Raw genomic sequence first — 72,089 nt, 5'->3', positions numbered from 1 at the left:
GCTAAGTGCCCCCATTATGTAAGGTAGATCCGAAGACTTAGGGAAACTTAGTGGGGCTCTAAGCTCATAAAATTCCTTGTCACTGTAGAAGAAGTGTAATATAGACAAACCTTATGGGATTAGAAGGTCCCATCTTAGGCAAGACAATTGTCTTCTTTTACAAGAGAGAGGGATCTTATTACACCCTTGTAGGAGTGATGTTTGTATACACTTTATAAATTAATACAAAGTATGGTCTTTGAAGTGTTTATTATGTGCTAAAGGCTATTTTAACAAACCTTGTGTAATAATTAATAAAAGGAAGTTGCTTTTATATGCCAAGCAATGTGGTAGCATGCCTTGTTGAATTAAATAACTAAACCAAACCCTCAAGAAAAGTAGGAGGGCTCCCTCCCAATGACTGATCACCTATGATTGGGTGCACCCAATAAGTCATGTAATTATCATAAATGCTAGTTAGGGTTGCTAAAATGTGACACCCCCCCCGCCCCCCCCCCCCCAACAATTTGGTAGGATATAACTAGCTTAACACTGTTTTTGAGAACTAAAGTGCAATTGAGTACAAAGTCCTACTGGCCATGGAAGTTTAAAAGATTGTTCCACTCTCTTTGAACCAAATGTGGTGTTAGCCAACTCTCACTTTGATTGCTTGTGAAGTGATCTTTCTTAGGTGGGTATTAGACTATTGTTAGGGTTGACCATCCCATGCTTTTCCTATAAAGATCAAACTATAGACAATTCAAGAGAATGAAATAAGAGATATTGAATGTAATGTGGGTAAGATGGGTTGATTTGATTGGTCTAAGAAAAGGGGTAATTTCCAATCTTATTGGTTGCTAGAAATAGAGTTAAATTAGGGGGTTTAACAACCCAAAAGAGATCAACTTGACCCTTCCAGCAATTGGACAAAATAGCTAGCGATTTGGGTAGATTTTTAAGAGTTTTGGGGCCATATTGCCAAGGTATGGTCTGAATTAGAGGAAACTATCTATGTATGGAGTGATATGGACAACATAAGCTTGATTGATTCTCTCAATTGTGTAGAGCTATGGAGGTTGCCCGTGCTTATATAAAGGCCTCCATCCCTCTCTTTCAGACAATACTTCAACCCATATATTTAGCTTATAGACTGATTTGGATCACTTAGCTATAGTTATGAGTGGTTTAAAATGATACAAATAAGACTTCATTGTTGTATACTATTGTTCACTATTATGGACAACACTCTTTATCACTCTATATGCTTCTAGATTAGTTCAAAATATCTCATTTGGCTATGGACAATAGTAGGCCTACTTTAGAATGAGTTGTTTGAGTGTCTTTGATGCCAAACATGATCACAAGGAGGAGAATAGAGAGAAGATTCAGGTTTGATGTAGTCATGGCTCCTAGGAAAGGTTATGAGGGGTTGCAGGCACAAATGTTTTAGCCATAAAGCTCTTTTTACAGAGCTTAGCTCTCTAACTTATTGAGTTTTCTATTTTTTATTATATATTTTCTTTTCATTGACTCTTGTCTCTCATATATTAAGGTTTAGAATTGTTATTTTCTCTTTCATAAGGTTCAAACTAGTGGGCTACTCTAAAAGACTTGTAAGCATGAATATTTTATTCCTACTATGAATGTTTTTATTAGAAAACTTAGAAATGCTATGAATTCTTGAGTAATGGAAAAAGTCAAACTATCGAAACACGGTTGTGCGAGCAAAAAAATAAATTCAGGGGATCATTACAAAGGACGAGATGGGTTAGGACTTGCCATGTTTCCATTATGCATTTTGATTGTATCAAGCATCCAAATCTCAGGATAATGTGAGTGGTCCAAAGTCAAATTTTTATTGTAATATTCTCTAGTTCAATGGCGTATTACATGTGTAGGGCTCATTAGATGTATAAGGCTTATTACTTAGTTATTAAAGGAATCCCTAAGGTATATAGAGTTCTGCTATAATTTTTAAGGTGGGACTTATTTCTAACTTCTCATTGGTGGCTAGGTTTTTGGTTGCCTTGGGTGCCTTATTCTCAACAACAATACTTCCTTGCTTATTTTGTGTTCCCTTGAACAAGTGCTACACAATTGGTTTTGAGGTGCCCTGGCTCTTTGCACTAGAAACAACAACAATTAGGGCATTTCTTCTTGACGGGGCACTTCTTTGCATTTATGGCATCACTTCCCTTGGTCCTTTGGGGTACCATGATAACTTCTCTTGGTGTTAAGATGATTTTTCTTTTCAAACTCGGTTATATTGTGTCTTCTTGGGGTTCTTGCCTATACAAGAATACTTTTTGAATTAGTTTTCATCACGGAAATAAGGTGAGTGTCCAAAGGTGCATTAAGACTGACATGAATAGCTTATTATAAGAGATTGTACTTTTATTTATTTTTAGTTTAATCAAAATAAGATGAGTATATTATCCTTTTCAAGATAAAATAATAAAATATTCAAGAGTGGGTTAGTGAGTTGTTTAAAAATGTAAGGGTATACATATGGAATTTCATAGACATGATCATTTGATAAGCTAATGCCTCACTAAGAATATGAAGGACTTGATACTGGGTAGGTATCTTTTCAAGAAGTTCCTCTCCTTAATTTTCCTTCAATGTACAAATCCATATCTTCTTCCTTTTTCTCAAGGAAAGCTTGAGCTACTGTTGCATGTCACCTTGGCCATCAATAGCTTTATTTGTGGCTACATTTCTATGATCAAATGGTCTCTTTCCCTTATCGTTATTCAATTTAGAGCATTAGACCTTGAACTAACTTTTCTCATTACAATTGAAGCATCTCCACCCATCACTGTTCCTATTGGTTTGTGTTGGAGTATTGGCAAGGTTGGCATGCCCTTTCTTCGTCTAGCTAATTTATTGACTTGATCGGCATTTTTTTACAAGGGGTTTTTGGCTTGTCCTTTTCTCCTCTAGCTAGATTGTTTATTTGATTAGACTTTTTGTTTTGGCCATTTCGTTAATTGTTCTAATCATCTAAACCCAATAACATTCGCCATTGGACTTTTTGCCAAGGAGCTCAGCTAGTGGCTTCCCTCATATAAGAATAACTTGATGATCATTCAATTGCATTACTAATTGCTAAGAATTTATTGGAGGATTCAGGCCTTGGCAAAATCTTGGTACTTGATCATCAACATCCATCACTCATGCATATTTCCCTGGGGGATATGTTCTATTGTGTTCATCTTAATGGATTTGTATGTAGGAGATAGGTATCTTCCTTGTACATCTTTCTTAATCTCATCCTTGGAAAATATAAATATCAAATGCAATGCACAAGATGGGTTGATTTGATTAGGCTAAGAAAAGGGGTAACTTCCAACCTTAGTGCTTGTTGGGAATATAGGTAAAATAGGGGATTTAATAGCCCAAAAGAGGGTAGCTTGACCCTTTGGCAGTAGAACAAAATAGGTGGTGCTTGGACAGATTGCTAGAATTTTGGGGATGTACATGCAAGGTATGGGTTAAATTAGAGTGGGAAATTAATGTATGAAGTAATTAGGATAGCATATGCTCGATTCTCTCAATTGTATACAACTATGGGGCCTACCCCATACCTATATAAAGGCCTCAAGCCCTTTCTTTTAGGCTTCTGCAATAATGCAATCCATGTCAATAGTTTATGAATTGATTTGGATCAATTAGCTATAGTTAAAATACTCCAAACATGAGTTCACTATTGTACACAAACATTCACTATTATGGGTAGGACACATTATTGGTGTTTATGCTTTTGGGCCAATTCAAGCTCCCTATTTTGGATATGGACAATACGCTAACTTAGAATCAATTGTCTCAGTGTTTTGATACTAAATATGATCACAAGTGGGAGAAGAGAGAGAAAATTCAAATTTGATTTAGTCATGGGCTACTTAGGTAGGTGATGGGGCTATTGATACAAATATTTTGCCATAAAGCTCTTTTTAGAGAGCTTACTATTCTATATTATTACTTTTCTTTGTTTATACTACATAGTTTTTTTTAAAAAAAACTTTTCTCATATATGGATATTATATCTTTGATGTATTGAGCTTTGCTTGCTCACCTAACACTCTAGATACACTTCACTAGATGTGCCTAGGATATTTTGCATTAGAGTGCTTTCAATCTTTTTATGCAAAGCTTGGTTTATTGAGATATTGAAATTTTTCTACTTTATAGCCATCCTTCATCATCAATGTGCTTGCCATCTTCCAACTCTTTTGATTTTTCATCAACCTTCTTACTACTCTTGATGATCTTCGACCAAGATGCCTTACCTTGGTCTCTAGCTTTCTCTTGATCCTCTATAACATTGCAACGCTTTCCCTGAAGTAATGCCCCCAAGCCCACAATTATGACATATACAATAAATTTAATCAATGAAAGATTAAAGCTAATCTTGTCCATGTATCGCCCATCAAAATGACCAATGCCTTTGGCTTTTCTTTGTTCGTCTCCCATAGTATGTAAAACATGTTTTTGAATGGGCATGCCAATGGAGGTAGATAAAATAGGGTTACCAAGCCCTTTAGCAAAATCAAGAAATAGATTCCAAAGATAAGCTAGTAAATCAAGTATCTTGAACCATATGGGACACTCCTTTTTCCTGCAATCCCTATTGAGCTCCACTAGTTGCCATGACACAATACATACCAAGTGTAAGCCCCAAAGTAACTCAACCAACACTTCAAGAACCCGCATCCTCCAAACTATACTTGTCCTACTGCCCCATCTCCCTCAAGTATTATGTTAAATTGGGTTGCAATTTTCATTAATTTAAGTGACTTTTCAATTAAAAATACCAACATTGCCTTTGCACTAAGATGCACGACGTTTTTACTAATCTTATTTGCATCTAGGGTGACTTCTTTGGATGCCCCTTCCACTCTCCTGTCCACATTCCTACTCATATGTCCTACCAAGACGTCTACCACAAGCTACAGACTTTCTTTAGGACACAAGCTATGATCCTCCTTCCTATCAATGGAAGTGCTTCCTATAGTAGACTCTTTAGTGATTGCCTCAACAAGCTATCCATTGTACTCTTTTGCTACCTCTTCTTCCTCTCTTCTCTTTTGTTCTCTCTACTTCTATGCACATAAGGCTCTCTAAGCCTAGATTGGCACTACAATCAAATCACCTCATCCTCTCCATCCTCCTTACAAAGGCTCCTCAGGAGTTTGCCTACCAAACTTCATGCAATGAGTTGTATAAAGAGGTTTGGCCACATGGGCCAAAAATTAAGATTAATTAACAACAATCAATTTCCACAATGTGCACTCTAATCAAGGAATGCAACAAACCATACAAGGTGTCTATGAATGACTCCACCACGAATGTCCCTTTTCACAACTTTGATATCATTGCAACCTGTGTTTAATTGTATATATCAAAATGGCAAGAAATCACTATGCAAACCATGCATGCAAAAAAATTAAAATATAATGAAAATGCAAGATAAAGCATCAGCATACCAAATGAAAATAATATATAATGTATTTGCCTTGTTGAAAGGTGTGAATCAATGTTGATTTAAAATGTATCACGAGAGAGAGAGAGAGAGAGAGAGAGAGAGAGAGAGAGAGAGAGAGAGAGAGAGAGAGACTATGTGTGTGCGTGCGTGTGTGTGCACGTGTGCATGCACGCCTCATTCTTTGTTGAATCATAACATTTTATTTTATGCAACTTTCCTTACAAAGAAGTCCAAACAATTGCCTGAGCAACAACTTAGTTGATACGAGTATTGTGTGATGCATGTGATCATGTGTTTAAGCCTTAACCCCATGACACACTCCAATACTCTTTAAGATTGAAATATAGTTCTTTAAGAGATGAATAAATATAAAGTTTTCTTCATGATAATATTATCGTGTAAGATAAATTATGCTACCATAATCTTTCACAATGTCAATTACAATGATAATGCATTTATCAAAAGTAAGAGCAAACTTATTGATGTACGGGAACACAACCTTATACACAAAGCTCGCTGATGTAAAGTTGGAACATGGAAAGTTTAGTTCTCTAAAGTCAAAACTTGAGCTAGTACATTGAAAGTTTAGTGGCATGTAGCACATACATTACACGATGAATTTTTCATCATCAACATACACCTTCATTGTGTCTTGAGCTCTCTTCATATTGATTTTAGTAGTCTTACGAACTTTAAAGGATGCAATTATAATGCTTGAATAAATAGTAAAGAGGTTGAATGAACTTGCACAATAAGCTAAGGACATGGAGCTTACCATACACTCTACATTAACCCAAATATATGTTACCTTTATGGAACATGGATATATGAAAGGAAAATAGTATCAAGGTCCATAACACCGAAGTTGAAGTGGAAGCCATTAACTCCTCCAATTAGTTTCATCTAAGGTGATGAATTGGATGGATGACCTCAGCATTATGTCTATTCAAATTAGATAGAAAAGATAAAACGGTAAAACAACAATCTTATTCGCTATAAACACAACTATGCCATGGTATTTCACAAAAAAACCCAATAATGAATATATATATATATATATATATATATATATATATATATATATATATATATATATATATATATATATATCTCTCTCTCTCTCTCTCATATATATATCTATATACGCTCTCTCATTGAAGATGGCATAATGCAAGGTTTTCTCACTACACATGGTATAGCTTGTGTCACACAATCATGCAAATTGTAAGCCTTAAGAGTACAACTCTAAGAGTTTGAGTCACATTATTGTAGTGCAAAGGTAGAAGTTTTAGATATACGTGTGAGGAGGCCTCTCCAATAAATAAGCACATCAAGCATATATGTCAATTTAGGTTAGCCTCAATCTACTTGTAATGTCCCCATTGCTTAGTTTATTTTAATGTGCGCATACATTCCAAAGAAAATTGATTTATGTTGCACATTTAAAAAAAACTAGCTCTAATTACGAAACTGACTCTCATTACAAAGATAATTATTATTATTAATGAGATATTATATGCCAGTTCATGGAAGAAAGACTTGGAAGACCCTCCCAAGACTAGCTTATTAAAACTATGTTTGTAATATAGAACAACAAAAAGAACTAGCCTAGCGGTAGTCACTTGGCAGTTAAGTGCACTTGGGTGACGACACTGCTAGTGGGAGCTTCTCATGCGCAACCAACGGCACCAACGAAGCCTTTGTAGCTCATTGCCAAGTATGCCAAGGTCTATGCCTTGGTCGCCACATTAGTCGTACGCCTTGGAGTGTCGGCTATCCAACAACACGATACTCACCTATATATTTATAAATTTTAATCTTCGCGCTACAAAAATGGAGCTCCCTCTCTGACATCATCAATGATGTTATCAAAAGCGCTAAAAAAAAGCGTTTTCTCTTTGTTATCAATGATGTCATCGAAAAACGCTAAAAAAACGAGCGTCCTCTATTTTAACCCTCCGCCTTGCAAAACTATAAATTGAGGGCTTGGGGATGACCAGGCAGATAGACAAGAGCAATCTTGACGAGGACGAGACACCGATCGAAAAGAAGGAGACTCTATTCCGCGAGACGAAGAGACATCATTCCATTCAACCCAAGGAAGCGGATACACTAAAGGTCTCTCATCCTCTTCTACTCTAATCCGAGAAGAGAAGACACTAAAGAACTTTATCCTATTCTATCAATCCGGTTAGAAGTCATACCTCTACTCTCGTCCCTATTCCACCGACCAGAGAGAGAGAGATCATACTTATTCTCTCGCTCTTGCTCTATACTAGAGAAAGTGCTACTCTTGTTCTTACCCTTGCTTGCCAAGAGGAGAGAGAGAGAGAGAGAGAAGTATTGCTCTCCACGAAGCAAGAAGAACCATCTGCAAGGTCTATATCATCGAATCTTGCAATAACCATCATCATCATCATGAGTCTTACACATTTGCTAGCCGATATTACTGCCATGTTCTTCTTCTTCTACGAATCATATTTCCGTCATGACCCCGAAAAAAAAGAATTCAAAAGTGAAAAATCGCAAAAAACCCTACTAACGTGGAAGCAACAGTTGGAGTTGTGACCACAAGAGTCACTAATAGAGTCACGGACGCGGATAACAACCCTTTACTAATTTTGATACCATACGTTTTTCTAAAAATTCTATCCAAATCCAATAGAAATAAGATAAGTTTCTTAAGAAATGTCACAATCTTAGAGCATTCACTTAATAAATTATTAGAACATCTTATAGGTTAGAAACTGTTATGAGAACTATGAAAACCTAGAACTTAAGAGAAATCATGAGAAATTTTAATGTTAACCCCATAGAAAAGATTACTACTGAATTCAAGGCGAATTTACTAAGAGTGAAATCCTGAAGAAACTAGCCAAGGATATAATTTTAATCTAGAAGCTTTGATAGAAGATTTTAAAAATCGAAAATAACTCAAGTTAAAGAAACTAACTTAAGGCCAAGAAACTTGGTTACAAGAATAAACCTTAAACTGGAAAGTTAGAGACCCCAAAATCTAGATACCCTTAGTTAAATTCCAAGGAGAAGAGTTCATTATGTGAAATTCAAGTAATGGTTGCTACTAGATTAATCATCACTTGAAAGTTGCATGATTGATTGAAGTCATAACTGCTTGAAGACATCAATCTTGATTGTGATTTTCTAGATTAGATCCTGATTGAATTAAGTATTGGAATAGATAAAAAATAAGGAGCCCTATACCTCCCCCAAGGATAGATGCTGAATTCCCATACCAAGAGGGGATGTTTCTACCACTACGGAAGCATGGACCGGCTGTGATGGTGAGAGGTCTCCCAGTAGGGATTGTATTAAGTAGAAGGTGGATAGGGTGCCAGGGGGCCACTGGCTAGTAAATCCTTTACGACATAGAAACTACTTTGTCCCTTGTATGGCCCGAGTTCTACTTGGGACACTTAAAAGCGCTAGCTATAGGTGGATTTGATCTTGACAATGTGCAAATGCGCCAGATGAGGCAGCACGTGAAATTCTAATTTTTCTCATGTATGGGCGAGAGAACACACATTAAGGAATATAATCAATGAATTTGTTTTATTCTGATTATATGTTTGTGAGTAAATTACGCAAACGAACAACTGTGCATAAAAAGATTTTATTAATGCAGTTTTTATATATTTCATATAATGTGGTAGGTAATTAAATAACTAAGAACTACCATAGAGGGAAGCGGGTGGATAGATTCTCGACGAATCCAGTCCTATGTCAGGGTGGTCTCGATTAGCCGAGAGGTTTCCCCAAAAACAAACACTAGGAAAAAAATCTAGAAAGAGCCGGTTCGCTGACTTACCTAGGGTTTCGTCTCAAAACCCGAACTGTAAATTATCTTAGGGAAAAGGTACGGCGACTATACTAGAGCACTACGAGGGATTTCATAAATTCTTAGTTTGCTACTGAAAAAAAGTGTTGTACTCCATGAACCAAGGGTAATGGCAGTCGCTCCTTTCGGACAAGAAGCCTCTCCAAGGACACCTCTGGATGTGAGCTAGTTGTTGATAGGTGACTGTTAGGTCAATTAGGAACCTTCAGGTTCGTCCTCCGTGGGTAACGACATGACGCTTCTCTTGCGGGATAGACCTAGGGTTAACTAGATGAACAAAATCCAATCATTTTGGTTAGAGTATGGATGGTAACGGGTGGAAGGTAAACTCTAGGTAACTACTAAAACATTATCCGTCATATAATCAAGGATGGTACGCTACAACAAGTATCAGAGCCAAAAGAAATCAAAAACTTGATAATTGTAGCTTGAGATGTGAGATGTTTTCTCCTTTCTCTTGTTGATATGTGTTTTTTTTAATCTTACCCAGAGAGACGAAGATTGGGAGCAATTCCTAGTCTTCCTACCAATGTTTACATCGACAATGCATTCTACCGATCCTTCTCCACTATATCGGGAAAGACGTTGGATGATAAGTGGTGGATATTGTTATATCAACGCAAACCGTCTTGCATTCCTTCAGACCAATTTGACGAGGATAAGATGGATGGAAAACCTTAAAGTCGTGAAGGTTTATTTATTCCATGAAGCCAGAGTGAATTCAACTTTATTCACTAGAGGTCGGCAGGTTAAACTAAATCGATATATTTATGAGGAAGTGACAAAGGTCATCCAGTGGACCGAATTATAGTTGTTGGTCACTCTAAACGCCGCAACTACGCCAAAGATGGACTTCCTGATCTTTCTTTAAAGTACTCATTTTTAGATATGCATTCTTCAAAGACCGATTATTACCCAATGGATGTATCCAAATGCCATACTTAGATTATATCAGGGAAATCTTCTCTCCAAATAACTAGTCATCCCAAAATAAACCATGTATTTTTCCCCTACAGTAAAAGAAATTATTTTGTCTATCCATTGAATATGAAATCGGTTACCATTCTAGCAATTAAGAATTACGAGTCAGTAGATATATCTGAAATCCATGGTTGGATTCCTTAAGTTAATTCGAAAAACTCTATCATGATGTAACCTTCTTTGAAAAATTAATATAAAGTATTTCTATCTTTCTGAAATGATTTCTCTTTTTGAAAAGATACAAGTAAATTGTATGATAACATTCGTAGAGCTAACTAGAGAAAATCTTACGATACCACAGGAAGCTGTTTCTACCCTTAATGCTGCTGAGATCCAAGAAAAGAAGTTCATGCTTAAGCAAATCAAACCACCTAAGTTTGATGGCCAAGGGGAAAATGTCGAGGTTGAAGCAGAAATATGGGTCGAGTCCATGGAAGATTATTTCATTGCTATCGGAATTACCCCAGCTAATCAAGCAATGATCAGCAAGTTAAAGCTAACTAGAGAAGGCTGAATTTGGTGAAAACCATGGTGTAAAGACCAAGGAATCTCTGAAGCGTCTCTTAGTTGGGACATATTGAAGGATATAGTGCAAAGCCGGTATCTTCCGCCAGCATACCACGCACAAAAGATGAATGATTTCTTCGATCTAAAGCAACTTGGAATGACATTGGAAGCCTTTTCCTTGAAGTTTGCACCGTCTATGGATATTGCGCAACAAGTATCCAAGTTTTACCACGGATTGGATAATCCCCTGAACACATGGCTTTAAGCAATGCATCCATCTGACCTCCAAGACGCATTGATAAGAGCAGACCGATTGTAGAGGAACTCCAGTCAAAACCAAGAAACAATAAGCCTCGGAATAATAAATTCCAAAACAGAAATACAACTAGGGGCTATGCAAAAAAAGCCCAAGGTTAATTCCAACTTGCTAATAGCAAGAAGGCTAAGACGTCAACACTGGAGAACTTTACCGGCAGTAATAAGGATGCTTTCAGGTGCTATTATTGTAATGAACCTAGCCACATCCAAAGGCAATGCTCAAAACTCGGACAGAATGAACACCAAAGCAAGTTCCATAACGACGAGAGCCATACAGCCACAGTTAGAGGAAGAGTTGCCGGCATAACCCTCAAGGAAGTAGAAAATGATGAAGGTCCCACCTTGAAAACCGACATGGAGAGAGCAAGAATTCACACCTCTCTCAACAAGAAGGGACCAAATCAACAATTCTTAGTGATTCAAACACCATCAACCTATAATAGTAAACCCTTCAAAATTTTGATTGATTGAGAAAGCACACATTCATTCATATCACCAAGGTGTGCTAGAAAACTAGGCATACACACAATGCAAGCACCTAGGCTGAGAGTTGAGTTAGCTGATGAAAAAGAAGTTTCCTCAATATAACAGACAAGTAAGGTGGAGTTTAATCTGGGTGGCAATCAGACCAACATGCAATTCAGAGTGATGAACCTAGGAACCTATGAGCGCCTATTAAGAATGGATTGGTTAATTCCCAATGACGCTCATATTCATTGTGAAAGGGGCCAAGTCACATTCTTGAATCTTGTAGAATAACAAGTGCCCACATAAGGAGAAGCAATGAAATCAAAGATTCAATTACCGAAAGCTTCTCAAATCACTAAAGGTTTAAGAAAAGGCTTACCTGCATACCTAATCAAATTAAATAAGACTAAATAGGAAGGATAAAGAAGCCAAAGTTGAACTGTCGTGGCTTAGGGAATATGCTTATGTATTTCTTGAAGAATTAACTAAACTTCCACCACAGAGAGAAGTCGACCATGAAATCAAGCTAGTACTAAGAGCTGCACCAATTGCAAAGCGACCATATTGAATGTCCATCCCGGAAGCCATAAAACTAATGAAATAACTCAAACAACTCTTAGATTAGGGATACATTAGACCTAGTAACTCACCTTGGGAAGCTCTGATGTTATTTCAGAAAAAGAAGGATGGAACTCTCCATCTCTGCATTGATTATTGAGGGCTAAATCAAGTAACAATCAAGAATAAGTATCCGATTCCAAGGAACTACTTGATCGACTACAAGGAGCGAAGATTTTCTCTAAGATTGATCTCAGATCGAGGTATTACTAGATCAGAATCAAGCAAGAAGATATCCCAAAAATCGCTTTTAGCACAAGGTGCGGTCATTACGAGTTTATTGTAATGTCATTTGGATTAACAAACACCCTACTACCTTCAACAGATTATTGCAAGATATATTCAAACCTTATCTTGACGATTTCGTCCTTGTATTTTTTGATAACATTTTAACATATTCCAAGGATGAAGGAAGTCACACGTCACACAACTGCTGACAGTTCTTGAGACAATGCGAACTCACAAGCTATATGCTAAGAAGAATAAGTGTGCATTCTTCTAGAAGCAAATCGAGCATTTAGGGTTTATAGTTTCAGCAGAGGGACTTTCAGTAGATTCGACCAAGGTCAAGGATGTACAAGATTGGCTACCTCCAACCATTGTAAGCGAAGTTCATAGCTTTTTGGGTTTAACAAGATGGTATCGAGTCTTTAACAAGAATTATGCCTTGATTGTTGCACCCCTCACTGACCTACTCAAGAAGCAAGTTGCCATTAAATGGACCTAAGTTAAACAATCTAGCTTTGACTGGCTCAAGCTAAGTTTAGTCACAGCCCCGATCCTCAAACTATATGATCTTAGCAAGGTATTCGAAGTGGTGACCGATGCGATCTCTCTTGCTTTGGGATGCGTACTCATGCAAGAAGAACATCTAGTAGCATATTCCTCCAAAAAATTGAAGACTCGCGAGAGAAATTATGCTACTCATGGCCTGGAGTTACTTGCAATTATTCCACGCTCTTAAGTTATGGAGACATTCTCTACTCGAGAAGAAATTCACTAGTAACCAACCATAAAAGTCTTAAATGGATCTTCACTCAATCAGATCTAAATATCACGCAACATCGATGGATTAAAGTCTTGCAAGAGTATGATTTTGAGATGAAATATAGACATGGCAAAGAGAATGTAATTGCAGATGCTTTAAGTCGCAAATCATTTCTCAATGCGCTTATCTCAGAAGAACCTCCTAGGGCTCAAACACTAGCTACAATGATATCAATGCCTAGCAATCCCATCATCGAGCTAGCCAAGGAGAAGGCGAATAATAACCCCAAATATCAGCAAATGCTGAAGGAAATTCAAAATAAAGAATAAAATTCTAAGCTTAAGACATAGTATCTTAACTTCTCTATTGACGAAGGACTTGTCTACTTCAGGACAAGATTATGTATTCCTTCAAGTCAAGAGCTTAAGAAGAGGATACTATGGGAAGCTCATGATTCCCCATTTTCAGGACATCCTGGCTATGCTAAAACTCTCAATGCAGTTAGGAAAAGATATCATTGGGAAAAACTCAAAAGCGATATACTTAAATATGTAATCGATTGCTTAAGTTGCCAACGAATAAAAGCCAAACGAGTTAAGCTGCCATGAAAGCTACAACCACTTGATATTTCCCAAATGAAATGGGAATTCATTAATATGGATTTTGTAGTTGGATTACCCTCAGTTCAAGGAGGATATAACTCGATCATGGTAATCGTGGACATGTTGACTAAGGTTACCCACCTTGTTCCAATCAAAACCAGCTACAAAGCCTCAGATATTGCCAGGTTATTTGTCAAAGAAATATTTAGACTTCATGGATTGCCAAAGAGAATTATCAGCAATCGTGATTCTCTATTCACTTCGCATTTTTGGAAGGGATTATTTGAAGCTCTTGGTACACGGCTTTGTTTTAGTACAGCTCATCACCCTCAAACTGATGGACAAACGTGTAAATCATGTCATTGAAGACATACTTAGGGCATATTGTTGCAAAGAACCTAGACAGAGAATATAATATCTACCTTTGGTGGAATTTGCTTACAATGCGTCCTATTATCAAAGCATTCAGATGACCGCATTTCAAGCTCTATATAGGCAAGAATGCCTAAACTTCTTTGACCCTACCTTGAAGGTTGAAGCTTCTAAGAAGATGCTTGAAGAGATGGACGAACAAGTTAAAACCATCAAGCAGGATATACAAGCTGCCAAGGATCAGCGGAAAGCCTATGCTGACCTAGGGAGAAAAGAGCGAATCTTCCAAAAAGGGGACAAGGTTTTTTATTCGTGTACGTCCAAAGAGGAGTTCTTTATTCTTGGAAAAATTCAAGAAGCTAAGACCACGATACTGTGTACCTTACAAAGTCATAAAAGCTCTTTGATCTAATGCTTATAAGTTGCAACTTCTTGAAACCCTAAAAGTTCATGATGTATTCTATGTAAGTCTCTTAAAGCCCTATGTACTTGATCCTGATCATATTCTTGATGATCAACAAGTTGTAATGCAAAGCCAAGGTTTACTTGAACTTCAACCTGATAGAATCTTAGATGTAAAAGAAAGAATCCTTAGGAATATGACCCTTAGAGAATATCTCATCCAGTGGAAGGATTATCCTGAAGAGGATGCCACTTGGATCGATGAGGTAACTCTTATGAATCTACAAACCATTGTAACAACAAGAACTCTTGCTTCATTGAAAATAACCTACTTGAGAATAAGAGAAGGACACCTTAAACTAAAGTAGGTTGACATGTGCAGCTCAGTAAAGAAGTTTGAAGTTCTATATGCAGTTTTTGCATGTTTGTTATGTAGCAGTTTTATTGATGGTATTTAGACCTACATCGTATTTCGAAGCGAAGTATATTAATAGATAAGTTTTTGCATTGTTTAAATACATGGAGATTGTCAAAAGAAAAATATGTATGTGTGTGTGTGTGTGTGTGTGTGTGTGTGTATGTGTGTGTGTGTGGTTCGAGTCACTGATCGTGATTTTGAATGTTCACATTTCTTTTGGTCATAAGCACCATGGTCAAGTGGGAATAAGAATGAAAACACTATATTTTCCAAGGTGATATCTAAGTAACATGAGGATCTTGCAAGCCAGTCATCTATCCTGAACATCATCGTTTTTTCAACGAGACGATTATTATTCCGTAATATAATACATACAAACATGTGTTAATCAACTCTTTGGAATACATATCATAGACTTGGCTCCACTATATCTTCAAGCAAACTATAACATAGTTCATTCTCGTGATCTGCTTGGAGCATTGGGTCGAATGGAGAGCTTTTATGATGGAGCACTATAATCCTTTTGATGGATTGCCCGTCGAGGATGCAACGCCCTGTTCTTGGATGTGAATGTTCTACTATAGCTATATACTTGTGGATCAATGAATTATGTGGCATGTTAAAAGCAAACACATCTGCACTATTGAATGAAGTCAAGTCAATTCTAAAAGATGACTGCGAAAGCGATCAATCATTCCAAGAGACTAGAGGGTTATTGAGAATAGATCGACAATCTAAGGTTTCGTATGCAATCGCTCTTCTTGTTTTGTAGACCGAGATGAATGTATCAATGATACTCAATAGTTAAAGTTGTAATAACTTTGCATTGAGAATTCATTTTGTGTAGTCTGGAAAGAATGACGCCACACATTTATTTCTCTTTTTTCGCAAGACATGATAATATTTAGTTACCATGTTGACTCTATATTGTTGGCATGCAATGATGAGAATATTGCTTGACAAAGCCGCTACAACTTGTATTTCTTTTGTTTGTAAATGGATCGTTTCTTGGCAAGTTGACGACATGATATTGCATTATGACTATATCACAATATACGCACATTGTTAGTCTTCCAATGATGCTTTCACATTGTTGCCCAAGATTATTCAAATTTTTCCTTATCGTACCAAGTTGCAACAAACGGCTTTAGTGATGTTTTTCTAGAAATCTTAGTTTTTCTTTCTCTAGAAATCTTAGTTCTTTCTAGAAAGATACCTTGTGACTTTGTTTCTTTGTAGTGTCCATTAATATTAATGAGAAAAATATGTTTTTACCATAAAACTACAGCACACTTGTTCACGACAAAACATGCTATACTTCATAATTTTACTTTTTTAAATGATATTTTTAATAATACTTTTAATAAAATAAATAAATAAAATCAACAAACAATATCAATATCTCAAAAACTTTAAAAAGCTAAATAAAATAAAAAAACATGTTATATAGCATGTCGAAGAGTTGACACAAATCTCTTCGTAATTAAATCATTATGGAAGAAGGTATCATTTCCCCGTCCATTCAATATATCTGATTTATTAAAGTTTTATATTTTCATTTTTTCTCAATATGTTCAAAACTTCACTCCACTTTTCTTTTCACCATACGTTCAAAATATCTTTTTTTTTTCATTTTCGTTTTACTACTATTTACTAATCCTAAAAAGAAAGAATGACGAAGATTTGAATCTAACCTTGATAAACTAAAAAGACAAAACGTGAAATGAGAAAGCATGATATATAGTTTGTCGAAGAGTTGACACAAATCTCTTCGTAATTAAATAATTATAAGAGGGGTCATTCTTCCATCCATTCAAAATATTCGATTTGTTGAAATTATACGTTTTCGTTTTTTTTAGTACGTTTGAAAATTCGTAAAGCTTTTGTTTTTGCCATACGTTTAAAGATCGTTTTCTTTCATTTTTATTTGACTACTATTTACTAATCCTTTAAAAAACGAATAACGAAGATTTAAATCCAATCTTAATAAACTAAAAAGAAGAATGGCAAAAGTGTTTAAACTAATCCTAAAAAGAACGCATGATGAAGATTTGAATCTAACCTTTTAGCTTGCGAACACAATGACCGAGGAACTAACGTACACATCTCCACACACTTGTGTATGACCTTTCTCTCTCCTCAAATAAGATACGAATTTCGTAATGAAAAGAATGGGCCATACTACTTGACTCTCCCCCATTTATATAGGCTTAAGGCTTCCTAACATTCAAAGCTTTCCTTTAAGCTTTTTAAAGCTTCGGTAGTTTACAAACTTGAAGAACCTAAAAGCTTTCAAACATTTAAGCTTTTCTTCAATTTTGGGTGTACGCTTATGTTTTCTTTCTTTAACATATATATATATATAAAGCATCACATAGCTACACTTGTAAATGAGCACCATATTCTTGCCCTATTTTATTTTCACATTTCCCAAAAAAGCAAAGTAGACCAACATACCATTATCCTAAACCAAGAACCAAAGGAGAATAATATCCAAGCTTTGCATCGTGTCGACCAACAACTTGTCTCCATCTAAGTGATTGAGACGAGGACCTTACCTTGTAAAATATAAGCAAAGCCATGGCGATAGATTTTGTAGTGGCTTTTAGGCACCTCTTGCTTTGAAATAGTAGAGTAGCAATACCTCCAAGTAGATTGTACATGAAATCATGAGTTTCGTCAGTTTGTCCTATGCACCTTTAAGGTGGCTTAGACGATTAAAATAATCTCTTTTTTTTGGGTAACAGATGATTGATATTCTCTTTTTCTCTCTCTCTCTCTCAACGCGGGGGGGGCGGGCGATGATGGGTGATGGGTGATGGGGTGGCATTGAAAAACCATGTCACACTACCAGCCAATAACTTCTATTCAATACTTCTAACTTTTGTATTATGTATTTACTATTCATCCCGCAGCAATCTTAGCGTTGTACCATTCAGTTCTAAAGTAGTGCTTGTGAGGTCTCTTCGTACAGTTATCAAACGAGAGATTTCTAATTTTACCTATTTTTAAATCTCCCATTCCCTTCCTGTATATGTTATGTTCCCTACCTCCCACATTCCTGTCCCATTCTCCCATTTCATGTTGCTACAACTGGCAGCATGACACCGCATGCACCTCTTATCTCTTCGTTTTGTCTTGTCTTCTCTATCTTCCTCTTGAGCTCTCTAGCCCAGGAAAACTTGAGAAAAGCCATTAAGCTCGTGAGAAAGTTGAAACTTTCTGTCCCAACTTTTAGATCATTCTCCGAATGACAAATTCATATGGCAAAGATAACTCAAGCACAAAATAATTATTCGTCAATACATGTAAGGAACAAAGCCCACAAGACAGTATCTTATATTGTCTATATTGTAAAAACGTGTGCAACACACCCTTCTTGAGGGATCTACCTCACAAAGAAGCACAAGAAAAGCTTTGCCCTATAAAACGATTGAGATCTTAATTTCATTATCTCAAGTATGCCAGCAAACTACTAACACTAACGCTTACCAATTCTTTATTTGGAGTAGACCTGCCTTGCCTCCTCCTTTTGTCTTCCCTCTGTTTTTACTAGACGTTCACTGTGACCTGGGTTTTGGAAAAGGGCCAAATTGTTATGATTTAGCATTCACCTTCACCGCCTCGATTACTGCTGAGAAGTCTTGATCTCCAAGGCCTGCAGACTTTGCTTGCTTGTATAATTCATTTACTGCTGCTGCAACAGGGACTGGTTGAGAGACTGATTCTGCCATCTGCAATGCTAATCGCAGATCCTGCAATCAAGCGTACATGTCAATCAACTTTGTTTTGCACTCCTCAGGTGCATAGTATCAGGTAGCATCAACCATGCACCTACAAAAAGCTGAAACAAAATGCATACTTTCTGTTGATGCTTCAGAGGGAATGCAGGGGGGTAGCTGCTTTTCACCATTGAAGGGCCCTTGAGAGCAAACATAGGCGAGCTTATTGCCCCTTGTGATATGACCTGACAGAATTAAATAACCTCTACTCAACAATCGAAAAAAGGATAGAAGCATGCGTACATGCATTTTCTCACCATCGGACAATGGCTACTTATCTCTACACTCGCTTCTAAAAGAGCTCGATCCAAAGAGTCACTATTACCTCAATGATGGTACTTGGGTCCAGTCCAATTTTATCACCTAAAGTAAGTCCCTCTGAGAAAGAAGCCATCATGCTGCCAGAATAGAAGAATATAATAAGATACAGAATAACAAATGCAAAAATAACCTGCACAAGAACATGCTGAATAATGAACAAACTGCAAGGATTTCTGAAAACTACATAGCACAGTAACATTCTGAAAACTACATAACACAGTAACATATAGCTGCATCACACATTGTGACACTCATCATGCAAACAAAGATCTTTCTCACAAGCTCCCGCACAAGTTGCATACTCCCATGCACATTCACATTCGAAAGCAAATGATAAGACAGAATGCATGGAAGTTTATAAAAGTAAAACGTAAGAGATTTAACAGCTTAACAAGCATCAATCCTGTGCAAACACTGAGCTGCTTCAATGAAGACCTACGTTCCTCAAGAGTTCAATCAAAAGGGAGAGGATACTTGTGGGTCAGAAATATTCAACTTCCTTTTTCACTGACCTTCCCATAATCATGTTGACAACCAGCTTCATGGCTGCACCATTTCCAACTTCCCCCAAAAAAAACCTCGACTGAAGTTCAAAAACAGAAAGTCAGAGGACACATCTCCACAGAATCCAATAAGAAGACTTCAGATCACCAATAGAACTTTAAAACCCACCTTACCCATAACATCTAGCATGGGTGCTGCTTGATCATAAAGAGCTTTATCTCCTGTACAACTTCACAATCAGGTCAACATTCAAGACAAACAAAGCAAGGCCACACAAAAAGCTGGAGATAGATATTTGCAAGAACGTTGAAAGACTGGGACATCATGATGCATAGGAAAATGGATTTCCTCTCCAGCTAATCAGTTTAGAAAAAAAAAAAGCATGGGTTGACAGCCATCATTCCATATTAAAGGAGCAAACCCTTATTGGTATAGTTTATGAGCGAGACGTATTTTAAGCTACAGTCCTCTTATGCCATTGAAGCTGTACACATAAATGACCAAGTCAAACGACCTTTGGTTTTAAACAGTCAATACAAATCTCTCAAATTCTAAACACCTTTGACTATAGTTTATAGCCAGATATATTTTAAAATAGAGCTGCCTTACAACCATTGAAGGTGTACAAGTCAAAGGACTTCTGATTTTAAACTATTCAATAAAAAGTCAGTCAATTTCAAATCTCCTTTTCTTTTAAAAGGTGGAAAGAAGAAAATGTAATTCGTTGTGCACTGTTTGAGGCATCTGGGTGATAGAACAAAAGTCAAAGGACCTCTGAGTTTAAACTATTCAATACAAAGTCGGTCAATTTCAAATTTCTTCATTTTTTTGGAAGATTGAAAGAATAAAAGGTTTTTTGTTGTGTATGCGCTTAGTAGCGAAGCAAAGGCTGATTGACACGTGTTGGGACATGGAACCAGATTTTCCATCTCTGACAGAAATACAAGTCATTAAAGGCTCTTCCAAGAGTGTCCCTGGTCCCTGTGGAGAGCCAGGAACCAATTGTACAGCCATGGATCATCATGTGTACACTTAGAATGTGGGAGATCCTTGTCCACAGGTGCAAGCATCTACCTGGAGCAGACCTCAACAACACTGGAGGTGGTTCGCTTCTAGTTGGTGGTTCAGAACCATGGTACATGGATTACAATCACTTAATCTGTAAACAGTGTGATCATAGGAGGTGATCACTTAAGAGTGGCCAGGCACCTTCATAAATGATCTTGTCACTGGATTTTTATGGTGACAGACCAGTTAACAAACCCACCAGACTACCAGTGAATGCATGCGCCTGTAGTCTTCCCAGATTTAGTATTTACAGCAGGTTTACAACAGTCAGGTCATGTGAAGCAACACAGTCAACCCAATGAAATTTCAACAGATTTAGTATTTACAGCAGGTTTACAACAGTCAGGTCATGTGAAGCAACACAGTCAGCCCAATGAAATTTCAACACAAGTGGAGAGACTTCTCACTATCATGGAGTCTACAGAACCTTTGAGATTTCATGGGCTGAGTACGACTTGATTCTCATGTATTGAGCCTAGCAAGCCATTGAAGGTAAACATGATATTTCCCCTTTAGATGTTTCATATAAATCTAAAGATGTTGCAGGATCATCGAGGCCTCCATTAGGAATGGCCCCCCTATTGGAGAAAGAGATCCAAAGTATGTTTCATTCTTTCAACCTAATACATCCAATCCAGTGCGAGATACACAAGTTTCTAAATCAGAGCCTTCTTCTTTGCTTCTACACCCATGCAGGATTTTGAAATAGGTTGAAAGGAAGATACTTTTCAGTTTATTGACTATGAAATAAATCTCGAAGAGGGCTGTCAATTTCTATATATTAACACAATAAGAGGTGTGTATCACAAAAAGTCAAATTTTCCTTCTTCAAGGCTTCCTTCAAGTTTTGTTTCTCGAAGTCAAAATGAAGTCGGTGCAATATCATTTCAAACATCATCATCTAATTTTCAATTTCCTAAAAAAAGAATTTCCATTCACTCCATTTCCATCTACACCACACTTTCCAATCCCACCCATCCCATCTTCTTCCACTGCACCCTAGCCTGACCCCATTTGGTTCTCATATGAGGTAGTTCTCTCTAGCCTCTTAGAAGAGTAGAAATATCATACCCATCGCCGAGTTAATGCAAGGTCTAATGCCTTGTTCACTCTTGACTCCAACACTTTGACCTTGCATCTGAGCTTTGGGTATTGACCAACACACGGCTCGCGATCATACCTAACAAATCAACCTTGACCATGAGCTCCAAGAGTTCATAATCAAGAGGAGCGATGATTCAACTATCAAGTTGACTGAGTATCAATAATTGCTCATTGAATTTCCCACCACTGGCTTACCCAAGTCAACTAAAGACCAAGTCACTTGTTCATGAATAAATTGCCACACAGATATTTCAATTTTATAATCCAATAAGTCATCTCACAGTCCTAATTATCCACCTTCCATGAGTTTGAGTGTCAGTGACTACGTTAGGCTAGCCTCTTTGGTCAATTTCATAAGAGATCCCAATATTTAGGGGGAGCCTTATATTTCCAAAAGGTGAAGCAAGGCAGTGGATGTTGAGCTAAGAAATGCATTCCATGCTGATTAGCCACTTGAATAGCCCCAAAACAAGCTTAATTTAATGAAAACACTAAAACTAGGAATGGTTTGAGAGAGTTCAGTGAAACCCTAATTTGGGAGGGTCCATCCTTATCTATAAATAGACAAGCTGCCTCCATTTAGTCGCATCTCTTCCGTGCACGTTTCTCACCCTTGTATGCAAATCTCAGCCATCAATCTCCCACCACGTGGCGGTCCAACCTTCGCAACTGCTACAAGCACCTCGTTCTATTGCAACGTTCAACTGTTGCATTTTACTACGGCGTTCTACTATAGCATTTCACTGCAGCATTCTACTGCTGCGTTTTACTGCGGCATTCTACTATTACGTTTTGCTGCTTCATCCACATCATCAAGCGTCATCCTCTGCAGTCGCCTCAATCTCCTCACACTCTAGTGGTCAAGGTTTGGTGTTTCTCTCACTTTGTCATTGCGATTGGTGGTCACAGCACTTGGGATCCGTATCTGGCGGACATCACTCTCCAACACACTGCGCTCCCCTTGGGCCTATTGTATACTCTTACATTCATTTACAGCATTCATTCACTTCACACTTGTGTTCTTTCTATCCCTTCTTTTGTTTGTGTTTGAGTTTTGAGTTTTGCGTTTAGGGTTGGAGTTTTGCTTTATGTGTTTGTGTTTGTCTCGTTGTGCTTCTATTGTGGTCATACACTTTGTGTTTCCTCAATGCAAAACCTAGCAATGCCTCCACACTCTTCTTCACATGGTATCAAAGCTAGTGCTCTTATAAAGAGTATTAGAGTTGTGTCTGCTTTTAGGGTTTGAGTTTTGCTTTCTGTGTCTGTGTTTGTCTCATTGTGCTTCTATCGTGGTCGAACACTCTGTTTTTCCTCAATGCAAACCCTAGCAGTGCATCCACACTCTTCTTCACATGGTATCAAAGCTAGTGCTCTTATAAAGAGTATCCTACAGATATTGTGGAGTGCTAGTCTTTGCACAAGGCACACAATACGACTCGTGACCGAATCATAATGTCATAGACATCTTCTCGTGACCTCACGATATCTTATCAAGCTTCTCCATGACTAGAGGCCCTAAGGAGGCATTATAGACTTTGCGAGGAAGACAACACTCCATATTCACCCTCACCATCACCCTCTATGTTTACACCCATGCCAGATATTCCATATTTCATTAACCTCACAGAGGAGTTTGAGGAGTAGCTACCCAACAAGTATGGACTAGAAGACATTGCCTTCTTCCAATTTTGCTACTCCTTCCGGACTAGTTGGTGAGACTAGCCACCTTTCTGATCATGCAGGCAATGCAACATTTGGAACAACTAGCGATCCATCTTCATCATCTTTGCCAAGCCATGTGTCAGGTTCGTACAACCCTTTTGAGCCATTTGAATCAAAACCCTCTCCTATTTTGCATTTTGGTGTGCAAGATCCGAATGGTCAAATGCATGTAAATCTTAATAGATGGGACTCAAGAAACAAACATTCATCATCAAGTATACCTACATCTTCTGTTTCATTTGAGCAAGTCAATTACTCTTCTTTTCTGCCTCCCATCCCACCCTCTTCTCTTGAAGCCATATCACACTCATTTCAAAACCTCAGCTTACATTCCACATCCGCCTCTACCACACTGGGAATTAGACTTTTTGTCTCCACTCCTAGCACATTCTCATTCTCTATTCCATATTCACATCACAATGCCTCGTTAGGGTGCATTCCATCTCTTAACACTATCACCTACCATTTTCCACAAGCCATTCCGCACTATGGGACTTCGTTACAGGGAATGCCACCCTCTAACACAGTTTCCTCTACCTTTCCTCATGTAGGCACATCTTTTCCTATTGGGACGGCTGTGATGGCATCCCCCTCACTACCCCTAGCTAGACACAACACATGACCTCTCAGATGCAAGGATTTCCCTCCTCTACTTATAGTGCATCGTCACACTTTCCATGGGTCACTCCTACACAGGGATTTCCATCCTCTGCTCCACATGTCCCTATCCCTCCACCATGAGGTCCTCGTGCAACAACAATGCCCATGCCTAGTCATCCCATGCACACATTTGGATCCACCATACACACTTCTCGAATGTCTGGTGGGCACTATGGGACCCATTCGCGAGTGTACTCCTTTCCATCACAATACCCACCCTATCCACCTTATCTGAGCACTGCCACTCCTGTTGCCTCGGCCAAGAATGCCTTCACAGATAAGACTCATTTCAACGGGTTGAATTTCATTACTTGGTCGAACTATATGCAACAAGTGCTTGAGTCTCAAGGTCTTTGGGACCTTATTGTTGGTCTTGAGCCTATGCCTGACCCTCACCTAGCCCACCTTGATTACATTCTTCTATGGATAGCTCGCAGTGCCACATCCAATGCCCAGCTAATGCAAGATTTGCTTCCTGAGTTTCACTCTCAGTTACAGCACTTCCCTCTTGCATCAAAATGTTGGAGTTGTCTCATCAATTGTTGTGTAATCAGAGATCGTATTCAGCGTATAAACATCGACTTTGAGCTTCAAGAATTTTCCATTAAGGGGATGATCTGAAAGTCAAGTTGGCTGAATATCGAAGGTTACTAGCCAAGTTTGCCGCTACTGACTCTCCAAAGTTAGATGACAATCAGGTCACGTTCTTCTTGAACAAGTTGCTTGACAAATACTTCCATTTTATCCAGCACATTATCTCACTGCTTAGATTGCCAACCTTCTACAAGTTTGAGTGTCAGTTTCTGCATTACGTGAGGCTGCATGATCAAGTCCGCAACAAGTCCTCCACTTATATCTATTCAGAGGGGCCTGGGTTGGTTGCCTTTTCTTCGAGAGGACAAACCAACAATGGCAAGAACTTGCAAGATGCAAAGGCAAGCCAAAACAAGGGTGACACCACTTCCTCCAATAGAAACAAAGAACCTCGATCCCCTTGGCAGCAAATTCCTTAGAAAAATATATTTTGCACTCACTACCAGAGATCGGGCCATGTGGAAAAGGAGTGTCGTACCAAGGCCCAAGGTCTTCCTCCTAGAACACCACAACAGACTACTATGACTACATTAGTCTAGTGGGGCTACGCCTCCCGTTGAAACCCCATCTACTCCTTCAACCACCATGACTGTTGGACATGTGGCACACAGACAATCTCAGCGGCCATCCTACTCTACTCCTAAGGGATTGAATGACCGGTTTGCTAGCACCGATCCTATTGCACTTTACGCATCCCTTCCTAGGAACTCCGCTATACCTTTTAGGCCTTCTTCCCTACCTCCCTGTATGCAATGGTGGCCACACACTTAGCCTTTCATTTTCAAGTCTTTCGCTGCATTCACACACACATACACATTTGCATTATTGCACTTGTTCATTCAGTTCATTTTTCATGTCAATTTTGTTTTTCTTTTTAGAGTATCTCGCTACTCACCTCTGTGATTGCAAATCTTACTCTTTTGCAAACTTTGTTTTCAGCACAGGGCTAACATATAAGTTTGTATAGTCCTACCTAGGCTAGAGACATGGGATGCGCATCGTTCCCTTCATGGTTTTATCTTCCTAGGAGTTTTGCTCTTCTACCAGCATGGAGGCTTCCCCTCCCGAGGCAAATCATATAGCATCTCTCTTAATGCTATCATGGCTGTGACTTCTATCTTGCGTTTCTAGTCAGAATGCTTCTCCTCATCATGGTTCACTTCAGCACCACATGAAGACTAACATTCGACTCCTCTTCCTCCTTCGGCATCGCCATTCCAAGTTGAGAGAGAGTTCCTACCCTTCTTGGTATTCTATAGGTTTCGACACTTGTCTTCCACATCGACCTTCTCCCCCTCCCCCCTATTGTACCTTCATCCTTTGCATTGCATGATTTCATCATCTTTGTACTAGGGCACTTCGGCAAGTGAACAATTTTTCCACGAGAGACACTGTCCAAGTGGTCTCTGCTATTGCATGAGCATTTCATAGCATGTAGCATACTCATTGTAAAGAGCACCACTAGATGGATCCTAAGTTGTTTCCACTGGCGATTTGTATACCACACCATTATTACTTCCTCACCATTTTTTTCATCACTGACATCCTCAAGTGGATGGGTAGCTTGTCTATTTTGTGATGGGTTGAACTTGACCATCTACTCAATCGACCGCAAACCATCTCTCACTTTTTTCTATAAAAAAATCAAGTTCATTGTAGTTCCATCCGCCTTTGTAGGGCTTGGTAGGCCACTGGGCAACCGACGAGCACCCTTTGTCCAATGCCCTATCCTCTCTTGGGTGACTACTTGGACTCCCTTGATAACATAGCTATCATGAGGACATGTATTTTTGAAACCTCACTTAACATGTGGATTAATTTTTAATCACATGGTTAAGTAAAAGTTACACATGTGAGGTGTAGCAAGGATTAGAGTAAATTTACGAGCCTGAGACCTGAGAAAATCACAGGATGTCAAAGGCAAAAGTTGCTACAAGTTATACCACACAGATACTTAGTGGTATCTGGTGTCAGTTGTTGGCCTAGGTCATTCATTTGGCCATAAGTGTCAGTTGGTGACACTAGAGAAGTGGTGTTTAATGGTACCTAAACCCAATCTGATGGTCAAAGATGGCACAAAGACACTCGGAAATGGAAGTTGCCTAGCCAATTTGATTATTGACCAGTCAGATTATTTTGAAAGGCATTGAAATAATTATTAGATTGATTTTCAGTATTTAAAGACTGAAAATTAATATTTATTTATGGATAATGCTAGAAAAACCATTTGGAAAGGCTGCAACTTGTCAAAAATGCCCATGCAAGACTGAAAAACGTCTTTAGAGGCTAAAGAGGCATTTTTAGTGAATTCAGTCTGCAAGAGAGAGGGAGGAGATGTTGCTGGTTTTATTTGCAGCCATCGGAAGACCTTCTAAGGCAACCAGGTGCTGGAGAAGACCAATCAACAGCAGATGACAGCATCTACAAGTTGTTGAGACAAGGCAACAGTAGTAAATGATTGATTTTCTTTAGTTCTTTGCATCCACAAGCTGTTGAGAGGACAGCATCAGTAAATGACAGATTTTCTTTAGTTCTTTGCGAAGAAACTCTGACTTTTCTCTCTCTACAGCTTTCTCTCTCATCTCCCAGCCATTTCACAACCATGCTCTAAAGATCTCAACATTTGGACCCTTGGAGGCTGAGAAATTGCATATTTATTTGTTGTAGACCAATCATCTATGACGTGGGTAAAGGCCAATCAAGTGCCCGAATCAAGGGGCAAATCAAATTGAAGACTTGTTGGTCACTTTGGACAGCAAGGGGAGTTTGGATTGCGAAGGGGATCCGGAGAATCCCATTGTAAATTCACTTTTTCTTCAATAAAGCTAAAGAAATACCAAAAGGCGTGCCAAATTTGGGGCCAATCGGGTGTGCATTGTCCAAGATCAGTAGATAAATTTGTATTTTCAGATTTGCATTTATTGTTTGCTATTGTAATTAAGTTGTAATCAAAGATTTACCACCCATCCACAGAAGGAAGGTTGGTTACAATAGCCCTCACCTCTGTAGTCTTGGTAGGCCATTGGGCAGCCATTGTGCACCCTTTGTCCAATGCCTTGGCTGCTTTGGGGTGGGACGCCTTGGGCAAACTGGGTTGGCCTTCTCTTCTCACCTTGTTTTCGGCCTGAGAAGGGGTGTTGAGCTAAGAAATGCATTTCATACTGATTAGCCACTTAAACAGCCCTAAAACAAGCTTAATTTAATGAAAACCCGAAAACGGGGGGCAATTCGAGAGTTTTCAGTAAAACCCTAATTTGGGAGGGTCCATCCTCATCTATAAATAGATAAGCTGCCCCCATTCAGTCTCATCTCTTCTGTGCAAGTTTCTCACCCTCGTGTGCAAATCTCAACCATCAATCTCCCACCACGTGGCGGACTGCAGCGTTCTACTGCTATCTTTTACTATCACGTTCAACTGCAGCGTTCTACTGCCGCATTTTATTGCGGAGTTCTACTGCTACGTATTGTTGCTTCTTCCACATCATTAGGCATCATCCTCTACAGTCGCCTCGGTCTCCTCACACTCTAGTGGTCAACGTTTGGTGTCTCTCACTCTGTCACTCCGACTGGTGGTCACAGCACTTGGGATCCGTCTCTAGTGGACGTCACTCTTCAACACACTGCTCTCCCCTTGGGCACATTGTATACTCTTACATTCATTTACAGCATTCATTCACTTCAAAGTTATGTTATTTCTATCCCTTCTTCTATTTGTGTTTGAGTTTTGAGCTTTGGTTTTTGTGTCTGTGTTTGTCTCGTTGTGCTTCTGTCGTGGTCGTACACTCTGTGTTTCCTCAATGCAAACCCTAGCAGTGCCTCTATACTCTTCTTCACAATAGAAAAAATAACAATACCAAAATTGAGTTAGGTGGCGCAGAGCAAAGTAACTACCCTCCAAGATTGAAACCAAGTTTGCAAAATGTTCCCAAAAAGACTAGCCAAAAGGCTGGCCATTTTGACAAAGAGTGTCGCTCAAAGGCCAAGGGCAGTCCACCGAAGACTAGACCCTCTTCCCACCTAAGAACTCGAGCATATCAGCCAAGGGCGCTTCAACTCGACCTCCACAACTAAGAAGGTTTCATCCTTCACCTTAGTAAGGTAAATCCCACTACTCATGGCGGCAAAGACCGTCTACCCTTGCTTCACCAAAGAAGTGATCTAATTGGTCTGCCCATGCCAATACCATGGAATTCAATCCTCAAGTCCTTGTCTCCCTTGAGCATAGACTTGCCAAGTCCCTATCTAGTTCTAAGTTTCCCTCTACATTGAGTGTCAAGCCAGGAGCGGTTGAGTCTACTTTTCCTAGAGATCCTCCAATCCAAAAATTGTGAAGCATTGGACCTTTCTACTAGTTCAAATGTCAGCAACACTGACCATAGACCTAACACTCCTTCCACTTACATATCTATTGATTCTTGCAAGATGCGTTCTAGCCTAGCTTCTCCTTTCCATTGCACATTTCTCCTCTTACCTTCCTACCTCTTTGGCGTGCCTATCTTTTCAAAGCCCGCCACATTGCACTCACTAGCACATTGAAGTTGAGGTATGTGTGTTTTATGGTCTTTCTTTTTTGTGTGTGTGTGTGTGTGTGTGTGTTTTTTGGCTTCTAACTTGTATTTTGTAGATTGGAACTAATCCTTACGAGACCTATCGATTGATCAGAGTGAAGATTTGGATCTTTTAGCACTTCTAGTTGCCCTTCCTTGATGGTGCTTCACCCACTGGACCAACATGGAGTATTTTCCTCCCAACATTGTCAGAGGGGTTTTTGTCGAAAGGTTGTATTCACCGAGGATCATAGATAGAAGGAAGTAGAGATAAGAGATGGAAGAGAAGAAAAAAAATAGATAAGAGGTAAACACAATAAAGTCAAAGCACAAAGAATTGAATCAATATGTATTGATAGAACCTGGAATCCCTTGTCTGACACTACTCAGAAGCAATCTCCAAGCATTAGATCTCCTAGAGCTCCCTCGTAGGCCAAAAACGTACATCCAAACAACAGCTTCCTCTCTGCTGCTCGGAATCCAATTTTGATGGATCCGTTAGCTTCGAAAGAGGGGTAAAACTGCAAGACACCTGGGACACCTAATCCAAAATCTCCCGTTCGCTCCTCCTTCCAGTTCAAAGTGTTGTTTTTTGGCTGTCAACTACGATCGTGACGCGTGCGATTTTGCCCATCTTTCTCTCTGCTGCTCAGAACCCAATTTTGATGGCTCCGTTAGCTTCGAAAGAGGGGTAAACTTCAAGACACCTAGGACACCTAATCCGAAATCTCCCGTTCACTTCTTCCTCCAGTTCAAAGTGTTGTTTTCTGGCTATCAACTACGATCGCAACGCGCGCGATTTTGCCCATCTTTCTTTTTTATGAAAAATCCAAAATTGGCTGAAAAAGAAGCTTGCTTTTTGCATGCCATGCCATCCTAATCTAGAAGCTTTTCTAGCTTTTTAGAATTTTTACAATAAATAATATCAAAAATAGGCTAAAATTGTCCAAAAATCTAGTGTTTTTGGACCAGTCATGCCACTCGCACTAGCACTAATGACTCAAATCACATTGACTCTCTAGATCAATAAGAAAGTCGGATGATAATGTACTCTAGAGTTTTTCACACTGTATCCGCGTAGTGGCACAACATCCACCCCCTCTGAACCAGCACATCCTCCGGTATGTGCCAAAATCCTAGTTGTCACCAGATTTTGAGTCCTCATCCTCCTCTACAATCATATCCTTTGCTTCTTCATCTTCCACATCTTCCTAGCTAGCCCCTGTATCATGGCCACTATTTTCTTCCAATTCTAGCAACTCATAGGCAGTAGATTCCCGCCTCTTGAATAGTTTGATTCTTTTCCCTGCTACCGAAAGTTTTACGGCTGTCCCATCCAGCTCATTTAATGCATAAATAGCATTATCAAACACCTGTCTTACTACATAGGGTACAAACTATCTTTTGGAAACTTTACACATGGCACTATATCGGTTGTCTAAACTCCTATCATAAACCAATACCCAATCCCTATCTTGTATGGTTCTTGGTCTCAGTCTATGTCTTCTATCAAACAGTTTCTTGTTCTGTATCCTTGATGCCCTTAATTTTGCAACTGCTGCCTCTATGTCTTCTAACTTTCTTTCCAACTGTCTAATGCACAAGGCCAACAACTCCTCGATTCAACTCCTCTTCCCAATGTAGCACACTCTATGTGAGTGTCATCTCTTTTATTGGCAATAGGTTTCTGACCATACATCAATTAAGCAAGCATATATCCTGTAATGGCACTATGAGTTGTTTTGTCAACCCACGAAGCATAAGGGACCAATCGTGGCCTCTCTTTTACCTTCTCTCCACATGCTTTTGCCAATGCCTTCACAATAGGTAGATGACCTCTTTCACTTTTGCCATTTCCTTCAGGGTTATAAGCTAAAGTTAAAGCAAGCTTTATCCTTAACCGTACAAAGAAATCATGAGCTTCATCTGCATCCAGCTCACCCCTATCTGCTGTAATTTTTTCCACACAGCCATACCGACAAAAGATCTCTTCTAAGAGAAAAGTACACATTGCATTTGTTGTCTCAATACGTAGAGCTCTCTCTTCTACTTGATTAGTCAAGTCTTCACAAGCAAGTACAAGATATCTCATTTGCCAAAGACCTATAGGTATTGTGACTAAATCCACTACCCACTTAAAATGAAGAGACAATGGATATGTGGTCTGCAATCCATCCCGATGTCTCACAGATGAATACATTTGACATGTCGTACATATTTCCACAAAGTGACCAACATCCTTATACATACCCTCCCACCAATATCTTTCTTTGATCTTTGCAAAAATATCCCAAACACCTCTGGCCAGCCCACAAGCTTTAATGAAATTCTTATATAACATTTACTTGTGAAGCTCTGTCACCCAAAACTTACAATGGCATACCTTGTTTCTTTTTAGTATGTTTCCATAAGTATCCATATTTTAAGAAAAACCCATAGGCTTTCCTCTTGATCTTCTTAAACTCCTCATCTAACCATTCGTCTCTCTTTGTTAATATATTGAGGTATTGACCAATTCTTCGCCATCCTCTTGCATATTTATCTTCCAGAAACACTTCTACACAAGATACAAAACATCTAAAGTATCTTCTCTTTGTTGTCCAAGCTTCTGTTAATGCTGTAGCAACTCCTTGCATTGCTAAATTCACTCTTACAACATCATTTTCAGCCGCAAGAAAGTCATCTTCTTCCTCCTCATCCATCATCCCATCTTCATTCTCATAGTGTACCCGAGATAACACGTATGCCACTGGGTTATCTCTTCCTGTAATATGCTGAAATTCAGGGTTCAAAGATTTGATGTATGCAATCCACCGGAGCATAGCAATGTCCGAGGTAGCACAACTAGTAATCATATCCAATATCGGCAAACAATCGGTCTCAATGACTACACAAGCACCTATAAAATACTCTTTATCACATTTAAGGGCTGTCACAATTCCCCATAATTCTCTTTTTACTTGTGGATACCTTCTCTGTCGTTCAGTCAATATTTTAGCACCAAAGCAAATTGCATATCTTTGCCCTTCCTCATCATCTTGTCCAATTGCCCATCCAATCTCGATTGGGCTTATATCAACAGTAATAATGATAGGCTTTCCATGTGAGTAATTAGCCTTTCTCAATGTAGGAGCTGATTTTAAGAGCTACTTCAATTTCTTCATTGCTTTCTGATGCTTCCTTTTCCAATGAAATCTCTGACCTTTTCTTAGAAGCTGATATAGAGCATCAACTACATGTGTAAAGTGAGGGATCCAAATCAAATAGAATACACATGCTCCCAAGAATCTACGCACCTCTGATACATTCATGCATACATCTTGCATTCTATCAATCCCATCTATTTTTGTTGGTGATGGTCTTTGCCCATAGGGCCCACACATATGCCCAACAATCAAAACCTCTTCAACTCCAAAGACAGACTTTTGTCTAGAAAGAGTTAAATGCACCTCTTCTAGACGCATCAAAATCCTCTCACAATCCACAATATGGTTTGCAACAAACTATCTGTGAAGGAAAGCGAAAATACCTAAGTGGTGTGAGCATCTGCAGGGTTATCTTGTGTTTTGATCTTAGTCAGTGTGACTAGACCATCATCCAGAACTTGTCTGATAAAGTGATACCGTACATCAATATGTTTAGTACGTGCATGAAACATGGCATTCCTAGCCAGACATATAGCACTCTGGCTATCACATCCAAGTACAGGTGTTTTGGTGGGCAGCCCAAAATCCTTGACCAAGCGACCAAGCCAAACAGCTTCTTTTGAAGCTTCAGTGGCTGAAATATATTCAGCCTCAGTGGTAGAAAGTGCTACTATCTTTTGCAATCTAGAGCACCAAGAAACTGCCCCACCAGTTAAGGTAAATATATACCCACTAGTAGACTTGCGAGTATCCAAGTCACCTGCCATGTCTGCATCACAATATCCCTGCAGATCTAATGTACCCTTTCCATAGCAAATACATTTTCTTTGTGTGCCCTTAAGGTATCGAAAGATGCATTTCACTGCCTCCCAATGTGCTTTGCTAGGGTTCGACATAAACCTGCTCACAATTCCCACTGCATGAGCAATGTCAAGTCTAGTGGCAAACATAGCATACATAAGTGATCCACAAGCTGAAGCATAAGGAACACCCTTCATAGAGTTGGCTGCCATGTCATCTTTTGGGCAATCAGCTTTGCTAAGCTTAAGGTATGGTGGTAATGGAACACCAAGTGACTTAGCATCTGTCATAGAGAAACGATCAAGTACTTTGTTGATGTACTTTTCTTGTGAGAGAAATAAGAGCTTCTGCTCTCTATCTCTCGTCACACGCATGCCCAAAATATGTTCAGCTGCACCCAAGTCCTTCATGGAAAAGGCTAAATTCAGCTGTCTTTTCAATGCATTAACCTGGCTCTTATGCTTACCAACAATAAGCATATCATCCACATAAAGCACAAGGATAATAAGGCTTCCATCATCAGCCTTCTTTGTGTATAAGCAGTGATCTGCATTGCTTCTTTTAAACCCATGTGAGAGCATGAAGGCATCAAACTTCTTATACCACTGTCTAGGAGCCTGTTTTAAACCATACAAGCTTCTCTTAAGCTTGCACACCAAATGCTCCTTTCCTGGCATAACAAAGCCCTTTGGCTGTTTCATATACAGCTCTTCTTCTAAATCACCATGCAGGAATGCAGTTCTAACATCCATCTGATCAAGTTCAAGATCCATAGATACAACAATAGCAAACAATACCCGAAGAGTCGTCATTTTGACAACAGGTGAATCCCCTCTTTCTGAGTATAACCCTTAGCCACAAGCCTGGCTTTGTATTTGGGTTTGCCATCCACACATTTGATTTTGTAGACCCACTTGTTAGGAATAGCTTTCCTATCTTTGGGCAATGAAACCAAATCCCAAGTATCATTCTAATACAATGACTTCATTTCTTCCTGCATAGCTTGCTCCCACTTTTTCTTTAACTCACATGACAATGCCTCTTTATATGTAAGAGGCTCACCCTCATCTGTGAGTAAAATGCAGTCCAAAGAGGGATCAAACCTCTGTATGGGTCTCCTGACACGTGTAGACCTTCTCACCCAATGATCTGTGTTATCAGGCAATGGATCTACATCCAAAGGAATGTCAATGACCTCATTATTTGGCTGCTGAACTGCATTTTCAGGTTGCTGTAATAAATTTTCAGGCTGCTGTAATTGATGTTCAGCATGCTGATTTTGTTGCCCAAACTGATTTTCAGCATCCCTTTGCTGCCCATTTGCATTTGGCTCAATAATGACACGCTGATTATCATAACCAGCATCAGATGGAGCTGAATTTTCAGTGGCTAATGGCTGTTTAAGTGGCTGATCATGCTGAAATTTCACTTTCTTTTTGTCTACATCACTAGATGTGACATTTTTCAGCAGCTTTGATTCATTAAATACCACATCTCGGCTGCATAGCACCTTTTTCATGCTTGGAACCCAAACTCTATAACCCATTTCACCATCATCTCCATAACCCATGAAAATGCCTCTGAGGGATTTCATGTCAAGGTTAGTTCTGCTATCAACAGGCACATGTACATAGCATTCGCAGCCAAAGACCCTTAAGTGGTCATATGAAGCAGGTTTGCCAGACCAAACCTCTTCAGGGATGCCACTATCAAGTGCACGATGTGGAGATCGGTTGCAAATATGCACCGCGGTTTTAAGTGCCTCCCCCCAAAACAATTGCGGGAGATTAGCTGTGGACAGCATGCACCGAATCTTCTCACATAAAGTGTGATTCATTCGCTCAACCACACCATTAGATGACGGATTATAAGGGGCTATAAGCTCTCGTTTAATCCCATTTTCATCACAAAAACTATTAAATTGTTTAGATACGTACTCTCCCCCATTATCTGTTCTTATGCATTTCAGTTTTAAGCCCTTTTGAGTACTAACAAATGCATAAAACCTTTTAAAGGCATCCAATGCCTCACTTTTCTGCTTAAGCAAATAAACCCATAGCTTTCTAGAGTGGTCATCAATAAAAGACACAAAATAACAGAAACCACTATGAGTTTTTATTGGCATGGTAAATACATCGGAATGGACTAGATCCAAGATACATGCCTTCCTAGAGGCTCCATGAGAGTATGAACTCTTTACATGTTTTCCAAAGACACAATCATCACAAAAGTCAAGCTTTGAGTTTTTCACATCAACTCTTCCAAGTGAAGAAAGTGCATCCAAACCCTTTTGGCTCATGTGTCCAAGATGCTTATGCCATAGCTCCATGTGTGACTGTACTTCTACACCTACAACAAACTTTCCAGGAAGTGCCTTGCAATGAAGATAATACAAAGTTCCCTTTTTACCACCTCTAGTGACCAGCATAGATACTTTCTGTATTTTCCACATTCCACCACCAAAGGTAGTGTAGTAGCCCCTGCTATCTAACTACCCAACAGAAAGCAAGCTCTTCTTAATACCAGGTACATACCTAACATCATGAAGAATCAATTCCTGGCCATTTTCAAGAGCCAGGTGTATGGTGCCCACTCCTTCAATGTCACATGCATGATTATTCCCTAGGTAAACTTTCCTAAGATTACCTGCTGCATAAGTAGAAAAACACTCCAGAGATGGAGTTACATGAAATGAGGCACCACTATCAACAATCCACGATTGTGACAAACCATCATGAGCAGATAACAAGGCATCTATCACATCCCTTTTAGTGATATACATGTCTTCCACTGTCATAGCATGTGTATCTGAAGATGCAACCAGCAAATCAGCATCTTTATCATCTTCTATCTCCTCAATGACAACACTAGATACCATATTTGCCTTTTCTGTTTCTTTAGGGGTAGAGCTGCTATCCTTCTCATTCTTTTTGCCTTTTGCATTAGCCTGCTTCTTGCGTTCTTGCTCCTTCTTATAGTACCTGCAATCGGGCTTTTTATGCCCTTTGCGTCCATACTGATAGCAAGTGACATCTTGCTGTTTTTCTTTGCTTTTGCTGCGATTTTTATGCTTATTTGCAACATTTGACTTCTTTTCAGTCCGTCCTCTAACATTATAGGCTGATCCACTGTTTTCCCCACTAGACTTGCGTCTAATCTCCTCATTGAGGATAGAACCACGTACACCATCAAATGTCAAGTTGGGGTTGTTGCTCAATGACACAGCCAATGCTTCCCATGAATCTGGCAAAGTCATGAGCAAGAAGATAGCCTTTAGCTTAGGATCAAAAGCTGGCAAGCCTGCATCCTGTAACTGACTCAAAATACCTGTAAATGCACCCAAATGCTCTGAGGCGGGCTTAGACTCATCAAGCTTTAAGTTTACTAACTTTCGCATGAGATGGACCTGATTAACAGGAGTAGTATTCTCATACGTAGCCTTGAGTTTCTCCCAAACTGCATATGCATTGTTGAGTCCCTTGATATCAACCAAGATATCATCAGTAACTGTCATTTTGATGTAAGTAATGGCCTTTTTATTCATTTTAGCCCAATCTTCATCTGACAAAGCAGCAGGTTTTTGTTCTGCCAAAGCATCTTCACAATCCTTCAGAAAAAGGATACCCTGCATACGATCTTTCCAAAGATCAAAGCCATTGCCATCAAATTTGCGAATCTCAAAAAGCTCCCACTTCAATAATACATCACCATAATGCCCAAATGCAATAACCCGAGTGCTGTATGTGCCACTGTTTCACTGCACAATGAGCATTCAGCAATACATGTACCAAGAGAAGCTACCTTTTCATAACATTTGATACATCCCAAGTCCAAATTTCTCCCACTTAGCAGTGAATCTGCTGTAATTCCACTGTCAAAGCACAAATCGGCTCAAAATACATCACTAATGTGAAAAGCCCCAAATTTCTGCAATAAATCTGCCCCAATTGCATTAATACATGTTCCCGAGAGCATAAAACGGGCAAATTCAGTAAAATTTCATAAAATTTTGCAAAAGCCCCAAATTTTCCGGGTCCAAGTGTGCACGAATGTCAACCAATCTGACTTAGCTGAGCAAAATCTCACCAATACAGCAAAAGGCCCAAAGTTTATGGGTCCAATGTTGAGAAATTTTACTCAAACGAGCAAAATTTCACCAAATTTGGCGAAATCCCCAATTTATACGCGCACAATGTCTGCAATTTTGACGCAGATGTCTGTATTATGCATGAACAGCACTAAATCTGGAAAAGCCCCAAATTTTCTGGCTCAAATCTGCACAACTGTGAAAACTGTGCTTGCGCACGCGAACCGGGGCCTGTTTTAATGTGACAAGTCACAAAAAATTGCAAAAATGACTGTCGTGACCTGTCGACTGATCACGCTGATCAGAAACGAACTGCCGCCTGTCCACGCTGACCACGTCAGCTGTCGCCTGACTGTCGCTGAGCAGATTTGGCTGTCGCCTGTCCACGCCGACCTGTTTCTGACCTGGCGACTGTCTGTCCAGCTGTCGCCTGAGTAAAACGTGACCTGAACACTGTCGCCTGAGTAAAACGTGACCTCAACACTGTCGCCCGACTGTCCTGAACAGAAACATGACCAGGAAAGCTGACGACCTGACCTGTGCTGACCTGGAATGGCTGCGCCTGACCTGTCTGGTTACAGACTGAGCAAAAAACGACCCTGCAGCACTGTCTCCTGTTTCGCGCGTGCTCTCGCCTGACCAGCAGAGATGACGACTTGCTGATTTCTCACAAGCGAAGCGCTGGCGATGTCTCGCACAGGCTCCGGGAAGCGCGCACACCTTAGCCGAAGCTCTGATACCAGTTTGAAGGAAAGTGAAAATGCCTAAGTAGTGTGCGCAGCGAGAATGGAGTGTGTTCAGCAGTAGAGAGTGCAGAGAGAGTAGAGACTTGAGTTGGGTGTGTACCAGTGTGGCACACACAAAGAATGAAAGAATGTATTTATGTTTTAGGGTACGGTACATTTACACCCGCAAGAGTGCGGTCACATGTACAAGTAAAATATATACACGGGAAGTGTAGCGAAGAGCCTTTACACCCAACAATCTGCACCCATAAGCATCCATCTCTTCATTCTTTTCATCCACTGCACACCCTTTGATTGGAACATCATCCAAGAAGGGCATTGTCAAATGTGATATAAAATCCTTGAGTTCTCTATTCATAGCATTTGTCATGCATTTCTTATGTGGTCACTTTATTCACCGGTTGCATGTCTGAATAAATCTCAAAGCCCCATTCTTTTTGGGTACAGTAAACCAACGATTTGAGTATAGGGCTGAAGAGGGCTCCAAGATCTTCATGCGAATCTTTTCATTTAGCAAATCCATTAGCTTTGGCAAGTAAGCTTTAGGCACTGGAATAGGCCTCAAGTTCCATGGTACATGTGGCACAGTAAATATTACCATAGGAGAGAACATTTGGATCCACACAACCTATTTCAGTTAGTTGAAATGCAAATGCCTTTCCATGCCTAGCGAACATCTCAAACAGTCTCTTTCAACAGGCAAAAGAAACCCTTCTGTACCAACTTTTAATACCTATAATGTTTCAGATATAAACTGATGACCTATATCTTTAGGATCCCATACGATTGGCTGCCTTGACATTTCTTCATACAGACCCTCACTTTCTGGTGGAAGTGGCAAAGCAATACTTTGAGTGGAAGTGGAGTGTGCTCCAAGATTTTAAAATGACGATATGGGTAGATCAAAATGTGGAGAAGATAGTGGTAGGATGGGAGGGAGTTGAGAAGTGTAATTCACTTGTTCAAATAAAATGGATGCTAAAGATATACTTGATAAAGGGTATCTACTTCGAGAGCCTCCTCTATTGAAGCTAAGACATTGAAAATCATCTGGATCTTACACAACAAAATAAAAAACAAGAAAGGGTTTTGGCTCATACAACTCAAAAGGGTTATATAAACTTGGCATAAGGCCTAGCTAAGATGAAGGACATGGATCGCCACACGCGCCAAATGTCGTGGTTCCTCCAAGATCAAAGAGGTGGTTAGTCTCATAAATCGGTCCAAATGGATTAGTAGCACTTCTTGGAGCAATGTAAACCTAACTATATGTGATGTGCAAGTACTCCTAAAACTCTTTACTTGTAAAATCACCAAAACGAGAAGAAGAAGGTGGTAAAGATAAAGATGTGTCTACCTCCTCCTCGAGACCACAATGCTTTCTTGGAGCTTCTAATAATAGAGGAGCCTGATAGGGCGTCATAGGATCCCCAAAAGAAGGTGTCTGAGACATAATGAGTCAAAGTCGAGTCACATGTGAGTCTCGCACAAACACTAGCCTCCACAATTAACGCAAGATACTCTTTAGAAGAGCACCGGCTTTAATACTATGTGAAGATATGCTACGTTTCGCACTGAGGAAACACAACATGTACAACCAAGACTGAAACACAAAGACTCAGGCAATGATAAGCAAAACTCAAACCATAAATGCAAAACACAAAACGCAAACACAAAACTCAAAACTCAAAGACAAAGAGAAGAAACTCTAAAGTAAATGAAAGTTATAACCCTAAATGCAAGACACAAAATGCAAAATGCCCAAGGGCAACGCAATGGAGTGTCGGAGAGTGACATCCACCGAAGACGAATCCCAAGAGTTGTGACCAATAGTCAAGGTGCGGAAGACGAGAAAAACACCAAATGTTGATCACCACGCAATCAAAAGACAGAGGCAACAGCAAGGATGATGCTTGGAGCACTAGGCAGCAACAGGAAGCGACAAACACACCTCTAGGATAGCCACAAGCAGGTAGAAGAGGCCTTAGTTGAATTAGCCTAAGCTATCCAAAACGTCTCTTGAGTTTCTTCGAGATCGATTTCAGTAGCTCGTTCTGCTTTATTAACAAGTATTGTTATTTGGTTATCGTCTAGCCATACTTGAAAACGCCCAAAACATTGATCTGGTACTTGTCATCGCCACAAATGGCAATGCCTCTCAATGCTCTAACGCCCGCACCGGATATGGACCAAACTGTCTCACGATGTTCTCAGCCTAGTTCACATACCACTTTAATGGGTGGGGGCATTTTTTCTACCCCTTATTTTTATCCTGAGAATCACCAACAGATAAATTATGGTCACCAGCCACCACCTAGGGGAAAAAAGGCCGAACCCAGACTACAAGGCTATTGCCTAATGACGAGAGAGAACTACCACCTATCGTCGGGCTGATATAGAGTCTAAACGCAAGAAGAAGGAGACAGTTTGTCAATTGGTGATGACAAATGGACCAAACAGAACAAAGGAGTGAGAACCTGCACCGAAGAGATGAGACTAGATGGTGGGTAGCCTGTCTATTTATAGATGTTAAAGGGTGCCCCAAAAAACTAGGATTTTGAGGAATCACTAAAACTCTCTCAAACTATGCATCAATTTTATGTTTCTCATTAATTAAGCATGTTTAGGAGATGTTTGAAAATGCTAATCAGCTATAAAGCATGTTTTAGCTCAATACATGGGTGTGAGCTTTACTTCGAATCCTTTCTTAGTTTCAGTTTTGTGCCTAAGAGGGGGATAGACCTAAAAATGCATTACAAACTCATTAGCTCTTAAAAACAACCCCAAAACATGTAAATTACCAAAAGTTTCATTAAACAGTGCTCGGCCCTAGAGAGTTTGTGTCCCATAAGCAAATCCCTAATTTAAAAGAATCCTTCTATATCTATAAATAGACAAGCTTCCCACCATTCAATCTATCCTTGTCTTGCAAGTTTCGACCATCAGCCCTCTTTCACTAGTTGTCCAATCCCCAGTGACTACTACTACGTGGTCTACAATTGTCGCCTAACCTCCCACTGTTTGCTAGTGATCATCTACCATTATCTTCAAGTGGTTACATTGCTGCATTTACCAATTCCACTGCCAAAGACTTGCGTTTACATTTCCAGCCTATCAACCTTCCATTTTCAGCATCAGACTAATTTGTGTTGCATCTACAACATGTCATTTTTGTGTTTTCAGCACTTTTCTTCATCATTCTCTGCTGACTGGTGATTATTGCACTCGGGATCTATCTTCAGTGGAAGACACGCATCAAAACCTCCCTCAGCCCGCTCCCACAAGAGCAACTAGCTGTTAGACAGCTTTGCCCTTGAGCATTCTGTACATTCTCTCATTCATTTCCAGTATTGATTCATTCACTTCAGAGTCCTCCTTCTCTGTTTTTGTGTGTTTACGCATTTTGCGTTTATTGTGTTACTATCTGAGTTATTGTGCTTCAGCCATGTTCATACATTCTATGTTTTCTCTGTGAAAATCCTAGCATATCTTCACAGCTGGTGGTTCAGAGCATTGTTTGAGGCGTCTAGACCATGATAATGCATGGATTACAATTGTTCAGATAGTGCGATCATAGGAGGTGACCACTTGAATGACTAGGCACTTTGACAAATGACCTTGTCATTGTGGAATTTTATGGTGGCAGACCAGTTAACAAGCCCACCAGTGAATGCTGCTTGTTTACCCGTCTCCTGAATGCTGCCTGTAACCTTCCCAGATCCGCAGCAGGTTTACAGCAGTCAGGTCATGTGAGGCAGTCCACTCTGCTAGAGGGTCGCATTCCAACTTTTGTTCTTGCTCTCTGAGTTGTGACTTGCACAATGTAAAGTAGCAGCAATCTTCTTTGTATGCATCACATACAGCAGGATTAGATTTCATGAAGCAACTTGAAATCTACAATGCCTTGGCAGTACAAAGGCAACAGATCTTTGATAGAAGCATGTCGTAATTATGAACTTGTAAATTGTTTGAGGCACTTAGGTTTAAGTCAGGATACTTCATTTTATCAAATCAGTGTTTTAATCATTATCTCTGGCATCTGCTCAGCTTTTAGAATGACATGCTTCTAAAACCAACCCTACTTCTAAATACTACACCAAGATGCCACAACTAGTCCATATGCAGCACTTTCCACACTCAAATATTAGGCTATGATGACTACATAGCTTCCATCAACCCACAAAATCAAGCACAGAAGTGAATGATCAGTAGTCCCACATATCTTACCAGCAGTAAGAAAAATTAGTGTTCCATCCTCTGCAGGTTTCTTCGATCCCGATACAGGTGCCTGGTATAAAAACGAAAAGATCCTTACATGAGTCGCAAGCCATTTCAACCTCTTAGTTTATGACTCAAACCTATAATAAATGCCATTATAATCATCTTTCATTCCTATTTGCATACTATTGGCTGAGACTTTCTCTTATTAGAAATGCACCACTTTATATCTAAGTAACTATTTGCCCCCAAGTCCAAGCATAAGAGCAGCTGCATGAGCATAATATTGACCAGGACTTGCTCTTATTAGAAATGCACCACTTTCTATCTAAGTAACTATTAGCCCCCACATCAAAGTACATGAGCTGCTACATAAGCATACAGATAGCCTTCAGCTATAAAAAGCCTACATAACAAATCATGAAAGTTTTGTAACATCTAAATATACATAGCATTGGTTGCACACAGATCGATGCTGAAAGGAAATAAATGCTAAGATTTGAAATCAGAATTCAGCCTTGAAAGGCAGGGCATACCTATGCGTATAAAAGATGGAGTCAATAGCAATGCATTGCTGCTACTGTACCCACAAGAGGAGTCTACTGATCACTACAGTGGTTGAAAGGCAAGAGAGCTCAAGGCTCAAGCATATAGAGGACTGAAAGGAATATATGTGTAAACCGAACACATAGAAAAAAGGAATAAGATGGGCACAGCCTCCCACCCTCACAAGAAAGAGATCACTATCTCCCCTCATTCATTTTAGTATTCATTAATTCATTAAATACATTTTGTCATGAGGACATGTATTTTTGAAACCTCACTTAACATGTGGATTAATTTTTAATGAGATGGTTAAGTAAATGTTGCACATGTGAGGTGTAGCTAGGGTTAGAATAAATTTATGAGCCCACGACCTGAGGAAATCACAGGATGTCAAAGGTAAAAGTTGTTATAAGTTATGCCACATAGGTACTTGGTGGTATCTAGTGCTAGTTATTGGCCTAGGTCATTCATTTGGCCATAAGTGTCAGTTGATGACACTAGGGAAGTGGTGTCAATTAATGGTACCTAACCCCAATCTGATGGTCAAAGATGGCACAGAGATACTCGGGAATGGAAGTTCCCTAGCCAATTTAATTATTGGCCAATCAAATTATTTTTCAAGGCACCGAAATAATTATTAGATTAGTTTTAGCATTTAAAGACTGAAAATTAATATTTAATTATGGATAATGCTGGAAAAACCAATTGGAAAGGCTGCCACTTGTCAAAAATTCCCATGCAAGACCGAAAATGTCTTTAGAGACTAGAAAGAGGCATTTTTAGTGTATTCAGTCTACAAGAGAGAGGGAGAAGATGTTGCTAGTCTAATTTGCAGCCAGTGGAGGACCTTTTGAGGCAGCCAGGGGCAAGAGAAGACCAATCAAAAGCAGGTAACAACATCTACAAGCTATTGAGACAAGGCAAAAGTAGTAAATGACTGATTTTCTTCAATTCTTTCCATCTACAAGCTGTTGAGATAGGGCAGCAATAGTAAATTGCAAATTTCCTTTAGTTCTTCGCGAAGAAAGTTTGAATTTTTTCACTCCTCGACATTCTCTCTCCTTGGCTGAGAAATTTCAGATTTCTCTGTTGTAAATCCTAATCTACATAACAGAAATTAGGGTTTAGCAACAGCCTCGGGAAGCTTGCCGAAAATTGGAAGCTCCAAGGCTTGGATTCAACAGGGGTGAAGCTGTTTTTAGCCTATTCAAGTAAAGGGACCAGCAAATCATTGAATCTGGGACATTTTCCATCTCCATCAAAGCAAGTGAAGGCCTATTAATTGCCCAAATCAAGGGGCAAATCAGATTGAAGACTTGTTGGTGATTTTGGACAGCAAGAGGAGTTGGAATAACGAAAGGGATAGGGAGAATCCCATTGTACATTAACTTCTTCTTCAATTAAGTTAAATAAATACCGAAAGGGACGCCAGTTTTGGGGCCAACACGTTGTCCAATGTCCAAGATTATATGGTAAAGTGTGCATTTCAGTGTTGTGAATTTGTTAATTGTTGTAAATAGTGCTTAATCAAGTTATTTACCACCCTATCCGAGGAGGAAGGCTGGTCACACATTTCCCTATTTTTGTGTTTTGTGTTGTTGTCTGAGTTTAGTCAAATTTGTACAGATTGTGTTGTCTTTTGCAACTGTGGCGTATCTTCATGGACCAGGCCTAGGGAGAGAGTGGGATCGTGTGAACAGATCCCAAATGCAGCAAACCACCAATTCAATGCAGAAATGGACAAAGAGGACTGTCAAAATGCAGCAGGTTTGAAGAGGATAGATGAGGCTGAAGGCTGGAGTGACTAAATCAGCAACTTTGATGGCTAGAGAGCCAAAATGCAGGAGTGTGCAGCCTGTGGCCACAGACTTAGGTGAAGAATGACAGCAGCTGGTAACAAAGCACAGTAAGGGGAAGAGTTTGTGGACAAAAATAGTGTGTACTAGAAGACCTGGCAATGCTGGCAAAAGCTCTTAGGAAGATAGGGCAGCGGTAGGGCAGCAGCCTAGATAATAGTTGGAGGTGAGAGAGATGATGATACTGATGATGTGAGAGGAGACAGAAGCTGACAATGATGATCAACAGATCAAGGCAGCAGCATATGGAGGAGAGCTGGAACTGAACGGTGCATGAATAAAGGGATGAACATTACAGTGCATGTCAATTCCCCTTTTATACAGCTTCCTGAGCAAATTGTCCTAATGAATATTCTGGAGACTCGTATTAATTGACTTAATAGTTATTGGACTGTTTTGAGAGCCAAAAAAATGCTAGAAAAATATGATTAATTAACTGGCAAATTTAGCTGGCTTAGCAGGAGATAGACATACTAGTCCAATATATTCGCTTGAAAATAATATATAGATTTTTTGTCTGTGAACTCTCTACAAAAAAGGTCCATCACATGTGCCAGAACAAAGAAACTCAATGACAAACATCGAGTCCACAGAGCATATGCATGCCCTCCCTCTCCACCATCTCACTTGTCCTCTAACTAGGAGTGTGCAAGAAGAAACCAAGCCATCAGTAGGCCAAAAGGAAAACAAGATGGAGATCTCTGTGTCTTCCCATACTCTCGCCAATAAAACCAACAAGAATATGGACCAGAAAAATATGTTCCGAATGTTTATCCTCATTGAATTGTGACACCATGTGAAACATCAATCTATCCCTTCACCTTCATGTACATGACCAAGAAGTCACAAAAAGCGAATACTCCTCTTGAAGCTTGAGCAATCCAAAATCCTCCCTATAAAACTCTCAACTACAACCCCATAATCAATGTAGAAAACTAACTCTAAAGCAAGGGTACCGATAGGATCAATATGAAGCGAAATGAGAAAAGAAATAACTTGAATTGTTCCATTGTACAAAAGAGAGTAGGCAAGGGAGGGGAGAGAACTTTAACTCAATCACAAGCAAGTGGTGATTACACACAAGACTCTAGCTTCAACATACAAAACATGAATTCTGTTAGCAGTCATGTTTGTCATGCCTTGTCATCTCCTGCCTGTGAGCCTCAGTCTGAGTCAGACGAGGACATTAGGAGCTCTGACATGTCTGTCATGTGTTATGATGGGGGAGGCTAGTCACTCTTGACTGGCTGTCTTAGGTTGTGTATTTCTTTTTGGCCTCTCTTAGTGGGCAGCCACTGGCTGCCCGGCCACTTTTTGGTCACTGTTGTGGGGCGCCCATTTTAGGGCACTTTTAGGGTTTGCGCCCATTTTAGGGTTAGGGTTAGGGTTTGTCCGTTGCCTATTTATTGGCAGCCCCCCTCCCCACTTGGTCACTTGTCTTCTTGCAGATTCCGACACTCCTCCCCGTGGTGGTGCTGCCATCATCATCAGCCTGATCTGGTGCCCTCACTGACGCTGTGGGCTGCGTGCAGGGACTGATCAGTCCATTTCAGTGTATTCAGCATTCATTTCAGTCAGTGCAGATTTCTCTTCCTTATTTTCTGCTTTCTCTCTCTCTCTCTCTCCATCCGTGTTCGTATTTCCTCTTCTGCAGCGCACTCTCACAAATTCCCCATCTTAGATAAGACAAGCCTTGCACTAAAACACCATGAGAACACCAGCAAAGGAACAACATGAGCAAACTTTTAAATAAAAAAGTCAACATCTAAACATCGTCAAACCATGTGCTTGATATTAAACACGAGATAAGAAAGTGTTCATGATTCTCAACTTATCCTAGACAAGCTCAACTCACAGATGCATCAGAACACAGCACATCATGCTGGTTAACTAGAACAAGACATCCTATATGGATGATGAAACCAAGTGTCGCAAGGAGAGGGCCAATGCCAACAAGCATCAAGGAGATACCTTAGCCACCACTTGTAACCATCCACTTAGCACGCTAGGTCAAGGATGAGTCAAAGATTACCAAAATACAATCAATTACATATAGCAGCAGCTTGTGTGGCATGCACATGCACTATGTAGTACTCGAAAGCAAAAGTATCTTCGGTTAGTCATGACTCATTTTCTACATCAAACCACTAAGTAGGTCAAACACAACAAGGCCTTAGCAAAGGCAACCAATGCCACCCACGCACCATGTCATTCAAAAGGTTCCCAAAGCATGTCAGCAAGTGGCAACAAAAATGTTAGCTATAGACCACAAGCAACCTATAGATTAGAAGAAATATAGCACACCACATCATAACTCCAATCTTATCAATTGATACCATGTTAAAAGCTCAATACACAGCTGAATAATGAACGAAACAACGTAAATAAATTATAAAACCAAAACCCAATAGTAAGTCAAAAAAAGCATCCATTATGAGAATCGAGAGTACACTAGCTCACACACTCCCTCACCACACCAAGAATCTACAAGTTCAACTCAGATCAATATGGCCACATGACCTCCTTTTATACATCAAAGTGGGACAATGTATTTAGCACATGGTGTTACACACACAAAAAGTAGATCAGCCAACAATCAAATAAATAGTATAGAAGTTGGCCATTAATTAGGCCTTGGGTGCCAGTGAATCTATGAAATTACAGCCTTCAATATAGCAGTCCTCTACCAGCACGTTGGTTTAATCCATTATTAGCTTTGATATCTTTATTAGTCCACCGAAACTTTTAACATTGTTCTTGCATGGTGAGGCTCCAATATTGCAAACACCTTAAATGAATATCAATGTGTGCATCATGTCAATGTCAAATGAACCACTCTTATTGTAATCAAGGGCAAATGAGCCTTGCCAATCAAATGAACAGCTCCTAATCCTACACTTTATCTACTCTAGGTGCTCACAGTCTTCCCCTCCATCTTATACCATCAAAGATTTTGCCCACATATTCCAATATGGCCATCTTCTCTAGATGCTCACAATGTTTCTCCATCCTTGAATAGTCCAAATGTTGTATTACAAGTTGTTTTGTGAATATCTTCAAAAGCACTTAAAATATGATAATACCTACTCTTCAAAATCAATTCAGCTACAAACAAAGATCATTGAAAGCTCTCTAATCTAAAGACGTGCAAAGTCATCAATCCTTATCCTGTACCATAAGAACTTAGAGAGCAAAAAGGTGAAGCATTATCTCTAACTAGCCCTTTTTGCATCAGCTCAATACTCAGTAGTACAAGAAAGTTTCAAAAATAGGGGGAACAAAGACGGCAAAAACCAGAGTTTTAGAGTTTCAGCCAATTTTGAAAATGTAGGGAGGAGTTTCAGATTTTAGCATTAAATCCATCTGAAGGTACTTCAATATATCAATGCGCATAACACCAATTACTCGAATTTAACATAGAACTCCAAGCCCTCATATCACCTGAACTTGTCTTCGTTTGGTCTCCTTCTCTTTTATTTCTCCATCTCTTATATTAAAAGAACTATGACAAGCTAAGGGTTTTAGGCCTTTGCATCACTATTTAGTAGCTGCATGTTGCTAGCAAGAGTTGAGAGTTAGTACTGCGAAGATATGCTAGGGTTCGCACTAAGGAAACACAGCATGTACAACTAAGACTGAAACACAAAGACTCAAACAGAGACAAGCAAAACTCAAACACTAAATGCAAAACGCAAAAACTCAAAACTCAAACACAAAGACAATAAACTCTAAAATGAATGAATGTTGTAAATGAATGTACAAATTGCCCAAGAGCAGAGCAATGCACTGTTCGAGAGTAATGTCCACCGGAGACAAATCCCAAGAGCAATAACTACCAATCGGAGATGAGAGAGTGCTGAATAATGAAGATCAGCAGACTAGTCACCCAGACAAAGCAATCGAAGACTGAAATCTAATAAACGCAGTAGTGTACTATCAAAGGAAGGCTAAAAACTTATCACACAAGCAAAGAACTGTCAGGCGACAAGAGAAGTGTTTGTTGGTGTAGATGGCTTGCTGGATAGCAAAAATGTAGATATTGTAGCAATCGCCCAATGGGAGAGATGACAGTAGCATGTCGCTTGACATCAGATGCTGCAAACGCAGGCTAATCAGGTGCTATGATGATGCAACAGATGGAGACCTCCAAATAGTAGGGCAATGGCTGAAAACAAGCCGCCTAGGGCTAGATAGTGATGGGCTACAGTTAGTGATGGCCAGACAGCAGATGGTAGGTGTCTAATAGTTGAAATTTGTACGGTAGAGTGAGAAACCTGCACCAAAGGATGAGGCTGAATGGTGGGCAGCCCATCTATTTTACAAGAACCACTAAAATTATCTCGAACTGCACATCAAATTTACTAATCAACTGTAATGCGTTTTTTAGCTCAACAAGTACTACCTTCTTAGTTATGCAAATCTTTGTCATTGCTGCCAACCTCTCTAAAACCAACCTTCCTCAAAGAAGGTGGTAGTAACTTGATTAATTCAATAATTACAACAAGTAAATAAATCAAATAAATTGTAATGCACAATTTACCACTTTAATTCCAGACAACGGACATCCTATTGGCCCCAAAACTAGTGTCAATTGCAGCATTTCTTTATCTTCAATTACAAATGGATGAAGTAAAACTAAGATTCTCTAATCTTCTCCACTAATCGAAGTGCTAACATGAAGCCAACCTTCCTTCTTGGAGAGGGTGGTGATTCCCTGATTAAGCACTTAATTACAACAATCAACAAATAAACATAAATTGAAATGCACAATTTACCTTAATAATCTTGAAGATTGGACACCCCATTGCTCCAAAATTAGCGCCCCTTTTGGTATTTCTTTAACTTGATTTTACTAATGGAATGAGTACAAGCTAAGATTCACAATCTCCTTTCCTGTTCCAAAAAGCCTCTTTGCTATAGCAACAATCAGCAATCAATTTGGGCCAATTGCCCCTTGATTTTTTACTCAGGACTTGCACAAATGAAACCACCAACTGGCCAAATGCTGCCCCAAATTACAATGAATGGGCTGGCATCTGAATTCCCTAACAATTACACAAATTTCAAGTTCTAAATTCAATGTACGATGCCTTCGCCAATTGATACAAGTCCCAAGGTTGCTGTCAAACCCTAATTTCTGCAAAAATTTAGGATTTACAGCAAAGATCTCTTTGTTATCTACCAAATTTGGCTGGGATCTGCTCAAAATGGCTGAGAAATGCTAAGATCTCCTAAGAATGGATTGAAGAAGGTGAGAGAAATGGCTGAGAAATGCTAAGATCTCCTAAGAATGGATTGAAGAAGGTGAGAGAAAGCCAAGATGAGAGAGAAATCTGATTTTCTTCGCAAGAAAACCCTAAATTCTGCCTGCTGCCTGCTGCCTGCTCCAGCTTACATTTAACACAATCACCTACTGCCAAGCACCTCCAAAATGCTGTCACCTGATCAACAATGCTGTTGCCTACCCCTGGAAGGTGACTTCTTGCTGTCCCCTGCCTGTTGAGGCCCCTAGATGGCCGTCTCCTACAGCAAATTGTTGTTCTCTGATCAAAAAATGAACTAGCAGCTCTCTCTCTCTCTCTCTCTCTCTCTCTCTCTCTCTCTCTCTCTCTCTCTCTCTCTCTCTCTCTCTCTCTCTCTCCAAGTTGTAAACTAACTCATTGGTTGAGACCCAGCCCCCAAAAACATTTTCTCAGTTTATATGGGCATTTTTGCCAAGTGGCAGCCTTTTAAAACCATTTTTCAGCATTATCCAACCATTTAATTAATTTTCAAAATTAAATAATCCTGAAAATTAACTTCAACCCTTCTGACCCTACCCAAGATATAATGTACCCATCCATAATTAAATTGGCTAGGCCATTTGCAACCTACATTGGTCCCCAACCTCTATTGACCATTAGACTGGCATCACATAATAATGCTAGTCCCTAGTGTCACTACCAACACTTATTGGCCGAATAACTGTCCTAGGGTCAAAATTGACACCAACTAACCCCCAAAGCCCAGTTTGCATAACTTGTCACAACTTTTGCCTTTGACACCTATTACATCCTTGAGGTCCTTGGCCTGTTACCATGAAATAACTGCCATGTGCATCACATGTGTTGAACAACCTTGCACATCTGATTAATAACTTAATCAAATGTTATCAGTAAAATTAAAGCATCTCAAAATTTCACGTCCCCGTGACACTCAAATGGCAAGAATCTGCTGAGTGAAGTTGAGAATCAGATAGAGAATCAAAGATTGCTTTAGAGAAAGAAACTTTTGATTTTCTTCACAAAAAACTATTCCAATCTGTTGCTAACCTATTCAGGAGAACCCGACATGTTGTCGCCTACAACATAAAGGCCCAAAGTGACTGATGCCAATCAGTAATTGCTATTGCCTATTGTTAATGACCCTTTTAAGGCTGTCACCTATTGCTGTGGGCCTCCAAGTTGTCCATAGCTCCTGGGTAGGTCTCCAATGGCTTTCAATTAGTTCGGTAATCTCTCCTCTCTCTCTCTCTCTCTCTCTCTCTCTCTCTCTCTCTCTCTCTATTAGCCTCCTGCTCTCTCTAAATTGCTGAAACAAACTTTCCCCAACCTCCAATATCCTTCTCCCCACTTAAATGGGCAAGTTTTGCCAAGTGGCAGCTTTCTAATCCCATTTTCTAGCATTATCCACCTTGTTAAATCAATTTCAAAATATTAACTCTAAAATTAGTTTAATAATTATTTCGTACCTAAAAAAATAATTTTACGTCTCCCAAGTATCCCTAAGCAATTACTGACCCTTAAACCAACATTAATTAATTAATTAAAACCTACTCTGTAATGTCACCACCACTAACATTGGTGACCAATAAATTAATCTAGGTCCAAATCTAACACTGTGTACCACCTAGTACCTATCTAATATCTCAGGGTCCTAGGCCCCACATTATGAAATAACTAACTTGCACCTCACATGTGCAAGTCACATTTACAAATTTGATTAACTTTTATTCAAATATTAAGCAAAGCATCAAAATTTCATGTCCCCATGACAAACCTCCCCCATGAAATCCTTGCAATCATCCTAAATTGCACTGTAATGTACCAAAGCAATACATACTACACTAGAATTTTCCAAAATGCATCCTAGTAAAAACAACATTTTGTCAACCATGCTAATGCCAAACACTTGCCTAGCATAAATAAAATATAAGACTCTTAAAGAATCCAAAATTACCGCCAAAAACCCATGGAATGCATTTCATTAGCATATCTCAACTATTTCGAACAAACAACCATAGGAAAGCATAAACTAAGAATGAACCATGGTTGAACCATCAATGGCATTCATAAAACTAAGTATGAACCATACGAAAGCATAAACTGAGTATGAACCATGGTTGAACTATCAATGGCATTCATAAAACATGCTGCTATCCACAAAACCAGTCAAATAACACTGAGAATTGATGATTATCCACCACTGAAAACCAACACCAGAGCATATACTAAGGCAAATTGATACATACTGATGCACATGTAAAGTGTCAAAGCTACAAATGACCAATCATACCATATACATACCAACTAACTAGTCGTACTGTTACAATTAATACCCTAGATCCTTACTCTATTGGACCTGACTAAGTACAATCAAAAGTTGGATTTAACTAAAAAGCCTCAAGGTAAAGCTGCAACAACTAAGGATGGTCTATCAAGTCATCCTCTTCCATTCACTTAGCATCCATTGGTGAATAGTTTTCAAACTTCACCAAATACCTGCTAGAAACTTTAACGCTCATTTTTCTTTATTTATATGCCAAAATCTCATCCAACTCCTCAACCTCTAGCTAAATTTCAGCAGATACATCCACGAGTATATCAGCACGAAAAGGCCCCAACAAGCTCACATGAAAGGCATTGTGTATCCACTGGTATGGAAGCAATTTCAGCTTATAAGCAATATTCCCAATCCTCTCCAACACCTACAAGGGCCCATAGTATCTTACCTCGTTGCGTATGAAATGATATATGCCCATAGTATCTTACCTCAGCTTTGGATACAACCTCTCTCTACCTTTCAAATTTTCATCTTTTTTCAACCTTGCTTTTTCAAAATGCAACAGCACATAATTGTCCTCTACAAACTGTAGAGCACGTCTATGGCAATCAGTTGCCTTCTTTTGCTTCTCTTGAGACCTTTAAAGAGCATACTTAACCTTACCATAGGCTATATCTATGTTTTCTATATACTGATCAACCACAAAGATCTTATCTTGTGTGCAAAATAGGGGACACTTTCTTGCCATCTTCCATAATCTCAAATGGAGCTTTGCCAATGGAACTATGCACCATATTATTGTATGCAATCTCTACCAAAAGGCAAATACTACTCTCGCTGTGACTTATACTCAGATACATAGCATCTCAAGAGTCTATCATATATTCAAAGTGTTTAAAAACTCTCCAAAAAAAGTACAAAAACAATTGTTTTTCGTTTAAAAATCTTGTTTCACTCAACCATTTTACTACGAGCATTCCGTGTTTCAGTGAAACATTTCAGCCGTTTCACGTTTCACTCCCAGCAAAATGCATTTCACAATTACCATGCACCATGGAGAACAAAGCTTTGATAGGCCACAACCTGGCTATCTTACATTAAAACAACCCCTACACTATTTCCACATGCATCACATTGAACAACAAATGACCTTCCTAGATCAGACAACGCAAGCATAGGATCTAATGTCATCTTTTCCTTTAGCTTCTCAAATGCTGAAATTTCAATTGCTATCCACTAAAAAGATACACCCTTCTTTTGCAAAGCATGCAATGAAAATGCAATCTCAACAAAACTGCACACATATTTCCTATAAGAAAAACATAGACCCAAGAAATCACGGATCTCGTGCACATTTCTCAAAAGTGGCCATAAGCATATTGCCTCGATCTTTGCAAGGTATCAACCAACACAATATGCCCCAAAAGTGAATCTCATGCAAGAAAAACTCACTTTTCTTGACACGTATAACCAACATGTGCTTATAGAACTCATTGAACACAATTTCCAAATGCTTTCTATGCTTTGCCTCATTTTTTCAGTGGACAACCACGTCATCAAAGAAACTGCCCACAAATCCCCTATGTGGTTTGAAGATGCAATCATCATCCAATTAAATGTAGCTAGAGCATTTGTAAGCCCAAAAGGCATGACAAGAAACTCATAGAACCCAAAGGATGTCATGAAAGTTGTCTTAGGCACATCTTCCAGCCTAATGCAAATCTGATGATACCCACTTTTCAAATCAATATGGCTGAATATGGCTACCCCTTGCAATCTATCCATAACGTCGTCAATCCAAGGGATCTGAAACCAATTCCATATTGTGATTTTATTCAAAACACGATAGTCAATGCACATACACCATGATCCATACTTTTTATGTACCAAAAGCACTAGAGAACAAAAGGAAGATAAGCTAGGCTAAATCAGTCCTTTTTCCAACAGCTCATTTACCTAACTTGTTATTTTCTCTTGCTCGGCTGAACTTACCCTATAGGGTGGCTTATTAGAGGGCCACTTCCAAGGATAACATATATGCCATGACCTTCTAGCCTTTTAGACGATAGCTACCCTAGAAGTGACTAAGAAAACCAATCAACATATATTTTCTTAAATAAAATGTCATTCTTCCCTAACTTAGGCATATTTCCAACATTTTCATTATTAACCTTATCCTTAGTGAAAAAGAAGTACACTGAAATGTGGTTTTTCATCACTTTAAAAATAACAGTGACCGATACAACAGCAACAGGTTTCCCCTTCAATTTGGCATCCAAGGTATGGGCCTTGCCCTTATGCTAAATAAGGATCACTTTAGTATGCGAATCAATCCTTACATGCATACGATGGCACCAAGGCATACCAAGCAAGACATCACAATCCTCAAGCGGTGCAATGAAAAACTCTTTGCTATCCACATATCCCTAAATGTGCATGTGAAGCTTTCCAATGAGTAGTGTGACAAGCTCTACATGGCCCTTGCATGCCATTATCCATACCAACTTCTCCCATGGATCCCATCTCATCCTCTTTGATGTGTAGACCAACTGCCATGTCTGTGGAGATAAAGTTGACTCATGCCCCATTATCAAAAAAGATTAATGCATGCTAACCTCTGATTTTGCCCCATGCTTTGTATAACTCTATAGCATCATGATTGGACTGATCACTAACAACATCTAGCACCAAATCAACAAATGTTTTGGGCTTCTTTCCCTTGGAATCTCCCTAATTTTCTGATTTTCCAGCTCACTACCTATTGGGATAGTCCTTAGCTCTCCTGTTCACAAATAGAGTATTTATTTACTATAATTAATTCCCTACATTGTGCGACTGATTTCCATCCCTTTCCTTGCTGTGTTGACCTCTTTTTAGCCTGATTTTCATATCTGCCCCTTTTCCCAACCTTTGATAACTTCTTATTCGGCTTATCTCCACTGTCTTGGAAGCCCAAATCTTTCCCACACAGCAATACATCAGCTATAACAGCAATTTTTATGAGCTAAGACATACTAGACATAGTGGATTTAATGCAAAAATCCTTAATTCCTTTAGGCAGCCCACATACATACCTTTTCACTCGCTCATAAAGTGGAACTAGACAATAAGAAGTGACCGACAACAAGGCATCCCAAAACTTCTTATTATAATATTCCAAATTCTTGCATTGCATTGCATCTAGCTTATTCCAAGTTGCCATGATATCCACCTCTAAAGTATTACTCAACCAATTCAAAGAAAACATTTGCTTGAATTATACCATGTTGAGGGTGCTCTACCTTGCATTAAGGGCATAGACCACAACTACAATGCATTTCCCTTCAAGAAAGCGATTGCCTTCAGAATCTTAGAGGATTTGGTGAAGTTTCCTCCGGAATAGGCTGCATCAAACTGCTGAACAAAAGTCAAAGCTATCAACCTATCTTGTGCACCACTTAAGGACTCAAACTTCACCCCTTGACCACCCTTATCATAGTCTTTTGTTGCCCCTTTGGGAGTCAAGTTGTCATACACTAGCTGCAGCAAAAAGGTTGCATTTGCTATATTTGCATCATGACCAACACCAAAAGAAGCATTTGCATGACTAGCACTCATTCCTTGAGCCCCATAAGCACTAGGGGTGAATTACCAAACATGCCACTTTGTGCCCTAGGCATTGTGCCAAGGCTGCCATACATGGGGTTATACATATTACTAACCATACTCGAATACATTGAACCTTGCACACCATGCATTGGTTGCTACATATCATAAGGAGTTGTGCCATATATTCCCGTATGCAATCCCTGACCCACCATAGCATGAAAAATGGTGCTACCACCAAAGTATCCTAGCTGCCCCATCACTGTATACATGCCCAGCTATCCAAAACACATTGGATTGGCACTACCAAGATGGCCTTGCATTTGGATATCCAATCCCATTGGTACCATTTTCTTTTGCTCATCCTCAACCTATGGTGTGTCTTTAGGCTACAGTGGCTGTAATTTGGAAGCTTCTTGTTATCCAAATGCCTTTGAAGGTGGCATCTTCTTCTTACCCTTGCTGTCCTTATTGGCGAAATTCAAAAATCTCTCAAACTATGGACCTTGGGCCAATTGCACAAAGATGTCAATTGTTGCCTTCAACCCGAGCCTTTAATTGGTCATCATATTCTTTATCTCCTTGCTGGTCATTAGTATCTTGTAGCCTTGAAGGACCCACTTCTTGGTCAACAACCACAATTTCTCCTTGTTATCCATCCTATAAGCATGTACCAAGATTAGGCATCGCGTTCTTCCCTTCATTATGTGCATTTTCAGAATGAGATGCATCAGCACTACTTGATCCCATCTCACTATAAGAAGACATACTTTATGTAAATGCTCAGCTAAACACAATTTCAGCACTAGAGCAAAGATTTGCTTCAAGTAGGTGCCTCAAGCGCACCAAGTCAAGGGATTTGATGGTATCCCAACAATGGAACCATAAAACCAGCTTTCACCCTCGCAGAGGGTGGTAATAACTTAATTTAACAATAATTACAACAAGTAAATAAAATCACATCAACTGAAATGCACACTTTACCACTTTAATCTTGGATGAAGCACAACTAAGATTTCCTAATCTCCTCCGCTAATCCAAGTGCTTCTTGCTGTCATAAGTGACAAGCATGCCTTCAAACCAATTTGCCCCTTGGCTTGCTTGGGGATTGGCCTTTACCCTACTCCTTGCAAGACAAACTGAGCCCAAACTTGAGATTGGCTGGCTGCTAAATCTCCCTAAAATTCTTCGATTTCAACTACTAAAATTTAAGTCCTAAGCCCTCAATTTTAAACACACATCCTGAGGTAATTGTCAAACCCTAAATTTTTTTATGTAAATTATGGTTTATAGAAAAGATTAACCAAAATATCCACCTTTGATGACTCAAATGGTGGAACATGCTGAGCAAAGCTGAGAATCAATTGGAAAATGAGAGAGATTGCTTTAGAGAGGATTTTCTGATTTCCTTTGCAAAAAACTCTTCCAATTTGCTCGTGCCTTGTTCAAGAGGACCAAACCAGCTATCACCTATAGCCTGCAATCCCAAAATGGCTATCACCAACTACCAAGTATTATCACTTGCTATTAGTCACCCTTCTAGGGCTATTGTTTGCTATCATGGGCCTCCAAACTACTATTGGCAGCTCTTGGGCAAGTCTCCAATCGCTACCAATCAGTTCAGCAACCTCTCTTCTCTCTCTCTAACAGCCACCTCCTCTCTTTGAATGGTTGGAATAGACTTTCAACATCCTTCTCTCCATTTGCATGGGCAAGTTTTACCAAGTGGCAACCTTCTAATCCCATTTTCCAACATTAATTTGAAAATTAATTTAATAATTATCTTAGCATCCCAAATAATCATTTCACCAACTAATAATTAAATTGGCTAGACCAATTTGTCTTCCAAGTAGTTCTAATGTCACCACCACTGACATTAGTGGCCAATAAATTGGTCTAGGCCCCAATCTCACATCGGGTACTATCTATAGTACATGTCATGCATAACTTATTACTTTGGTACAACTAATATCCCAAGGTCCAAGGTCCCACACTTTGAAATAAGTGACATGCACCTCACACATGCAAGTCACATTTGCACATTTGATTAACTTTTAATCAAATACTAAGCAAAGTATTAAAAATTCATATCATCGTGACATTCTCACTATAGATGGCTTTAATGAAGAGAAATAGACATACAAACACATGCAATAAAAGTGTAATTTAAAGGCTAGAATTGAAAGTTTTGCATAAAAATATATTGCTTGTCAACTAAAAACCGAAATGCATGTAGCTAAAGTTCAAGGCCTCTCCCCACTAAACAAATGTTTTTTCACAAACCCCAAAAACCCCTCCCTCCCCCCAAAAAAATAAAAACAAAAAAGATCAATCCCAAATGAGATTTCAAAACTTCTAAAACTTTGTTTCAGGATACTATTGAGGATTCAGCTCATTAAGCTGTCTAATAATCTCTTATTGGCTTTCACTATCCCTCTACAAAGATCAATGAGGCAATGGACTGTTTGGAATCAAATCAATAGTCTTCAAAAGCTAGTTGTCAGGTCTTCAATAAAGCTCATCTCTACTTATCAAGAGGAGATGCTCATTAGCAATCTTTTAAAAAACACATTGTGAAGCAGCAAAATCAAGGGGAATATAGATCCTCCAACCTTTCCCATCCTTGGAACATTCTCTAGTCCTCAGGATCTATCTCACAAATCTACACATTAATAAATGTAGAGCTTTTGGGATATCAAGCTAAGAAGCCATGTGACTAGGGTCCTTCTCAAAGGCAATTGAAGCATCTTCTTGGGCCTCCTTTCCTGCTGAGGAGAGTGAGTTCCATAATCCTTCTATTGATTTGTATTTATTCATCTAGGTGCCAAAGGCTGCTATGGTTAAAGAATCCTTCTTGTCTATGATCTTAAAAGGAAGCATTTGCTTTGTTTTAGGGATACAAGAGCAGCTTTGTCTATCAAACAGATGCAGCAAATGACCTGCGGTATATAATAAAGTTTTGGAGGGATTCTAGCAGTGAAGAACAATGAGCAGCTTTGTCTATCAAATAGATGCAGCAAACGGCCTGCATTATATAATGAAGTTGTTGGAGGGATTCTAGCAGTGAAGAACAGTGAATAAATTTCTTCATGACCTTTGCTTCTTGCCAAAGATGCAGTCTATGCAGTACCACATATTTTATGGTCTTGTCCAGCATCACACACTTTCCTCCACAAAAATGTTTTGATCCACAAAATGTCAAAATAGCAAAAGAACCTTTATGGGACTTCAAAAAAAATCACACTGCCTCAGCTGCCTACTTGCAATATTTGGCATGAGTAAACTTCGGGCTATAAGCACAATATGGGAAAACATCAAAATCAGATACTTTAGCAAGCAGGTCTTTCAATACTAATGCATACTTTACATCCTCTTTGCAAATCTCTCTCAAAGATGCAGCTATATGGGAGTAGTATGCTTGTATCATACAATACTGAAAGAATTCCCTATGTGTGCAGGTGTGATACAATGGAACTGAAATCTCAACCCATGAAAGATGGCAACTGCACCACTGCATGATCAATCTTCTACTTCAGTAGAAGATTCACCAGCAAGGAGATCATGCGCTGACATGATATTCAAAAGGTTTACATGTGGCTGATTTGATTCTCCAAACAATCCTGAGGGGATACTAGCACACGACAGCAGTTAAAGTCTATTATGTTGGCACCTCTAATCCTTCTCAGGTTGCAGTGTTAGTCAAACTAATTTGAATAATGAAGCTTACCTCTAAGAAAAGGGCTCCAGTGGATTTTAGGACATCACAGATTGTTTTTGAAGTTTCACCATCTACCGTTGAAACATCCACATACCTGCTCAAAACATCAGGAAGTTAAACACTGATCTGTTGACTTGGACTAGTGTAATAGATGCCTTATGAATGAAAACAGATCACCGAATTGAAATCCTCTTCACTACCACAAAGACAACATCAGCTTGAAATGTACTGACTAAACTAGAAGATAATGCAACTTCTTTGCTGCCCAAATAGAATGAACTTCAAACTCTACGCTTCTCACAGCTCTTCAGACAACAAGGGTTTCCTTGCAGATATTATATAACCTAAATCCGAAAGAACGTGATCTGTTTCAAGATCATGACGTGACTGAACTTTGTAGAAGACATAATTCATTAAAAGTGTTGTAGCTTACCCTTTTCCAGGACCCAACCCATGCACTACCCCAATCTTTCCTGAAGCAACTTCGAGCTGTCAAGATATACGCCGAAACAATATTCAGCAGTCCCGTCTCATGCATTGAGCCTGTTAGTCACAAAGAATACTGAAAGCATACAGAAAAGAAGAGCCGGATTGAGGACCGCGGCCGTGGGATCTGCAAGCATTGCAAAAGTGATATTGCACTGTGAAGCAACTTCAGCTGGCGTTGCACATGAACTGCATCACAATAGAAAAATGCTAAGTGTCTGCCTGATTACTAAGCATTATCTTTATACATCCAGTATCCAAGTTGCTGCTGCATTTCTCTTTGACTGATTGAGATACATGCACCAAGCTTGCCTGACATTCTGTAGTAGGCTGAGCAAACTAGATAGTACCAGTATAAGCAGTATAAAGTGAACCTTAGACAATGTTTGTAGGAAAGGGTAAGAAGTCAAGAACATTGTAGGCCTGACAAAATTCAGACAGCTAAAATCGACCATTAACCAAGCTCAGGCATACAACCAGAACATTTAGAGAGTTTAGCTCTACCATACCTGGCACCCTGTTTCAAGAGCGGCTCACATTTGCTGGCATTTCTGTTCCAAACTGTCACGTTGTACCTGCAACAAGAAGGGGAAAAATCAATCTAGCATATCCTGAGTTGATGAAGCTATAGAGAAGGAGATGAAAAGGCAATGCTGAATAAAGGCCACAGCTATATCTGAGCAAGCAATGGCGGTCTTCCTTGCAAACTACCCTTGAAGCATTTCTAGATTTACTCTTTTACCTCGCTTTAGCATCTTCAAATTTGCCATTCTACCACTCACTTAAGCACGTCCAGATGACTTGCCGGCCAGAATATGTGTGCACGTCCGTGTATTTCAAAGAAAAGCATGCTTACCCGGCTTTAATCAGATTGCTTGCCATGGCAGTCCCCATGATTCCCAGTCCCAAAAATCCAACTTTCGGGCTTTCATTCTTGTCTGACAATATGGAAACGCCAACAGGAAAAGGAAGCAAAGAGAAACAAAACGAACTATGAGTGCCACTTGACAGGTCGCATCAACACCTGTGGTTTTCCCGTACGAAGAAACGACTCACCCGGTTCTGGAGACGCGGTAGAGGAGCTGCAGCGGGCGACGCTCCTCTTGCATTGCGTCTTGAGGCTGCGCGATAAGCCAAAGAAGTTTCGAGAAGGATTGAGGGATGAGAGCGTGGAGCTCGACGTAAACGGCAAAAGCTGGCTTATCATCATTAGCTGCGCCATCGCCACCATGAAAGGAAGCGCCTTACTTTGATTATTTCTTGTAGTCAGTAGGGATACATTAATCAAAATTTGGAGATACATACTTCTGGCTTATAGCCAACAACCTAAGTCACACAGGCTTCCTACTTGCCACTTTGAAGATATGGGGCCTTTTTCCTAAGGGCTTTGAAGACTGCTAGGCTCTCTCTCTTGATAGCTTGAAAATTCTCATGTAACGAGCTTTTGCATTCTTTCTTCATCACTAGCTTGTTCTCGTCGTTTGAAATATGTTTGGCCATGAGTGCTTTCACTTTATTCCATAGCTTGAATGTTTCTTCATCTAACTTGCCTTGGTCACCGAGCAAAGTTGTCTTATCTTTATTTATTCATTCAAACCCGCCTTCCTAAACTAGTTCTTCAACTTCTTCCAAATTATCATGGTATTTTTGCATGCCAGAAGAATAAGTGTTTCATCATTTCCTTTTGAGTTGCACATAGGGCACAGCATGTATTTACTCTCACCATTCTCCTAATTTAGTCTTTTGTGAACAACTTTAGAGCTACAATCCTTGATAGGATCAAGTTGAGTTGGCAGCTTGGTGTACCTTTCCAGGTTCTGCTCAATCGCCTTCTCGACACTCGCACCGAGGTTTGAGGGAAGGTATTCTTCCACTTTGAGTGAGCCGCCCTAGGTGATATATCCCTTTTCTAGACCTAAAAGTCCCTCCTGTGTCTCACCTTATACGTTGGCTTCCCCTTGTGATTGCACATTGATTTCCAAACCTCCATGGGCCCTATTTTGGTAAATGATGGCCAAGGTTTGGCCTTTCTCTATATTATTTCCTACAACTACTTTGCTTCTCTGTCTTCCAAGTTGAACTTGCCCTTGATTATACATATGTCTGATAGCTCTATTTTAGACTCGCTCCCTATGTCTATCCATCTTATGAGACCTTTGTTTGCTAGTTTACCTACCAATCTAACATTTTTGTTAATTGGTGGCCTTTTGTCTCTATATGCCTGCGGGAATGTCCATACACACTCCAATAATGCAATGTCCCGTACCCTTGGGTTTCCCTTACCCCAACTCAGTCCTTTGATCACATTTCTCCATGTTTGCACAGAGTTTCTTACAATTTCATAGCCCTTCAAACTCAATTTGGAGGTCAAGGTTAGCAACTTGTCCTCCCAAGTCAAATAGGCCTATCTTCCACCTCCTACTTTGGTTGTACTAGCTACAACTTGAGTGATTATGGTCCATGGTTCCTTTTCCTCTACTCTAAGCAGGGTCTTAAGGCTAATCTCTCAACCCTCTCATAGACTTTCTATAAGCCTAGACCTCCATTGTGTTGTGACTCTATTGCTATGTCCAAGTCAAGTGTCATCTCTCATTACCCATGAGTCCATAGAAAATTTCTCAATATTCTGTCTAGCCTACAACATTGGTTCTTGGAGAAGGGAGTTATACATGTCACAAACATAGCTACCAACATTAGTACCATCCTCAATAGCCAACTTGGTTGGTCTTCTAGCCCCAGATATAGGATCTCTATTTTTGGTTTACTTATGACTACACTTGACACCTAGGAGTACTACTCGTACACCTGCAATAGATTAGCTCCATTTTCTTCTTCTCCTTGTACAATATCTAAGTTGTCATATGTGAATAGTCATGCACATATCTACATACCATTACGTAGGGGAAGCCCTTTTCTACTCCCTCTTTCCACCCTACATTGTAGCACCCTTAGTAGGGGATTAGTAGCAATAGCAAATGGTAATGGGGCGAGAGGGCCCCCTTGTCATACTAATCTTTGGAGCTCAAATGGATGGGACATGTAGCCATTTACCCCCACCCTTCCTGAGGCATGAGCAAATAGTATCCTTATTGTTTTGCAAAGCCCATCTCCTAGTCCTAGCTTCCCCATCAACCCCACTAGAAAGTCCCACCTTAGCCTATCATAAGCTTTGTCAAGTTCCATATTTATTAGGATGAAGTTTTCCCTTTCTCCATCACATGCTCAATTGCCACCACTATGTTCAGGATAGCATTGTGGATCTATCTCCCGTATACAAACCCGTATTGGGTTTTGTGCACTATCTCCTCCAAGAGGAATTTCAATCTCAAAGATATGGCTTTGGATGTGATCTTATATGTGACATTTAGGATTGATAACGGCCTCCACTATGAAGGTTTGTTTTTTATTACCCCTTTAGGCACGAGCTAAAATATTATTTGGTTTACCTCTTCTAGTATTGTCCCCCTTCTCATACATGCATTGGCAAAGTCCACAATGTCTTTACCACAAACATGCCATATCTCTTGGAAGACTTGCACCAATATCCCACATGGTCTTGATGGGGACTTACCTCTTTTCATCTTTGTCACCACAAATTGAAACCCATCACTTGAAAAGGGTCTAGCTAACATCATTGATGTTTCTATACTAACTCCCACTCGTTCTAAAAATTGTACAAATTTCCCACATAGTTTGTCTCCTATGTTGGCTGGGTCCCTACCATGCTAACCAAATAGTTCACAAAAACACTCTCACTATGGAGACATTATCCATGTGGAACTTTCCCTCCTCATTTTCTATCATTGCAATGTATTCTCTTTTTTGTTTCTACTAAAGGGATTTGCAAAATACAAGGGTTGGGGCATCTCTTTCAATAAACTATGCTCTCCATAGCTATAACCCTCCTCCCTTCTTCCATTTTAAGACGATCTTTAGTTCTTTGAAGTAGTCACACCAACAATGATTATTAGAATTAATACTAAGGCAAGCTAAGAGGCTAGCTTAATTCGAGACAGTTGAATTAGTATTCCTTTCTTTGGATTTAGCATGAGCTCAACCATAACTTTTTGTGAGGTCCATGATGGCTTGGATTGCCTTTTCAAGCCTCTCGAATGGGTCTTCTATCTCCCTTCCATCCTCCCTCGACTTATCCTTGAGTTGTTGCACAAATTTTTAGTTCTACAAAAAGGAAGAGTTAAACATAAATTGGGGTAGTCCATCCATATATCCTTGTGCCATATTTACTGCCAAGGTGACATGTATTGCAATGGTTAGAGTCAATGGCCTTAGCGAGAATCCAAAGGTAGGGATAATGTACTATCCACCATATGCCCTAAATTGGCATAGGCACAATATAATCGGGCCCCATGCCAAGTATTGTCCTTATGTTGATTATGCCATGTGAAGGAGGTGGCTAAATCTCCATTACACGTGTGGGCAATATCTACCATGTTGGTGACATAGTTTGGCTAAGCTCTCCCTTTCCATTGTTACAATCATGGAGCCACACTTGTGTGATCCATTAGTTGCTATATATGTCATATTTCAATCCCCTGGTAGGATTATGCTTTCTTGCTTCAATGTCTTGCTTAGGCTCTCCCAAAGCTTGGCCCTTTTGGTTGATACATTTGGCCCATCTATGGAGAAAATAAGGATATCCAATCCTAAAATCCTGATTTGCACTCTTATGGTGGTTGCCCCTCCTTCCTCTTTCTAGAGTATAAAGGGTTTTATTTCTTCTCTTACCCATAATGGCATGCTTCCTCTCCCTCTTTCCTTGGTTGTAAGTATTATGGTATATTGCCCCAGTACATGTAGCTTAATTTCTTGTAACACAAGTATATTTGGCTTGATCATCCTCATCATAAGTTTGCATGCCGCTTTCCTCCTGCCCAAACAAAGGTCTCTGATGTTGCATGAGATGAAGTTAAGTTTATTACTGTTGACAATAATAGAGTCTGAATAAAATTCTCGAAAGTCTTTGTTCTCTTCAGCAAGTGGACTGTAGACATTTTTGTCAACCAAAGGAGATCTAGCCAATTTTTTGAGTAAGATGTTATTCTTCTTCCCATTCTTACTTTTTTAATCTCTGATAGGAGGTTGATTCTCTTTCACCTCTTTGTGTTAAGCTCTACATTTGTCCTTTAGTTAAATACCTCTAGACACTCCAGAATCTCCTTATGTTTGTTCCATAGAATGAATGCTTTCTTCTTAGCTCATATGACCCCGTTATTGGTTTTCAAGATATATAACACCTTCCCTAAGATCCCTGATAGTGCTCAAATTTCTTTCTCGAGCCCTATCTTCCAGAGTTCTTGGGTATGTGACCCTAACTGAGCATTCTTGTTGTAGGGAGTCTTTAGGGTTGAACTGTGGGGACCATGGGTGTGTGTACATGAAGTTCCTCAAAAGCCAACCTCCCAATGCACGATCAAATCTCTTTCTTTTCGCGTACCCACCATCACAAAGTAAACCCATTTTCCAACAAACTTATATTAGTTGAGTACCACCTACATTTCCCTCTAGGAAATACCCGACTAGAAAATATATCCTATATCTAAGTACATTAATCCAATTTATATCTATACATGTCCATAATATATCTATAGTTTATATGGGGTCTTGCATTTTCTTGGAGACTTTAATGTATGAGTATATAGGTGACATCAAGAGGAATTGAATAAGTAGAATGTTGAATGTACGAGTATATAGGTGACATCAAGAGGAATTGAATTAGTAGAATGTTGAATGTATGACTATATAGGTGACATCAAGAGGGATTGAATGAATAGAATGTTGAATTATATATTTTTAGAGTCTTATACACAATTTGATAAGACTTTTGGGGGGGGGGGGGGGGGGGGGGGGAGGGGGTTTTGCTTAGTGTAGTTGTGCACTTGTGTGCTAGTAATGTGACACTTGTTATCAAATGAATGAGTGACACCTAAGCAATATTCTCATGATGAAACCCACACAAGCATGTGATAGTAGGGCACCTCTAAAGTGATGGTATTTAAAACCTCTTATACATACATACATACATACATACATACATACATACATGCACGCACGCACGCACGCACCTACATGTGCACGCATGCGCGCGCACACACACACCCCTCCAAATATCTACAACATCATTCCCATTCCCATTAGCTACCCCCCTCCCTCCCCCCCCCAAGGCCCTAAATTTACTTCTAGTACTATCTGTAATATCTCTACTGTTTGTGCAAGAGAAAAAGCAACACCTCATCCTTAGTTATTATTTTTCCATGACAATATAATAATACAAACAATGCATGTTTGCAAGAGGGAAAAATAACAATGAGACATCAATGCAGATTGCCCATACATCAGAGTAATACAAATCAAACTTTCAAATTATCATCCATTCTACAAACAATTTTATTTTGCTAGACTTGCTATCAATGATAGCAACTATCCTATTTCCACATGCAAGGGTGATGAAGGTTCAATTAAAGTATTGCATGTGGCATTCAATCATTTAGAAAGTCACATGCATCTACCATGTAGACACATGTGATACATCTCATGCCACTTAGGAACAATTGGATACACTATTTGGTGCCCAATCTAAATCTTTGTTGATTGAGTTTTTTAGGTCAGATATGAAGGCTAGTGCATCCCTTGCAACTCACCTTAATTATATGGAAAGTTTGCTAACTCGACTTGCAGGGATTAGCTTACAGATGGAAGAAGACATATGCATTGGAGACTTGCTCGAGAGTCTTCCTCCAGAATTTGGTAATGTCTCCACCACACTAATTAATATATCAAATCCAAAGCTAGTAGGCATCAAAGCATCACTCCTAGAAGAAGAGAAGAAGCTCAAAGGTAAAGAGGAAGCAAGCACTTTAGAGGAAGAATAAGTTCTCTATGTCAATAACTAGTACAAAGGGAAGAAAGACATTGTCTATGACTTTTGCAAAAGAATGGGACTTATTGAAAAATTTTGTCATGCCAGGAAAAGATCACAAAAGGCCTACCTAGCAACTACCAAAGAAGGAGAAGACCATGAAGAAGTAGACACTCAAGAATAGAAGGACAAGCCTCGTCAATCCTTCTATTTCCACTATTTAGACAAACTTTTTTAAGTCTTGTATGTACTTGCATTAATGCTCCAATCATAAGCTTTGTAACCCTCATGTAACTTGTGCACTATAGCCTCTGCACACTTAGTGAGGCCTTGTGACAACCTCTAGCTTTATATGGTTGGTTTTTCCATGTCTACACTTAGAAAGGTTCTACTAATGATAGCATCTCTATACTCAATGCTTTTTATGGTTGTGATTGAGGAGGTGTGTTGAGAAATATGCAATCAAAGTCCTATAATAGCCTATTTGTATGGACTAGTAGGGCAAGGAACATACAAGAACCTAGGAGAAGCTGCATGTATCCCATAGGCATAGTGTGGGAAAGTCCTACCATCATGGAACTATGAAAGAGTGTAGTTGACAATCATTTGAATATGAATGCTATTGTACATTGTACTTTCAATCTTGTCTCTCCCTACTCAAGATTGTATTTTTGAGTCCAAGCTAATCTATATTGGAACCTAATTCACTTTACTAATAGTTAGTGTGTCTAGTCTTAGTCACTTTGCTTCTTGTCATTGACTTCCATCCTCCATAGCTAAACCTTGCTCAAGGATCCGTGTTTCTCAACAATAATGCAACATTAGCTTCATTGTAACATTACTTTGAAGTAAACAAAAGGAGCACACGCACATGTGTGCACAAACACACACACACACACACACACACACACACATAGCTACACATTTTGGGCCAACGTCAAACCAATGTGCATGAGTGTAATAAAGTAAGACAAAGAGATACATACTTAAGTACATGGGGAGAGAGAGAGAGAGAGAGAGAGAGAGAGAGAGAGAGAGAGAGAGAGAGAGAGAGAGAGAGAGAGAGAGAGCTACACATTTTGGGCCAATGTCAAATCAACGTGTGCAAGAGATACACACACACATGCATGAATATTCAAAGTTTCATGTCAAATAAAAATTAGTTGTGCAATGTTAGTACATGATTATCATAATGTGACATTATCGTATGTAACATGACATTGAATGAAACAAAACAAGCAAACACACACGCGAATGCAAACACACACACACACATAGAGCTATGCACTTTGGACCAACATCAAACCAATGTGTGCAAGAGTATAGTAAGAGTGAGACAAAGAGACATGAACACACATGAACATTCAAACTTTCATGTCAAATCAAAATTAGCTGTGTAATGTTAGTGCATCATTATCACAATGTGACATTAGCTTAAATGTATTATCACTTTGAATGAAACAAAAAGAGCAAAGACACACACACACACACACACACACACACACACACACACACACACACACACACACACACACACACACACACACACACACACACACACACACACACACACACACACACACACACACACACACACACACACACACACACACACACACACACACACACACACACACACACACACACACACACACACACACACACACAGAGAGAGAGAGAGAGAGAGAGAGAGAGAGAGAGAGAGAGAGAGAGAGAGAGAGAGAGAGAGAGAGAGAGAGAGAGAGAGAAGGAGGGAAAACTAAAATAGAAACTTTAATCCATAAATTTTGCAAAGATGATATCTGATCATAAAAGTCGCAACACAAAAATGCACCCAAGTATCTCAACCCTTTAGTAAGAAGTTTGTTATGTCTAGTAGTGGATGTGCATAGTTTTCTATTGATTACTGTCAGTAAACTTGTCAAATGCCTAAGAAACGACTCAAACTTCCCAACTTGCCTTTGCAACATTGACAATTGCTCCATCAACTAAAGAAATGGCTTGTAGCACTTAGTGGTGAATCATAGAGGCAACCTCTAAATGGTTTCACCTCAAATTACATTATCCACGTCGTTTCAAAATGCATGAAAGTTATTTCTTGCACATGGCCAGTGTCAAACATTGGATTGATTTCTTGACACTTGAAGCTTTTCCAGTGGCCCATAAAAGAATCCAAAATCTTTTTAGCCATAAATAGCTCTTTCCCCAAAGCACGCCCACTCCATTTGATACTAGACATATTAAGCAAGGCTCTTGAATATTCCTTTTTTTGTCTTGGATGAACTCTTATCTGCACATGCAATGCATGCCTCACTATTATCAGTGCAATTGAGTTGTGGGGTCTTTACACGGCCATGCCTCCCACACGTTGTCAAAGAGTTTTTTGTTCATAATATAAATCATAGAATTCTTGTGTTTGCAGAAGAAATTTATTAGGATTCACATGAGGAACTTTCATACATAATTCAGTCATTGTTACCCAACAATCAACTTAAATATCACTTAGTTTCATAAGTTCTTTTGTAACTGTCATACAATTTTCAGTTGTACCATGTATATTGACAAAAATTAAGTCTATGGGAACCCACAACTTGATCAACTAGAGGTAATTGACAGTTTGCAAGCTAAGTCACAATGGTTCAAGAGGAAAATTTGGTTGGAAATCAAGAGAAGTGCCAAAAGTCCACTAGGTTTGTGTGGGACCTAAAATAATGGTCTTATATGACTTATAAGTGACCTAAATGGTCAAACTGAAGAGTGAGAGCTGAGGAGGATGCAGCCCCCATTTTTCAGTGCAAAAAACGGGCCTGCATACCTCTGGCAGATGGAGGATGAGCTATGGGCTATGGTGCATGCTCCAAAGCATGCAAACTCAAGGCAAACTGAAGCTGAAGAAGGAGATACAAACAAGGAAGGTGAGAGCTCTTCTTGCCCATCCATTTGGTATGATGAAAATGAGTGGTATGACAGTCCATAAAAGGGGGAAACCTGAGAAAAAGTATTCAGCCTACTCTTATGTACGTCTTCTTTCATTCTTTTGCCATACTCATGGTCGAATGAAGCACGTCTTGTACCCAAGTACTTGAGTGACTTTGGGGGCAAGAAAAGGGGAGGATTTTGAAGGTGTATGGGCTGTTTTGGATTGAAAAAACTAGTCATAAACATGGCAGCCCACTATTCTTTTCCATTTTAATGAGTAAATAAGTGATCTATGTGGTTGTAAGAGAAGGAATTGACCTCTTAACATCAGGGCTTCATTTGTGAATGATTCGTGAAACTTATTCTTGGGATTATGTGCACTTTTGGAGCTTGATTATGGGCTGGAAATTACTGTTTTAAAACAGGGCTGAAGTAAATTTTATGCTTTGTCAATGCAATTCATGAGTTTTTGATCTATATCTTGGATGTAATTGAGTCTACCATCAAAATACTTGAATCTTGGAGTTGTTATCCATTCATGTTCATGAAATAGAAACCGTTTGAGCTTGCATTTGGAATATGCATTTGGATTAAATCTGACATTATCCCTAAATGTAATGGCTTATCATCCGCTTATGCATTTGATGTGATCAAGACAAAGTCTTTCATTCCATTCATGTATGCTAAATAAAAGAAAAAGCTTGAGATCTTCTTCTTCAACTAAGTCATCTCAAAAACCCAAATCTTATCAAACCCCAATCTTTTCTCCTTCTCCTAACCTTGAATCCCACACTCCTCTTCTGCTCTAAACCCTGGTTAAAGACCTTCAACCCCCAACACGACGACAACGTGGTTGTCCACTGAAAAAATGAGACAAAGCATAGAAAGCATTTGGAAATTTATGTTCAATGAGTTCTATAAGTACATGTTGGTTATACGTGCCAAGAAAAGTGAGTTTTTCTTGCATGAGATCCACTTTTGGGGCATATTGTGTTGGCTGATACCTTGCAAAGATCGAGGCAATATGCTCATGGCCACTTTTGAGAAATGTGCACGAGATTCGTGATTTCTTGGGTCTATGTTTTTCTTATAGGAAATATGTGTGCAGTTTTGTTGAGATTGCATTTCCATTGCATCTTTGCAAAAGAAGGGTGTATCTTTTTAGTGGATAGCAATTGAAATTTCAGCATTTGAGAAGCTAAAGGAAAAGATGACATTAGATCCTGTGCTTGTGTTGTCTGATCTAGAAAATTCATTTGTTGTTCAATGTGATGCATTTGGAAATAGTATAGGGGCTATTTTAATGTAAGATAGCCAGGTTGTGGCCTATCAAAGCTTTGTTCTCCATGGTGCATGGTAATTGTGAAATGCATTTTGCTGGGAGTGAAATGCGAAATGGCTGAAATATTTCGCTGAAACACGGAATGCTCGTGGTAAAATGGCTGAGTGAAACAAGATTTTTAAACGAAAAACAATTGTTTTTGTACTTTTTTTGGAGAGTTTTTAAACACTTTGAATATATGATAGACTCTTGAGATGCTATGTATCTGAGTATAAGTCAGAGTGAGAGTAGTATTAGCCTTTGGTAGATATTGCATACAATAATATGGTGCATAGTTCCGTTGGCAAAGCTCCATTTGAGGTTATGGAAGATGGCAAGAAAGTGTTCCCTATTTTGCACACAAGATAAGATCTTTGTGGCTAATTAGTATATAGAAAACATAGATACAGCCTATGGCAAGGTTAAGTATGCTTTTCAAAGGTCTCAAGAGATGCAAAAGAAGGCAACTGATTGCCATAGACGTGGTCTACAATTTGTAGAGGACAATTATGTGCTGTTGCATTTTGAAAAGACAAAGGTTGAAAAAAGATGAAATTTTGAAAGGTAGAGAGAGGTTGTATCCAAAGCTGAGGTAAGACTATGTGTTACCGTGTTTCCCGCAGCACAGAGGAGCGAAAAATGGAAAAAAGGAAACAGCAAAAAAGGCGCCTTGACTGGTAACCAGACCCTAAACAATTTAAATGTTTGGGCACGACCCTCAGAAAGTCTCAGTGTCGCCCCAAGACAACAAAAGAGTAAAAGGCGCACCATTAAAATGTGGAAGCGCTCCCGAATCCTTGTAAAAGAGCGCCAGGCTCGCTCCTGTGCAAAGTGTACGCATTAGTTGGGAATAGGATAAATTAGAATGGTGGAAAATGGGAAAAAGGGCCTAGGCTATGGCTGGTCATGTAAAAAAGGGAAAAGGGGATGACCGCCCAAAAAGGA

At 39.4% G+C, this 72,089-nt stretch overlaps 1 protein-coding gene across 1 annotated transcript; it reads right to left on the bottom strand.

Annotated features, from left to right (window-relative positions):
- Window positions 1-18,252: 18,252 nt before the first annotated feature.
- On the bottom strand, window positions 18,253-61,340 carry GLYR2 (glyoxylate reductase 2). The gene is made up of 12 exons (XM_087697330.1): window positions 61,084-61,340; window positions 60,884-60,965; window positions 60,537-60,602; window positions 60,141-60,216; window positions 59,975-60,030; window positions 59,551-59,635; window positions 42,304-42,364; window positions 19,770-19,822; window positions 19,610-19,680; window positions 19,102-19,174; window positions 18,857-18,961; window positions 18,253-18,749 (listed from the first exon to the last, which is right to left on the bottom strand). The coding sequence occupies exons 1-12, from the start codon at window positions 61,328-61,330 to the stop codon at window positions 18,591-18,593; spliced, it is 1,134 nt and encodes a 377-aa protein (XP_087553456.1). The 5' UTR covers window positions 61,331-61,340; the 3' UTR covers window positions 18,253-18,590.
- Between the last annotated feature and the right edge of the window lie 10,749 nt (window positions 61,341-72,089).

The sequence above is a fragment of the Lygodium microphyllum genome, chromosome 17, assembly GCF_053477565.2.
Source record: "Lygodium microphyllum isolate KBCC chromosome 17, Lygodium_microphyllum_v1.1.10, whole genome shotgun sequence".
Classification (NCBI taxonomy): domain Eukaryota; kingdom Viridiplantae; phylum Streptophyta; class Polypodiopsida; order Schizaeales; family Lygodiaceae; genus Lygodium; species Lygodium microphyllum.
The sequence above is the reverse complement of the archived record's forward strand: the minus strand, read 5'-3'. Positions and strand labels throughout refer to the sequence as shown.

What these genes read in the sequence shown, in the direction of transcription:
- GLYR2 (XM_087697330.1), bottom strand. Translation starts at nt 61,330, where the DNA reads ATGTATCTCCAAATTTTGATTAATGTATCCCTACTGACTACAAGAAAT. An exon ending in ACCCAAGTACCATCATTGAG is followed by an intron (nt 18,962 to 19,101) that starts GTAATAGTGACT and finishes TAATTCTGTCAG; the next exon opens with GTCATATCACAAGGGGCAAT. An exon ending in CTCTGAAGCATCAACAGAAA is followed by an intron (nt 18,750 to 18,856) that starts GTATGCATTTTG and finishes GCTTGATTGCAG; the next exon opens with GATCTGCGATTAGCATTGCA.